Source organism: Ranitomeya variabilis, chromosome 1 (genome assembly GCF_051348905.1).
Source record: "Ranitomeya variabilis isolate aRanVar5 chromosome 1, aRanVar5.hap1, whole genome shotgun sequence".
NCBI lineage: Eukaryota > Metazoa > Chordata > Amphibia > Anura > Dendrobatidae > Ranitomeya > Ranitomeya variabilis.
Window position 1 is genome coordinate 558,479,031 of NC_135232.1, and position 72,089 is coordinate 558,551,119.

The following is a 72,089-nucleotide window of genomic DNA, read 5'->3' on the forward strand; positions in this document are numbered from 1 at the left end:
AATAATATATACCTGACAGGAGCCCGTACAGTCTGTATCTACAATAATATATACATGACAGGAGTCCGTACAGTCTGTATCTACAATAATATATACATGACAGGAGTCCGTACAGACTGCATCTACAATAATATATACCTGACAGGAGCCTGAACAGTCTGCATCTACAATTATATATACTTGACAGGAGCCAGTACAGTCTGTATCTACAATAATATATACCTGACAGAAGCCCGTACAGTCTGCATCTACAATAATATATACCTGACAGGAGCCAGTACAGTCTGTACCTACAATAATATATACCAGACAGGAGCCCGTACAGTCTGCATCTACAATAATATATACCTGACAGGAGCCAGTACAGTCTGTACCTACAATAATATATACCAGACAGGAGCCCGTACAGTCTATATCTACAATAATATATACCTGACAGGAGCCAGTACAGTCTGTACCTACAATAATATATACCAGACAGGAGCCCGTACAGTCTGCATCTACAATAATATATACCTGACAGGAGCCTGTAAAGTCTGTATCTACGATAATATATACATGACAGGAGTCCGTACAGTTTATATCTACAATAATATATACCTGACAGGAGCCCGTACAGTCTATATCTACAATATATACCTGACAGGAGCCCGTACAGTCTATATCTACAATAATATATACCTGACAGGAGCCCGTACAGTCTGTATCTACAATAATATATACCTGACAGGAGCCCATACAGTCTATATCTACAATAATATATACATGACAGGAGCCCGTACAGTCTATATCTACAATAATATATACCTGACAGGAGCCCGTACAGTCTGTATCTACAATAATATATACCTGACAGGAGCCCGTACAGTCTGTATCTACAATAATATATACCTGACAGGAGCCCGTACAGTCTGTATCTACAATAATATATACCTGACAGGAGCCCATACAGTCTATATCTACAATAATATATACCTGACAGGAGCCCGTACATTCTGTATCTACAATAATATATACCTGACAGGAGCCCGTACAGTCTGTATCTACAATAATATATACCTGACAGGAGCCCGTACAGTCTATATCTACAATAATATATACCTGACAGGAGCCCGTACAGTCTGTATCTACAATAATATATACATGACGGGAGTCCGTACAGTTTATATCTACAATAATATATACCTGACAGGAGCCTGTACAGTCTGTATCTACAATAATATATACATGACAGGAGTCCGTACAGTCTGTATCTACAATAATATATACATGACAGGAGTCCGTACAGTCTGCATCTACAATAATATATACATGACAGGAGCCAGTACAGTCTGTATCTACAATAATATATACCTGACAGGAGCCCGTACAGTCTGTATCTACAATAATATATACATGACAGGAGTCCGTACAGTTTATATCTACAATAATATATACCTGACAGGAGCCTGTACAGTCTGCATCTACAATAATATATACCTGACAGGAGCCCGTACAGTCTATATCTACAATAATATATACCTGACAGGAGCCTGAACAGTCTGCATCTACAATTATATATACTTGACAGGAGCTCATACAGACTGTATCTACAATAATATATACCTGACAGAAGCCCGTACAGTCTGCATCTACAATAATATATACCTGACAGGAGCCCATACAGTCTGTATCTACAATAATATATACCTGACAGGAGCCCGTACAGTCTGTATCTACAATAATATATACATGACAGGAGTCCGTACAGTTTATATCTACAATAATATATACCTGACAGGAGCCCATACAGACTGTATCTACAATAATATATACCTGACAGGAGCCCGTACAGTCTATATCTACAATAATATATACCTGACAGGAGCCTGAACAGTCTGCATCTACAATTATATATACTTGACAGGAGCCCATACAGACTGTATCTACAATAATATATACCTGACAGAAGCCCGTACAGTCTGCATCTACAATAATATATACCTGACAGGAGCCTGTACAGTCTGTATCTACAATAATATATACCTGACAGGAGCCCGTACAGTTTATATCTACAATAATATATACCTGACAGGAGCCCGTACAGTCTATATCTACAATAATATATACCTGACAGAAGCCCGTACAGTCTGCATCTACAATAATATATACCTGACAGGAGCCAGTACAGTCTGTACCTACAATAATATATACCAGACAGGAGCCCGTACAGTCTGTATCTACAATAATATATACCTGACAGGAGTCCGTACAGTTTATATCTACAATAATATATACCTGACAGGAGCCCATACAGACTGTATATACAATATATACTTGACAGGAGCCCGTACAGTCTATATCTACAATAATATATACCTGACAGGAGCCCGTACAGTCTGTATCTACAATAATATATACCTGACAGGAGCCCATACAGTCTATATCTACAATAATATATATCTGACAGGAGCCCATACAGTCTATAGCTACAATAATATATACCTGACAGGAGCCCATACAGTCTGTATCTACAATAATATATACCTGACAGGAGCCCATACAGTCTGCATCTACAATTATAAATACCTGACAGGAGCCCATACAGACTGTATATACAATATATACCTGACAGGAGCCCGTAGAGTCTGCATCTACAATAATATATACCTGACAGGAGCCCGTACAGTCTGTACCTACAATAATATATACCTGACAGGAGCTCATACAGTCTGTATCTACAATACTATATACCTGACAGGAGCCCATACAGTCTGTATCTACAATTATATATACATGACAGGAGTCCGTACAGTTTATATTTACAATAATATATACCTGACAGGAGCCCGTACAGTCTGCATCTACAATAATATATACCTGCCAGGAGCCCATACAGTCTGTATCTACAATAATATATACCTGACAGGAGCCCGTACCGTCTGTATGTACAATAACATATACCTGACAGGAGCCTGTACAGTCTGAATCTACAATAATATATACCTGACAGGAGCCCATACAGTCTGTATCTACAATAATATATACCTGACAGGAGCCCGTACCGTCTGTATGTACAATAACATATACCTGACAGGAGCCTGTACAGTCTGAATCTACAATAATATATACCTGACAGGAGCCCGTACAGTCTATATCTACAATAATATATACCTGACAGGAGCCTGTACAGTCTGTATCTACAATAATATATACCTGACAGGAGCCCATACAGTCTGTATCTACAATAATATATACCTGCCAGGAGCCCGTACAGTCTGTATCTACAATAATATATACCTGACAGGAGTCTGTACAGTCTATATCTACAATAATATGTACCTGACAGGAGTCCGTACAGTCTATATCTACAATAATATATACCTGACAGGAGCCCGTACAGTCTATATCTACAATAATATATACCTGACAGGAGCCCATACAGTCTATATCTACAATAATATATACCTGACAGGAGCCCGTACAGTCTGCATGTACAATTATATATACCTGACAGGAGCCCGTACAGTCTGTATCTACAATAATATATACCTGACAGGAGCCTGTACCGTCTGTCTCTACAATAATATATACCTGACAGAAGCCCGTACAGTCTGCATGTACAATTATATATACCTGACAGGAGCCAGTACAGTCTGCATCTACAATAATATATACCTGACAGGAGCCCGTACAGTCTGTATCTACAATAATATATACCTGACAGGAGCCCGTGCAGTCTATATCTACAATAATATATACCTGACAGGAGCCCGTACAGTCTGTATCTATAATAATATATACCTGACAGGGGCCCATACAGTCTGTATCTACAATAATATATACCTGACAGGAGCCCGTGCAGTCTATATCTACAATAATATATACCTGACAGGAGCCCGTACAGTCTATATCTACAATAATATATACCTGACAGGAGCCCGTACAGTCTATATCTACAATAATATATACCTGACAGGAGCCCGTACAGTCTATATCTACAATAATATATACCTGACAGGAGCCAGTACAGTCTGTATCTACAATAATATATACCTGACAGGAGTCTGTACCGTCTGTATCTACAATAATATATACCTGACAGGAGCCCGTACAGTCTATATCTACAATAATATATACCTGACAGGAGCCCGTACAGTCTATATCTACAATAATATATACCTGACAGGAGCCCGTACAGTCTATATCTACAATAATATATACCTGACAGGAGCCCGTACAGTCTATATCTACAATAATATATACCTGACAGGAGTCCGTACAGCCTGTATCTACAATAATATATACCTGACAGGAGCCAGTACAGTCTGTATCTACAATAATATATACCTGACAGGAGCCCGTACAGTCTATACCTACAATAATATATACCTGACAGGAGTCTGTACAGTCTGTATCTACAATAATATATACCTGACAGGAGTCTGTACAGTCTGTATCTACAATAATATATACCTGACAGGAGCCCGTACAGTCTATATCTACAATAATATATACCTGACAGGAGCCCGTACAGTCTATATCTACAATAATATATACCTGACAGGAGCCCGTACAGTCTATACCTACAATAATATATACCTGACAGGAGCCAGTACAGTCTGTATCTACAATAATATATACCTGACAGGAGCCCGTACAGTCTATACCTACAATAATATATACCTGACAGGAGCCCGTACAGTCTATATCTACAATAATATATACCTGACAGGAGCCCGTACAGTCTATATCTACAATAATATATACCTGACAGGAGCCCGTACAGTCTATATCTACAATAATATATACCTGGAAGGAGCCCATACAGTCTGTATCTACAATAATATATACCTGACAGGAGCCTGTACCGTCTGTATCTACAATAATATATACCTGGAAGGAGCCCATACAGTCTGTATCTACAATAATATATACCTGACAGGAGCCCGTACAGTCTATATCTACAATAATATATACCTGGAAGGAGCCCATACAGTCTAGTGTCTTCACCAGTGAGCTGGCTAGACTGTATGGGCTGCAGTCAGGACCTGGCAGGAGCCCATATTATCTGCTGGCTTTAATAAGTTATACCTTGAAGGAGCACATACATTCTAGTGTCATGTATAGGCTGCAGTCAGGGCCAGGCAGCAGCCCATAAAGTCTGCTATGTTCAGGACTATATACCTAGAAAGAGGCCATACAGTCTAGCATCTTTAGTAATGAGCCTGCTACACTGTATGGGCTGCAGTCAGGGAACCAGGAAGGAGCCCATACAGTCTAGGCTCAACCGCTCTGACAGCGGCCCTGTGAGTGACCAGGATCCATGACACTCTGTATTACTGATGACGTCACCGCTCGGTTTCCTCACGCCTCTCGCCGTTATCAGACGCACTGGTGGGCGGGGTGTTGCTCCATCCTGCGCGGCGATTGGCTTCTATATACGGAAGCTTTCTCGTTTATATGTACTGCGCATGTGCTGACGTGTAGCGAGCGCCTGGTGTTGCCGGCACCGCAGGACTCTGCAGTGTCAGCCAATCAGCAGTCAGCTCCAGCTGCTCCCGGCGTGCACCGCTCCTGTTCTCATCGAGACATCAGTCCAGTATCATCTGCTCCTCCGGGTGTCGCTGTCTCCGCCCAGCGCCGCAGTACTGGCCAGGTGAGACTAGTGTACTGCCCTATATATACTCTGCAGGACGTATACAGTGCAGGGTGCCCTATATACCCTGTACTGCCCTATATATACTGCAGGGTGCCCTATATACAGTGTACTGCCCTATATATACATTGCAGGGTGCCCTATATACAGTGTACTGCCCTATATATACACTGCAGGGTGCCCTATATACAGTGTACTGCCCTATATATACACTGCAGGGTGCCCTATATACAGTGTACTGCCCTATATATACACTGCAGGGTGCCCTATATACAGTGTACTGCCCTATATATACAGTGCAGGGTGCCCTATATACAGTGTACTGCCCTATATATACACGGCAGGGTGCCCTATATACAGTGTACTGCCCTATATATACACTGCAGGGTGCCCTATATACCCTGTACTGCCCTATATATACACTGCAGGGTGCCCTATATACAGTGTACTGCCCTATATATACAGTGCAGGGTGCCCTATATACAGTGTACTGCCCTATATATACACGGCAGGGTGCTCTATATACAGTGTACTGCCCTATATATACACTGCAGGGTGCCCTGTATACAGTGTACTGCCCTATATATACAGGGCAGGGTGCCCTATATACAGTGTACTGCCCTATATATACACTGCAGGATGCTCTATATACAGTGCAGGGTGCCCTATATATACACTGCAGGACGTATACAGTGCAGGGTGCCCTATATATACACTGCAGGACGTGTACAGTGCAGGGAGCCCGTATACAGTGCACTGCCTTATATATACACACTGCAGGACGTATACAGTGCAGTGCCCTATATATACACTGCAGGCCGTATATAGGGCAGTGCCCAATACATATATTCCATGCCTCAACACGTCCGATTATCCACCACCCTCGGATCCTTCAGACGGAACCTGAAAACCCATCTCTTCAGGAAAGCCTACAGCCTACAATAACCGAGCCGCCGCCTCACCACCGCCAGAGCCGCCGCCGTCCACCCCTACATTCGGTATCTTCCCCACTATCCCATAGAATGTAAGTCCGCAAGGACAGGGTCCTCTCCCCTCTGTACCAGTGTGTCACTGTAAACCTGTTTACTGTAAATGATATCTATAATTCTGTATGTAACCCCTTTCTCATGTACAGCACCATGGAATTAATGGTGCTATATAAATAAATAATAATAATAATACACTGCAGGCTATGTACATTGCGGGAAGCCCTATATACATTGCAGTGACCTGTATATATATATACAGTGCAGGGCCACACACACGTTTAGGGTCACCCAGACAATTTTGTGCTTTCCATGAAAACTCATACGTTATTAATCACATGAGTTGCCAAATGAATTGAAAATCTAGTCCAGACATTGACAAGGTTTGAAAAAAGATTTTTATTTGAAATAATAATTTTCTCCTTCAAACTTTGCTTTTGTCAAAGAATGCTCCTTTGGCAGCAATTCCAGCATTGCAGACCTTTGGCATTCTAGCAGTTAATTTGCTGAGGTAAAACACCTATATAGAAAAGAAATACCATAAATATATTGTTCATAAAAAACAAAGAATACAAAACATAATATATCACCCAAAAGAAGTATTCAAAGATTAACCAATTTAAAAAATATATTGAAGTTTATTAAAAATACATGATTATACACAAGAATACCAAAAAACAAAATCTTTGGCTACAAGGAAATTGACATCAAAATTATCTTCATTAAAAAGAGACAGCATAAAAAATGATAGCAAACCTATGTGTAACGGGGCAAAGAATGTCAGACACACCATAAAAGCATACAAAAGAATCTTGCTGGTAAAAAAAAAATGTTTCATAAAAAGCTGCTCCATAAAAAAACAAAAAAATGTGAAAAATTATAATACACAAAATTATTATTAAAAAATATTATAATGAATAATAAATACCCAATGGTAAATACAATCACAAAGTGCATCCAAAAACTGATAAGAATCAATATATTATAAATAATATATAAATTATTTAAGAAATTAATCAAAAATCAATATCACCAAAAGGTGAAATAGTGCACAATAATGGAAGATAGCTGTAATGAGCATTATGAACACCCAAGTGGCCAGCAAAGGAAAAGAACTACCTGCAGTGAAGATAGCATTAAGCTACTTACGGGTAGCGGCATTTCTCGGAGGCCCATGACAGCACGACGAGAGAGGGGATCCGCCCATTAGGAACAGGAAACCTACAGATACAAAAGGGCGGCACCTCTCCCCTGCATCAGTTGTATTTCAGAGCCTTGAGAGGACTACCGCGGTTAGTGGCACACAAAAATATACATTATATACAGTTTATATACAAAATTTTAGCCAATATATAGGAACTGGGTATCATACGTGAGATATATACATTATAGGAGGTGCAACCCCCACGTGAAATAGGGAGGGAACTAAGGGTGCTGTCATGGGCCTCCGAGAAATGCCGCTACCCGTAAGTAGCTTAATGCTTGATTCGGACTCCCATGACAGCACGACGAGAGAATTACAGAGATGTAACACTACCTTAGGGAGGGACTATAGCTTGTAGCACCCTTAACCCAAAGGTGAGATCAGAGGAGGCCCCTAAATCCAACCTATAGTGCTTAAAGAAGGTGGACGGGGATGACCATGTGGCCGCCTTACATATCTGGTCGATCAATACTCCAGATTTTTCCGCCCAGGATGTAGCCATGGCTCTGGTGGAATGCGCCCTCAGATTCTGCGGAGTCGGACCCCCACCTGCAGTATAAGCCAAAGAGATAGCCTCCCTAATCCACTTCGCTAGTGTGTACTTTGATACCCTGAGTCCCTTTCTAGGATTTTGGAAAGATAAAAATAACGCATTATCTTTCTTCCATGTATCAGTAACAGAGATGTATTCTAAGGCCATGTGCACACGTTAAGTATTTTTCGCGTTTTTTTCGCGTTTTTTCGCTATAAAAACGTGATAAAAACGCGAAAAAAACGCTTACATATGCCTCCTATTATTTTAAGTGTATTCCGCATTTTTTGTGCAAATGTAGCCTTTTTTTCCGCGAAAAAATCGCATCGCGGAAAAAAAAGCAACATGTTCATTAAAATGCGGAATTGCAGGGGATTCCGCACACCTAGGGGTCCATTGATCTGCTTACTTCCCGCACGGGGCTGTGCCCACGATGCGGGAAGTAAGCAGATCATATGCGGTTGGTACCCAGGGTGGAGGAGAGGAGACTCTCCTCCACGCACTGGGCACCATATAAGTGGTCATAAAAAAAGAATTAAAATAAAAAATAGTCCTATACTCACCCTCGATGTCTTCCCGCCTCCACTGTCGCTTCGGTTCCTGTAGCTGATGTGCGGCGAAGGACCTTGCCGATGACGTCACTGTCCTGTGATTGGTCGTGAGCGGTCATGTGACCGCTCACGTGACCGTGACGTCACGGAAGGTCCTGTGCGCACACGCCAGCTATAGAAAGAGGAACGGACGCCGCTGAGGAGATGTCTGGGTGAGTATAAGCATTTTTTTATTTTTTTTATTATTTTTAAACATTCTATCTTTTACTATAGATGCTGCATAAGCTGCATCTATAGTAAAAAGTTGGTCACACTTGTCAAACGCTATGTTTGACAAGTGTGACCAACCTGTCAGTCAGTTTTCCAAGCGATGCTACAGATCGCTTGGAAAACTTTAGCATTCTGCAAGCTAATTACGCTTGCAGAATGCTAAAAAAACGCGAAAAAAACGGAAAAAAAAACGCAAAAAAAAAAATGCGGATTTCTTGCAGAAAATTTCCGGTTTTCTTCAGGAAATTTCTGCAAGAAATCCGCAACGTGTGCACATACCCTAACAGGCATCTCCTAACGTCTAGTGTATGGAGTAGCTCTTCTTTAGGGTTGGAGGGATTGGGAAGGAAAGATGGTAACACTATCTCCTGTGACCTGTGAAACCGTGATGATACTTTTGGTAAATAGGCTGGGTCCGGTCTGAGGACTACCCTATCTGGCAGAAACTCTGTGTAAGGGGGTAGTCTGGAGAGAGCTTGTATGTCTCCCACCCTACGGGCAGATGTTATCGCTACCAGAAAAGCTGTTTTAAGGGATAAGGCCTTAATTGAAGCTGATTGCAGTGGTTCAAACGGCCCTCTAGTCAATGCTGACAGGACCAGGTTAAGATCCCAAGGCATAGATCTATCCTTATGTATGGGTCTAGCTCTACTAGATGCTTTAATGAACCTTGAAATCCAATAATTATTGGCGACGTTACAGGAAAACAGGGCCCCTAGAGCCGAGACTTGTACCTTTAGAGTACTATAATAATAATAATAATAATAATAATCTTTATTTATATAGCGCCAACATATTCCGCAGCGCTTTACAGTTTAACAGTTTCAAACACAACAGTCATAGGTAACAATGTTAACAATACAGCAATAAAGCAAAATAAGACGACCCTGCTCGTGAGAGCTTACAATCTACAATGAGGTGGGGAGATACAAAGTACAGGTGTGTATTTACAATGATGTATTTACAATGATGGTCCAGCCATCTTCAGGGGGTGGGGGGTAGGTGAGATAGTGAATGGGCTACACACACACACAAACATAAAATGACTGATTAGGGAACGCGATAGGCCGCTCTGAACAAATGAGTTTTGAGTGAGCGCCTAAAGCTATGCAAGTTGTACTAGTGGATAGATTTAGCTCTAAGCCTCTTTGTAGGAATTCTAAGATTTGTTTTATAGGTATTCCCTCTTCTAAATTAAAATCAGAAGAGGCCAGGAATTTCCGCCAGGTTCTAGCGTAGATTGTTGTCGTAATCTGTTTCCTACTTTTCATAAGGGTTTCAATTAAATTTGGGGAGAACCCTTTGTTTTTCAGTAACGCCCTCTCAAACTCCATGCTGTCAAATGGAGACTCTTTACTTGAGGATGGCTGATCGGACCCTGGTAGAGTAAATCTGGAATGTCCGGAAGCACCCAGGGGTCCTCCACTGACATGATCCTGAGCCAGGTGAACCAGGCCCTTCTGGGCCAGAATGGGGCAATCAAAATAACTCTTGCCCGATCTTCTCTTATCTTCCTGATTACCAGAGGTATCAGGGCTAGCGGGGGGAACGCATAAGCCAACCGAAAGTCCCAACTGATCACAAAGGCGTCTACCGCCAGAGGATTCTCCCTGGGATTTAGGGAACAGAATTTTATTGTCTTTCGATTGTCTCTGGTGGCAAATAAATCCACCTCTGGATGTCCCCATTTGTGGACAATCTGGTTGAACACGAGACTGTCTAGAGACCACTCCCCTTGTCTCAGGGTGTTGCAGCTTAGAAAGTCCGCTTTCACATTTTCTTTTCCTCTTATATGCAGTGCGCTTACAGATCGAAAATGGTTTTCCGCAATCTGGAATAGACGATCTGTCACTCTCATCAGTGATTCGGAATGAGTTCCACCCTGGTGATTTATGTACGCGACCGCCACCTGGTTGTCCGAGAGGATCTTGACGTGATGACCCTGCAGATATATGAGTAATTTTTTAACTGAAAGTTCAATTGCCATTAACTCTTTTTGGTTGGAGGAGGCTGATGTTAGGGGGTTCCATAGACCCTGAACTATCATGTCATCCATGTGTGCTCCCCAACCTGAAGGGCTAGCGTCTGTTGTTACAATACGTGTCGCCTGTGTCACCCAGGGAACTCCTGCCGATAAATTGTCATTGATTAGCCACCATCTAAGAGATGTTAATGTTTCTGGACCCAAAGTAATCTGACTCTGCAAGGACCCTTGTAAAACCCTATCATTAACCAGTACCTCGGATTGTAAAGGTCTGGTGTGAAATTGGGCCCAACGGACAGCGGAAATGCATGAGGTTAGAGATCCTAACAGTGACATAGCCTGTCTAAGGGTCATGGATGGTTTATCAATTGCTCTAGACACCTGTTGTTGGATGTGTAACAACTTGTCGGGCGGAAGACAACACTGTTGGGTTTCTGAATTTAACAACAGACCTAAGAATCTCTGTATTTTCTGGGGCTATAATCGGGATTTTTCATAATTCACAATCCACCCCAGATGCTCAAGTTTGGTTGTGGTTATCTCTAGCTGAGAAAGGCAATGGTCTGCCGAACTCCCTACTATAAGGAAATCATCCAAATAGGGGACAATCAAGATGTCGGACTCTCGTAAGTGCGCCATGACTTCGGCCACTAACTTTGTAAACACCCTGGGAGCCGCTGATAAGCCAAAGGGAAGAGCTCTAAACTGGAAATGACTAATTTGTCCCCCCATTGACACAGCTACTCTCAGGAATCTCTGGAAGTCTTCATGTATTGGGACATGATAGTATGCATCCTTTAAATCTACAACTACCATGAAGCAGTGTTTAAACAACATTTTTATTGCTGAACCGATTGATTCCATTTTGAACGATTCATTGGTCAGAAACTTATTAAGGCCTTTGAGATTTATGATCGTTCTAAACGATCCGTCTGGCTTCTTAATCAGAAAAAGAGGAGAGTAAAATCCTCTCCCTCTTTCTGATACTGGGATTTGAATCAAAACATTCTTGGAGCATAAGTTCGTGACCTCTGTCTCCAAGGCTGCTTGCTCAAGGGGGGAGGAACGTAAAGGGGTTACTTTAAATTTATCTCGAGGCCAGTGATCGAAGTCAAGTCTTAGACCTTTTGCTATAATGCCTCGAACCCATTTACTGTTCGTAATGTCAAACCAAGCTGAGGAGAATGCTGACAGTCTACCCCCCACAGGGATCGCTAGTCATTGGTCCGTTTTTTTCTGTTCTTTCGAGGAACGGCGAAACATATAGCCCGTACCTCTTCGGCGTCTATCCTCCCATCTAAAACTCTCTCTAGAGGGTGAGGATCCGCGTTTTTTCCCGCGACCAAATCTCCTTCTATTGAAGGGCCGGCGGTAGGATGCTGAAGACGGATTAGGAAATTTCTCCTTATCATCCCCCGCTTTCTCCAGCAACTCATCCAGAGTTGGTCCAAAGAGATATTCTCCTTTACACGGGATGGCGCAGAGCTTAGTCCTGGATTGAATGTCGCCTGACCAGCACTTCAACCATAAAGCTCTACGAGCCGCGTTGGAGAGTCCTGCCGCTCTAGCCGCCATTTTGACTGAGTCCACCGATGCGTCTGACAGAAAGGCCGCAGCATTCTGCATTGTTGGTAAGGCCTTCAGAATGGAATCTCTGGAAGCGCCGTCCTTGAGCTGGGACTCTAATTGATCCAGCCAGACCATTAAAGACCTGGCTGTACATGTCGCGGCAACTGCTGGTCTTAGAGATCCAGCCGCCGTCTCCCAGGTTCCTTTAAGGAAAGTATCTGCCTTTCTGTCAAGGGGGTCCTTGAGGGTCCCCATATCCTCAAATGGCAATGAGGCTTTCTTTGACGCTTTTGCCACCGCCGCATCCAGCTTAGGGGCTTTATCCCATGTTTCCATAACCGGATCATCAAAAGGGTACCTGCGTTTCAATGCTGGTGGTAAGGAACCCTTTTTCTCGGGTTTCTTCCATTCTCGGAGAATCAAGTCTTGGATTTTTTCGTTCACTGGAATAGATCTATGTTTTTTACGATCCAACCCGCTGAACATCATATCCTGCTTTGAGGGCTGCGGCTTGGGTTCTTCTATACCCATTGTGCCTCTAACAGACTTGACGACTTTGTCAGTTCTATCCAGGGGTAGACAGAATCGTCCAGACTCCTCATCTGATGAAGAGGAGGAAGGACTTGAGTGATAGGCACCCTCTTCTCTTTCTTCCTCCGAGGAATTAGAGTCCAGGGGGGTCTTATGTTTTGAACCTCCCGCTTGGGATAGGGACCCGTAGGGATTCCCTTACTTCCAAACAGATCATTTCCTTCAGGTTAGCCGCACTCACAGACTCTTCCGCTACCTAGGGAAGGACAATATAGGTGATAACTACTATCTGACCTAATGTCACTTCCACCCAACCACTCCTGTAGACCTCACCGTCTGTTGTATACAGGGGGCACATAATTTTTTAGGACAAGAATCAGGTAAGGGGACCCCACAGAGGGCACATTCCTTATGCTTTGACTTGTCCGTGTTTTTCTTCCCCGGAATACGAGGGGGTTCTTTCCTAGCCGAAGCTCTGGATCCCTTCGCGGATGAGCTTCTACGACTGGACTGGTCGCTTCTGTCCTTGTCTTTGGGCTTCTGACGCACCTCATCCAGCAGCTGCTGCTGCTGCTGCTCACCACCACTCTCCATGACGAATTGCGACCAAAAGCAGGGTTCTGCAGTCGTCACCTGCTTTAAATCCCCCTTGGATCCGGTCAGCAGATAGGCCAGCGCTACCCTATTGACTTAGGATACAGCAGGGAGGGCAGGAAACCTTGTGGGAAAAACCGGCATTCAAGATGCGATGGGCGCCGCCATCTTGGATTGACTGCGCATGCGCAGACACCCGGCGACCCGGAAGCGGCTACTAACTCCGCCCCCTCACATCACCGCACCCGGAAATGCTCCAGCACACGCTGAGAGCGGTGCAGGATGCCGGGGACGGACCGCAGCGCTCCGGGTGATCACCCACACAGTCCTGACGCCGGCACCCCATATTCACCGCACCGCTGCACCGCCAATGGGCTATACTCACCGGCGCTGACGCTGATGGAGGCAGGAAAATCCTCCGGACTCCGCTCCCTGCTGCGAACGCCTCCGCGTGCAGTCCAGCGAGGACCACCGTGGCGTCTCCAGGGTTCTCCGCACCGGCCGAGGTAGGAGACCCCCCCGCTACCAGATTCGGTCCGGCCGGCCTGGGCTCCTTTAGATCAATCTGTAGGCACCCGTCCCTTTAGGAACAGGAAACCAACTGATGCAGGGGAGAGGTGCCGCCCTTTTGTATCTGTAGGTTTCCTGTTCCTAATGGGCGGATCCCCTCTCTCGTCGTGCTGTCATGGGAGTCCGAGTAAAATATTAATACATAAAAGGTCACATACCAGACGGCCTGACACTCATCTGCCCCTGCACACACCACTCCCAACGCACGTTTCATCAGGGAGTCTCCCTTTTTACACAGCAAACACAAAATACCATAGAAACACTGGAGTGATGGTTGCTGGAAATAGGCCTCTATGCACCTATGAAGATCTTGCATTACCAACCAGACGTTTGCAGCTAGAATAGTCATTTACCACATTAACAATGTATAGAGTGTATTTCTGAATCATTTAATGTTAGCTTCGTTGGAAAAAACTGTGCTTTTCTTTCAAAAATAAGGAAATTTCTAAGTGACCCTAAATTTTGAACGGTAGTGTCAGGAATATGATGTATTTGATTGTCTATGATCACGCACACTGAGCTCTGCTACATCCATTAAAGCTGAGCACAGACACATGCTGTGGGCTTTCCGACCCCACTTCCTCCCAGCTCTTGCACCCTGCTGACAATACAGCTGTAGCATGAAACTCCAGTGTGGAACTCTGTCCCCTCTCCCTCTCGAATGCAGGAGTGTGCAGAAAACCAGTCCTTTGTCTGAAAGCATGTGCTCTGTTGCTCATGTACAAACTTAATAGTAAGGCATAACTTGACCCCAATTAGTGACAGATATGAAAGTTATATAGTTGATATGTGCATCGGCCGGGCCACCACCCAGTGGGTTTTCCAATCTCCTGTTCCCTTGGTATCCGAGAAAACGAATTACTGCATACTCATGGTGCATAGCCAGGTCATGTTTGGTCTTAATAGAATGCTAGTCGCAAAACAAGATCAATGGTAATTCCGTCGTCGCTATATGAATTTGCATCCTGGAGCTATGGTGGATATGTATGTTCCATAACTCTGAGTCCCTCTTAGAAAGTAGGAGTGCATTCCATAGCTCCACCCACTCAGTGATGTCACGACCAAGGGGTATAAGACTGTGAGAGCTCATTTTTCACTAGCCTTTGACCAGGAAGCTAGCTGAGAGATGCTCTGTAATGCATCTTGATGTATCGCCCCTCCCCTGCACTGCATGTTCTGCTATGAAATGACATACAGAACTGAAAGTGTTTTTTCAACTTTAATCCCTTTTTATTTGTAATTGTTTGTGCATACGATACTTGTCTTCTTTTATAATATCTTTTTACCCTCTTGTAAACACTGCCTACCTTTTTAGAGTAAAATATATAAAATTACTAGCTTCGTTTCTCCTTGCTCTATAACGTACTGTCAAGTCCTCTGAAGTGAATTAAGCTACTGATTTGGATTGGCTCTGGACCCGTTATTAATTTAGGAATCGGAGCTGGTGGCAGCGGGCTTGTCCTTCGCATTTGGAAAACCTGGTAGCGACGGACGGTGTTGATAATTATTGTTACCGCCTGAGTGGGAGTAGTTATATCGCCCTCGCTGCAGTGTGCCTATTAGCCAGGACATAGTAAGGCAGCCTTTCTGCCAACTAAATATCCTAGGTGCAGTACCCGGTCTGACCTGAGGGTAAGGGGGCACCAGAGAGCTGCAAGTTCCAAACCGGCACTGGGAAGTGGGATATAGATAAATCCCCTTCAGAAAAGAACTGGGCAACCAAACAACCCCGGTTCAGGACATATTAGTGTGAGCGGTGGGGATGATAAAGATATCCCCCATGTGAGTTGTGACAGGTAGTGTATTTTCCATGGTTTCGGGGACACCACCTGAGCTGGCCTACTGCTCCACCCACCATTGGTTTCTGTAGGATCAAGTCTTGCATATAGCTCCCTCGCTCGCTCTCTGTGAATTTCCACCCCTTCCCTTCCATTAAATGGTCAGTTTGGAATGCAGAGTTTTTATTGCCTGCCAGCACTAGCAGAGCTGAATGTGTTCTCCCTCCAAAAATCCCTTTGTCTTCTAGGCATAGCGCTCAAAGTCAATGTCATGATCTGCTTAGTTTGTGGGATTAGGTAGTTCAGAAGTTAAATTTGGCGGCCTCACTATGGGATTTTGGGAGGCTTCTTATAGCCTCAGTGTGAGGTCATTCCTCATCGCTTATAATACTCTGACCCTTGGCCGAGTGTGTGTGACCCTGTTGTGCATGGGTCTGTGCTTTGTGCCTGTGCTACTTTATTCTTGTCTGGTTCTGATCTGGTTCTGTCCCCGTTTAGAGTTCTGTCTGTCCCTCCTGTACTGCGCTGCTATCTCCGTGTATGACTCCTTGCTTACGTTCTGGCTAGGGTTGAGCGAAACGGATCGGACAAATTCAAAAATCGCCGACTTTCGGCAAAGTCGGGTTTCGTGAAACCCGACCCGATCCCACTGTGGGATCGGCCATGCGGTCGGCGATCTTCGCGCCAAAGTCACGTTTCGTATGACGCTTTCAGCGCCATTTCTCAGCCAATGAAGGAGGACGCAGAGTGTGGGCAGCGTGATGACATAGGTCTCGGTCCCCACCATCTTAGAGAAGGGCAGGACAGTGATTGGCTTGCTTTCTGCGGCATCACAGGGGCTATAAAGGGGCGTGCACGCCGACCGCCATCTTACTTCTGCCGATCTGAGCATAGGGAGAGGTTGCTGCAGCTTCGTCAGAAGCAGGGATATTGTTAGGGAGGGAAGATTAACCCCCAAACCGCTTGTGCTGTAGCGATTTCCACTGTCCAACACCACCTTTTCTTTGCAGGGACAGTGGAGGCTAGATTTCTGTGCATCAGCTCTGTAGCTTAAAAGGCTCCCTGATAGCTGTATTGCTGTTTGTACGCCGCTGTGCAAACCAACTGCTTTTTTAAAAGCAAAAATCCTGTTGCTCCTTTCTGCACAGTTCTATTGTTTATTTGTCCACACTTTTGTGTGCAGCAGTCCTTTTTATTGCTGGCTGCCATACTTGTCCTGAGATCATTGTAGGGAGATTGTTATTGTAGTACAGTCCCTTTTTTTTTTTATATATATATATATATCTTCCAGCCACGTTCTGCCACTTACATTGTGTAGTGTAATACAGTGGGCCTGGTTTTTGCAGCAGTCTCCCACACAAAAAAGGGAGATTTAAATTGCCACTAAGTGGATCTGCGTCAGTTCTGTTTGTCGTATATCTGCCACTTACATTGTGTAGTGTAATACAGCGGGCCTGGTTTTTGCAGCAGTCTCCCACATAATAAAGGGAGATTTAAATTGCCCCTAAGTGGATCTGCGTCAGTTCTGTTTGTCGTATATCTGCCACTTACATTGTGTAGTGTAATACAGTGGGCCTGATTTTTGCAGCAGTCTCCCACACAAAAAAGGGAGATTTAAATTGCCAACAAGTTTATATACACCTTCTACCTTGTTTTACAGAACCATATAACGGTTGTTAGTTTGGTTACATTTTCCCAAAAATGGGGAAGTCTGGTGGAAGAGGCCATGGGCGGTCATTGCCAGCTGGTAATGATGGTGGTGGAGCATCTGGTGGTAGTGGGAAAAGCAAAATAGCACCTAAGGCTCTAGTTGTTCAGACAGCGTCTGGCTACACAAGGCCTCGAAGGCTCCCTTATCTGGGAGTAGGAAAACGGCTTTTAAAGCCGGAGCAGCAGGGACAAGTTTTGGCTTTCATTGCTGACTCAGTCTCTAGCTCTTTCGCCTCCTCTTCAGAAAGTTCGAAATATAAAAGCAGCGAGTCGTCAGTGGATGCTCCCGGGCAGGAACAAGTCGCTTCCTTGTGTCCTTCACCCAAAGCAAAAGTGAAGGATGCGGCAGGCGACATTACAGTTTACTCCATGGAGCTCTTTACACAAACTGCCAGCGTTAGAAAGGGAAATAGTTAACAGCCCATTACAAGATGAATCAGACATGGAGTGCACAGTTGCACAGCCACAGCTAGATTATTATGCTGTTCAATTGACTCAGATCACTACATTGCCCTCGCAGTGTACTGAGCCAGAATCTGACCCTGATGAGACTATGGTGCCCCGTCCCGAACGCTATAGCACCTTACACGGTGACACAGAGGAAGGTGCACAGAACATTGAAGAGGAGGTGATAGATGACCCAGTTGTTGACCCAGATTGGCAGCCATTGGGGGAACAGGGTGCCGCTGGCAGTAGCTCTGAAGCGGAGGAGGATGATCCGCAGCAGGCATCAACATCGCAACAGCTTTCCTCTGGCAGGCCCGTATCAGGCCAAAAACGTGTGTCTAAAACAAAAACAGTTTTAGGACAGCGTGGCCGTCCGTTGAAAGTAGCACAGCGTGCAATGCCTGAAAAGGTATTCGATAGTAGGAAGAGTGCAGTGTGGCAATTTTTTAACCAAGATCCGAATGATCAGTGCAAAGTTATCTGTAAGAAATGCTCAAAGACCTTTAGCAGAGGGAAGAATCCCCTAAATTTAAATACAACGTGCATGCGTAGACATTTAACCAGCATGCACTTGCAAGCCTGGACTAACTACCAAACATCCCGTAACGTTGGTGCACGCGCTCAGAATGAAGGTAGTCAGCAACGCTACATTGCTTCTCTCACTGTAAGCCCACCGTTTAGGACACCACCTGCAGCAAATGTGGAGGTATCGTCGCAAGGCCAAGGCAGTCAGGGAATCACCAGGTTCTTGGTAGGAAACACTGTATATAGGCCAACATCAAGAATACCATCACCAACCCTCTCTCAATCTGCCATGTCCACCACCACCCCCGCTAGTTCCACCATAAGCAGCTCTCCAGTCCAGCTCACCCTACAAGAGACTCTCGTTAGGAAAAGAAAGTACTCATCCGCGTACACAGGGTTTGAACGCCCACATTGCTAGACTAATCTCGTTAGAGATGATGCCCTACCGGTTGGTTGAAAGCAAAAATTTCAAAGCCCTGATGGCCTACACAGTACCACGCTATGACCTACCCAGTCGACACTTCTTTGCGAGAAAAGCCATCCCAGCCCTCCACCAGCATGTCAAAGACCGCATTGTCCATGCACTCAGGCAATCAGTCAGTAGAAATGTGCACCTCACAACAGATGCATGGACCAGTAGGCATGGCCAGGGACGTTATGTGTCCATCACGGCGCACTGGGTTAATGTGGTGGATGCAGGGTCCACAGGGGACAGCCATAGTGGGACCGTTCTGCCTAGCCCACGGTCTAGGAAACAGATGGCAGTAGGCGTTCGACACCCCTCCTCCTCTTCCAGAAGCGAAAGCTCGTCCACAGAGCGCAGTCGCCCTACCACTCCATCCGCAGCTGCCAGTGTTGCACACGAGGTGTCCCATTATGGAACAGCTAGTGGTAAGTTTCAGCAGGCTGTGTTGGAAATGAAGTGTTTGGGCGACAACAGACACACCGCGGAAGTACTGGCAGAGTACTTGCAGCAAGAAACTCAGTCATGGCTGGGCAGTGTACATCTTGAGGCAGGCAAGGTAGTCAGTGATAACAGAAGGAATTTTATGGCTGCCATAGCCCTTTCAGAACTGAAACACATACCTTGCCTGGCTCACACCTTGAACCTGGTGGTGCAGTGCTTCCTGAAAAGTTATCCGGGGTTACCAGCCCTGCTCCTGAAGGTGCGAAGACTTTGCTCGCACATCCGCCGGTCGCCCGTACACTCCAGCTGTATGCAGAACCATGAGCGATCGCTGAAGCTTCCCCAGCTCCGCCTAATAATCAACGTTGCAACAAGGTGGAACTCCACACTGCACATGCTTCAGAGGCTGTGCGAACAGAGGCGTGCTGTAATGTATTTGTGGGAGGATACACATACACGGGCAGGCAGTTGGATGGCAGACATGGAGTTGTCAGGTGTGCAGTGGTCGAAGCTACAAGACCTCTGTTAAGTCCTTCAGTGTTTTGAGGAATGCACACGGCTGGTAAGTGCAGATGACGCCATCATAAGCATGAGCATCCCACTAATGCGTCTGCTGATGCAAAGTTTGATGCACATTAAGGAGCAGGCATCTGCAGCCGAGGATGAGGGAAGCCTTGATGACAGTCAGCCATTGTCTGCTCAGGGAACTCTCCTGGACGAGGTGGCGGACGAAGAAGAGGAGGAGGATGATGGGGATGAATATTTATGGGAGGAGGATGCTTCTCGGGGCAATAGAAACTGGTGGCGTTGCAAGGTCAGGTACAGGGTTTTTGTGGGACACAAGTGATGTTGATTTGCAAGACAGTGCTCCTCAACCCAGCACAAGCAGTGAATTGACACCTGGAACATTGGCCCACATGGCTGATTATGCCTTGCGTATCCTTAAAAGGGACCCCCGCATTATAAAAATTATGACCGATGATGATTACTGGTTGGCCTGCCTCCTGGATCCACGCTACAAAGGGAAATTACAAAATATCATGCCACATGAGAACCTTGAGCAAATATTGGCTACCAAACAAGCAACTCTTGTAGACCGTTTGGTTCAGGCATTCCCAGCACACAGCGGCGGTGATGGTTTTCACACGAGCTGCAGGGGGCAACATGGCAGAGGTGTTAGAGGTGCACAAATCAGAAGTGCCGTTGGACAGAGGGGTTTTATGACCAGGTTGTGGAGTGATTTCGCAATGACCGCAGACACGACAGGTACTGCTGCATCAATTCAAAGTGACAGGAGAACATTTGTCCAGAATGGTTACAAACTATTTTTCCTCCCTTATCGATGTTCTCCCTCACACGTCATTCCCATTTGATTACTGGGCATCTAAAATAGACACCTGGCCCAAATTGGCAGAATATGCATTACAGGAGCTCGCTTGCGCAGCTGCTAGTGTGCTATCAGAAAGAGTCTTTAGTGCTGCTGGTTCAATACTGACCGAAAAAAGGACACGTCTGGCTACCCAAAATGTTGATGATCTAACCTTCATTAAAATGAACCAGTCATGGATTTCTAATTATTTTGCCCCACCTTCCCCTGCTGACACGTAGCTTGCCTGAAAAATGTCTTGCTTTTGGCCTCCTCTTACAGACTGCTCTAATTCCTCCATTTGCAGCTGCTGAATGTCCACCATAGGCCATTTTTTTACCTCCCTAAATGGGCTGACTCCCCCCCACAGGGCCGTGGTCACGACCTAGCACAAGCACCCGTGCGAGTGCCGTTTGCCTGGACAGGTGGGTGTGCCCACTCTTAGGCGACGGCACTGGCACAGGGTCCCTCATAGTACAATGAAGTGTCTCTGACGGTGGTGGTGCACAACCAACATCAGACACACCGTCGTAATATGAGGGGCCCTGTGCCAGTACCGCTGCCCACGAGAGAGTGTTCCCCCCCCTGGTCGAACAGTGCTCTACCACTTGCAATACTTACCTCTCCCTGCTCCACCACAGTGTAGTCTGTTCTGATAAATCCTTCAATGGCACTGCCAATACAAATTTGTTTTAATGATAGATGATAGTTAAAATATACAGGGGTCCTGGCCTCCATTTAGACCATTTAATACTTTGCGCCAACTACCACTGTCTGCTACTCAGCAGAGGAGCCCACCCCTGTACGTAGCTATGCCACCTGTTTATTTTGGAAAAAATTTTTGGCAGACATTTACCTCACTTTATTATTTTGGTCTACTAACTGTCAGCCACTCCTTACAGTTGTCCTCCACTGAACAAAGCTATGCCGCCAGTTTACTGCTGTTACCAATTTTGAACTGCATTTAGCCTACTTACTTTTTTGGGCCTACTAACTGTCGGCCACTCCTTACAATTGTCCTCCGCTGAACAACGCTATGCCGCCAGTTCACTCCTGGAACCCGTTTTGAACTGCATTGAGCCTACTTTTTTATTTTAGGCCTACTACCTGTGTCTGTCTGCGCCACTCCTTACAATTGTCCTCCGCTGAACAACGCTATGCCGCCTGTGTATCCCTGTAACCAATTTTAAACTGCATTGAGCCTACTTTTTTATTTTAGGCCTACTACGTGTGTCTATCTGCGCCACTCCTTACAATTGTCCTCCGCTGAACAACGCTATGCCGCCTGTGTACCCCTGTAACCAATTTTAAACTGCATTGAGCCTACTTTTTTATTTTAGGCCTACTACCTGTGTCTGTCTGCGCCACTCCTTACAGTTGTCCTCCGCTGAACAACGCTATGCCGCCTGTGTACCCCTGTAACCAATTTTAAACTGCATTGAGCCAACTTTTTTATTTTAGACCTACTAAGTCTGTCTGCGCCACTCATTACAATCGTCCTCCGCCGAACAACGCTATGCCGCCTGTGTACCCCTGTAACCAATTTTAACCTGCATTTGGCCTACTTGTTTGGTTGGGCCTACTAACGGTGTCTGCCGCTGCTTGTTGTTCTCCTCCACTGAACAAAGCTGAGCTTCAATTTTCAGCCTATATCAAATATTAAACTGCATTTGGCCCACTTTATTACTTGGCCCTACTAACTGTGTTTGCCACTCCTTACAGTTGTCCTCTGCTGAACAAAGCTATGCCCCCAGTTTACTCCTGTTACCAATTTTGAACTGCATTTAGCTCACTTTATTATTTGGGCCTATATCTGTGTTTCCTCCTCATCCTGCCCATTGCCCAGCCACTGCAAGATGAGTCTGCTCGTACATTGACCCAGACCACTACATTCCCCTTGCACTCTACACAGCCAGAATCTGACCCTGTTGAGAGTCAGGTTCCCCTTCCCGCATACTATACCACCTTACACGGGGACAAACAGGAAGGTGCAGATGAAAGTGCAGGTTCCTTCATCAGGTGGGGGGGGCATACTCGTTGGCAACGTCACTGGCACAGGGCCCCTCATAGTACGCAAAAGTGTCTCCACCGGTGGGAGGCGCCCCCGCCGTCAAACACACCGCCGTACTTTGAGGGGCCCTGTGCCAGTGCCAATGCGAACGAGTGGGCCCCCCCTGCTTGCTCAGGATCACAGCACTTGCAAAGTTGAAATACTTACCTCTCCCTGCTCCACCGCCGTGACGTAGTCCGCATTTCCTGGGCCCACGAAAAACTTGAACCAGCCCTTCCGCCCCCCACAACTTTAGCCAAATGACCCCCAATTTTCAATGCCTAACTATTATTATAAAGTAAATTTAGATTGACAAGCTTCAGTAATAAGAATTGATGTTTTTGGCATTAAAATAGGCACTGTAGGTGTTTTCCTGTCCTCCACTCTCTGCCGACTTTGATTCCCCATTGACTTGCATTGGGTTTCGTGTTTCAGTCGGCCCCCGACTTTTGACAAGGTCCCGTTTCGCGAAACCCGACTCGATCCTAAAAAAGTAAAAGACGCTCAACTCTAGTTCTATTCTCTGATCGCCCCTCCTGTACCGCGCTGCCCTCTCCGTGTATGACCCCCCCTGTCTGACCTGAGTTTCCCTCTCCTCTACTTCAGGATCCCTGTAGAATCCTCACTCATCTCCAGCAGCAGGATGCTAAGCCCCGCCTCTTGTCACATGATCGCAGGTCCTTCTGTTTTCTGCCATCCTCAGCATGCTGCTCAGGTCCCGTCTGCCTGAGCTTTCCCTGTGGTATCTGACCCCGGGCACTACCGCAGTGTTGGTGAGTCACCCTGTTCAGCTGTGGCAGTGCGCCGGTGCTGACAGGAGCCTGATAGTCAAATTCAATAACACACATTACTCCCAGAAACATAAAAATTATATTTCCAGGATCGGGGCACTTGGGGTTAGGCACGGCAGCGTTTTGCGGCATTTAGGGCCATTAGAAACCTGGGAAATGAATTTCTGCCCACCAGCAAATCTCAGACATACTGTTTTTGGACGCTAAAGAACGGTAAAATCGCAGGAAAAAATAATGCCAATTTCGTAGGCCTGTGAGCTTCCAGACCAAAGATATAAAGAAAAAGGAGTTATCCATAACTTTCCAAGTTATGTGTACTTCCCAGAAAACAGCCCATATGTGAGGTCAGCAAAGTGGTAGTTCCTAATTTTATGGCCGAAGCATAAAACAGTAACGTCCATCTTTGGCAATTATTCAAAGCCAGGAGAGACAGCTGAACACCATGTTGTGGTACTGGATCATTTCTTTGGGATCTCTCCTCCCCTTTATCGACACGTCATACCTGTGACTGAGATTTAGTAAGTTTCATATTTTCATCCCTTTTATTTCATAATTGTTTGTACATACTTGTATTTTGTTTCTTTTTTTAATATCATTTGTATCATTTTGTAAACACTGCCGATTTTTTTTCTGAAGTAAACTTATAAATTTGGTAGCTTTGTTCTTCTTGCTCTATGAGCAATCCGCCAAATACTCATTCACGCTACCAAACGGGTGTCGGATCCACCCATAAGAGGTCGGTGGTAGCAGCATAGTTTTTCTATTTATGAGGTGTTGGGGACCCGGTGATGAGTGGATAGAGGTGTGTATGTGTATGTATATATATGTGTATATATATATATATATATATATATATCAGGAACCAGTGGTATATATACATCCCGTCACTTCACGTGCCACAATATTCGACAAATTAGAGCTGCCGCGTCCTTTTTCTTATCCTCTGTCAATACACTTATTGGCCAGCAGGGTAGGGGGGGGCGCAAGGGAGCTGCAAGTTCATGACTAAAAGTGAAGTTTTTCTGACACACATGTACGGTGTAGAGCTACACTATACATATACAGTATATATTACACACAGTTCTACATTACACACTTACAGGGTAGAGCTACAGTATGCATATACAGTAAATATTACGTACAGCCCAACATTACCCTCATGTACAGTGTAGAGCTGCACTATACATATACAGTATGTACAGGGTGGGCCATTTATTTGGATACACCTAAATAAAATGGGAATGGTTGGTGATATCAACTTCCTGTTTGTGGCACATTCGTATATGGGAAGGGGAAAACTTTTCAAGATGGGTGACGACCATGGCGGCCATTTTGAAGGTGGCCATTTTGGATCCAACTTTATTTTTTCCAATGGGAAGAAGGTCATGTGACACATTAAACTCATTGAGAATTTCACAAGAAAAACAATGGCGTGCTTGGTTTTAACGAAACTTTATTCTTTCATTAGTTATTAACAAGTTTATGACCACTTGTAAAATGTGCTCAAAGTGCTGCCCATTGTGTTGGATTGTCAATGCAACCCTCTTCTCCCACTCTTGACACATTGATACCCACAGCCCTACACTACACACATGTACGGTGTAGAGCTACACTATACATATACAGTATATTACACACATGTACGGTGTAGAGCTACACTATACATATACAGTATATATTACACACAGCCCTACATTACACACATGTACAGTGTAGAGCTACACTATACATATACAGTATATTACACACATGTACGGTGTAGAGCTACACTATGCATATACTGTATATTACACACAGCCCTACATTACACACATGTACAGTGTAGAGCTACACTATACATATACAGTATATTACACACAGCCCTACATTACACACATGTACAGTGTAGAGCTACACTATACATATACAGTATATTACACACATGTACGGTGTAGAGCTACACTATGCATATACAGTATATTACACACAGCCCTACATTACACACATGTACGGTATAGAGCTACACTATACATATACAGTATATTACACACAGCCCTACATTACACACATGTACGGTGTAGAGCTACACTATACATATACAGTATATTACACACAGCCCTACATTACACACATGTACGGTGTAGAGCTACACTATACATATACCATATATATATTACACACATGTACGGTGTAGAGCTACACTATACATATACAGTATATTACACACAGCCCTACATTACACACATGTACGGTGTAGAGCTACACTATACATATACCATATATATATTACACACATGTACGGTGTAGAGCTACACTATACATATACAGTATATTACACACATATACGGTGTAGAGCTACACTAAATACTGTATATATACACAGTATATATATTACACACAGCCCTACATTACACACATGTACGGTGTAGAGCTACACTATATATATATACACAGTATATATATTACACACAGCGCTACATTACACACATGTACGGTGTAGAGCTACACTATACATGTACAGTATATATATTACACACAGCCCTACATTACACACATGTACAGTGTAGAGCTACACTATACATATACAGTATATATTACACACATGTACAGTGTAGAGCTACACTATTCATATACAGTATATATTACACGCAGCTCTACATTACACACATGTACGGTGTAGAGCTACACTATACATATACAGTATTACACACAGCCCTACATTACACACATGTACGGTGTAGAGCTATACTGTACATATACAGTATATTACACAGCCCTTCATTACACACATGTACGGTGTAGAGCTACACTATACATATACAGTCCTAGCTGTTTCCAGCCAGCTAACGCTCGGCACGCTCATTGCTATCTAATTAACGCTGCTGGTGAATAAACTAAAGTAAATAATGACAACATTCAATAGTGCTTACGCAGGTGGTAAATTAGCTTAAAATGGAGTTAATAACAATAGTGTGGTGATGTGTTGAGGGTGGAATTATGTGTGGTGATGTGATGGGGACGGGATTATGTGCGGTAATGCGGTGGGGGGCGGGATTATGTGTGGTTATGTGGTGGGGGGGCGGGATTATATTTGGTAATATGGTGGTGGGGGCGGGATTATATTTGGTAATATGGTGGTGGGGGCGGGATTATGTGTAGTAATGTGGTGGGGGGCGGGATTATGTGTGGTGATGTGGGGAGCGGGATTATGTGTGGTGATGGGGTGGGGGGGTGGGATTACGTGTGGTGATGGGGTGGGGGGGCGGGATTATGTGTGGTGATGGGGTGGGGGGCAGGATTACGTGTGGTAATGTGGTTGGGGGCGGGATTATGTGTGGTAATGTGGGGGCGCGGGATTATGTGTGTTAATGTGCGGGGGCGGGATTATGTGTGGTAATGTGGGGGGGCGGGATTATGTGTGGTAATGTGGTGGGGGCGGGATTGTGTGGTAATATGTTGGGGGCGGGATTATCTGTAGTAATGTGGGGGGGCAGGATTATGTGTGGTAATGTGAAGGGTGGGATTATGTGTATTAATGTGTTGGTGTGGCAGGTTATGTGTGGTGATGTGTTGGGGGGGCGGGATTATGTGTGGTGATGTGTTGGGGAGGCGGGATTGTGTGGTGATGTGTTGGGCGGGATTATGTGTGGTGATGTGTTGAAGGGGCGGGATTATGTGTGGTGATTTGGTGGGGGGCGGGATAATGTGTGGTGATGTGGGGGGGCGGGATTTGTGGGAGGCGGGATTGTGTGTGTTGATGTGAGGGCGGGATTGTGTGGTAATGGGGTGGGGGGCAGGATTATGTGTGGTGGGGGGCGGGATTGTGTGTGGTAATGGAGTGGGGGGCGGGATTATGTGTGGTGATGTGTGGGGGCGGAGCTACTGTGCAGGGGGCGGGATTAGCGAGTAATCACGATAACTCATATATATATATATATATATATAGATATTACACACAGCCCTACATTACACACATGTACGGTGTGGAGCTACACTATACATATACAGTATATATTATACACAGCCCTACATTACACACCTGTACGGTGTAGAGCTACACTATACATATACAGTATATTACACACAGCCCTACATTACACACATGTACGGTGTAGAGCTACACTATACATATACATCATATATTACACACAGCCCTACATTACACACATGTACAGTGTAGAGCTACACTATACATATATAGTTTATTACACACAGCCCTACATTACACACATGTACGGTGTAGAGCTACACTATACATATACATCATATATTACACACAGCCCTACATTACACACATGTACAGTGTAGAGCTACACTATACATATATAGTTTATTACACACAGCCCTACATTACACACATGTACGGTGTAGAGCTACACTATACATATACAGTATATATTACACGCAGCCCTACATTACACACATGTACGGTGTAGAGCTACACTATACATATACAGTATATATTACACACAGCCCTACATTACACACGTACGGTGTAGAGCTACACTATACATATACACTATATATATTACACACAGCTCTACATTACACACATGTACGGTGTAGAGCTACACTATACATATACAGTATATATTACACACAGCCCTACATTACACACGTACGGTGTAGAGCTACACTATACATATACACTATATATATTACACACAGCTCTACATTACACACATGTACGGTGTAGAGCTACACTATACATATACAGTATATATTACACACAGCCCTACATTACACACATGTACGGTGTAGAGCTACACTATACATATACAGTATATATTACACACAGCCCTACATTACACACATGTACAGTGTAGAGCTACGCTATACATATACAGTATATATTACACACAGCCCTACATTACACACATGTACAGTGTAGAGCTACGCTATACATATACAGTATATATTACACACAGCCCTACATTACACACATGTACAGTGTAGAGCTACACTATACATATATAGTTTATTACACACAGCCGTACATTACTGTCACGAATCCTCACCGCTGCCACCAATATGTCACGATTCACACCGTGACCGTCACCCCTACGTCACGGGTCGGGGTGACTTTAGGCCAACAGACGGCTATCACGTGTGCAGGGGGGCTTATCTTAGTTATCCCTCCACTGCTACAATGTGATGAACAAACACACACAAGGCTATTGACCTCTTAGTTTACAGCAGGGGCTTATTTTAGGTATCCCACTGCTCTTCAATATACCACGAACTGTAGGGATTTATGTATATCCCGCTTACAGTTCCACTTGAAACTTGCAGCTCTCTGGCGCCCCCCTTACCCTCAGGTCAGATTAGGTACTGCACCTAGAGTAACTAGTCGCCAGAAAGGCTGCCTGCTATGTACTGGCTATTAGGCACGCTGCAGCGAGGCGATATAAATACTCCCACTCAGGCAGGAACAATAATTATCAACGCTGCAGTCGCTACAACGACACCCAAAGGCCCAGCACAAAGGTAAGCTGCCACCAGCTTTGATTAAACGGGTCCGAAGCTAACCCAAAACAGTAGCGTAATTCCCTTCAGTAGGCTTAAGGTACGTTTTAGAACAGGAAGAACGAAAACTAGTAATTTATATATTTTACTCCGAAAAAGGCAGTGTTTATATAAAAATATTACAAGGATGTTACAAAATGAGACAATTGAAAATGTGCAAGGTAATTATAAAATAAAAGGATTAAATGAGAAAAGGTAAAACTCACATGTTCTCAGTTCATTTCAGGCAACCAGGCTAGTGGGTGGAGTTCCCATATGTCCCAATGCATCAGGACGGGCAGTCAGGCTTCTCCGGTCAAAACTCACTCCCTGGGGCCTGGCAGTGGCAGAAACTTAAAAATCGCAGCCCGTGACATCACCAACAGGGCTGGCTTACCCAGACCCTCCTCTCTCTTCAGTCTTAGTAAATTTCACACAAGTTTGTCTAATGCCTGTATCTCCGCTCCAGAACATGTCAGAATCATAACACACCCAGCATTCATCTTGTATTAAGATTTGCTCTCTATACATACTAAATTCTGGCTTTTAGGGACACTCAGTTCCAGAGAAATCCGTATTCTGTCCCTGTTGGACTTGGAAGCTCCTGCTTACAGTGATGGATAGATGCGCTGATGGGCTTTAGCAATATGTACTCATTATTTCCCTAGCCTAAATCGTTTGCCCAATATCTTGCAATATTAGGACAAAGGGCCTCATGTTTTACAAGGGAGATCCAACCAGTTTAAGCTGGTACAACTGTCTATGCATCTATCCCGATCATAAAAATTCCTTTAGGAGGGGCATGAGGGATTTGGGAGCTGAAAGTCAGAAATGCAGCAAGAAGCCATAAAAGCTCTTCTGCACACACATTCAGAAACACACGGAAGGGGGGGGGGGGTTTAGTCCGCAGCTTTTGGGACCATGGTCAGAAGTGCAAAAATCCCTCAGCTATGGGTTTTCCATTATCGGACATACATTTTCCTCACAATTACACACATGTACAGTGTAGAGCTACACTATACATATACAGTATATTACACACAGCCCTACATTACACACATGTACGGTGTAGAGCTACACTGTACATATAGAGTATATATATATATTACACACAGCCCTACATTACACACATGTACGGTGTAGAGCTACACTATACATATACAGTATATTACACACATGTACGGTGTAGAGCTACATTATACATATACAGTATATTACACACATGTACGGTGTAGAGCTACACTATACATATACAGTATATACAGTGGGGCAAAAAAGTATTTAGTCAGTCAGCAATAGTGCAAGTTCCACCACTTAAAAAGATGAGGCGTCTGTAATTTACATAATAGGTAGACCTCAACTATGGGAGACAAATTGAGAAAAAAAAATACAGAAAATCACATTGTCTGTTTTTTTATCATTTTATTTGCATATTCTGGTGGAAAATAAGTATTTGGTCAGAAACAAACAATCAAGATTTCTGGCTCTCACAGACCTGTAACTTCTTCTTTAAGAGTCTCCTCTTTCCTCCACTCATTACCTGTAGTAATGGCACCTGTTTAAACTTGTTATCAGTATAAAAAGACACCTGTGCACACCCTCAAACAGTCTGACTCCAAACTCCACTATGGTGAAGACCAAAGAGCTGTCAAAGGACACCAGAAACAAAATTGTAGCCCTGCACCAGGCTGGGAAGACTGAATCTGCAATAGCCAACCAGCTTGGAGTGAAGAAATCAACAGTGGGAGCAATAATTAGAAAATGGAAGACATTCAAGACCACTGATAATCTCCCTCGATCTGGGCTCCACGCAAAATCCCACCCCGTGGGGTCAGAATGATCACAAGAACGGGGAGCAAAAATCCCAGAACCACGCGGGGGGACCTAGTGAATGAACTGCAGAGAGCTGGGACCAATGTAACAAGGCCTACCATAAGTAACACACTACGCCACCATGGACTCAGATCCTGCAGTGCCAGACGTGTCCCACTGCTTAAGCCAGTACATGTCCGGGCCCATCTGAAGTTTGCTAGAGAGCATTTGGATGATCCAGAGGAGTTTTGGGAGAATGTCCTATGGTCTGATGAAACCAAACTGGAACTGTTTGGTAGAAACACAACTTGTCGTGTTTGGAGGAAAAAGAATACTGAGTTGCATCCATCAAACATCATACCTACTGTAAAGCATGGTGGTGGAAACATCATGCTTTGGGGCTGTTTCTCTGCAAAGGGGCCAGGACGACTGATCCGGGTACATGAAAGAATGAATGGGGCCATGTATCGTGAGATTTTGAGAGCAAACCTTCCATCAGCAAGGGCATTGAAGATGAAACGTGGCTGGGTCTTTCAACATGACAATGATCCAAAGCACACCGCCAGGGCAACGAAGGAGTGGCTTCGTAAGAAGCATTTCAAGGTCCTGGAGTGGCCTAGCCAGTCTCCAGATCTCAACCCTATAGAAAACCTTTGGAGGGAGTTGAAAGTCCGTGTTGCCAAGCGAAAAGCCAAAAACATCACTGCTCTAGAGGAGATCTGCATGGAGGAATGGGCCACCATACCAACAACAGTGTGTGGCAACCTTGTGAAGACTTACAGAAAACGTTTGACCTCTGTCATTGCCAACAAAGGATGTATTACAAAGTATTGAGATGAAATTTTGTTTCTGACCAAATACTTATTTTCCACCAGAATATGCAAATAAAATGATAAAAAAACAGACAATGTGATTTTCTGTATTTTTTTTTCTCAGTTTGTCTCCCATAGTTGAGGTCTACCTATGATGTAAATTACAGACGCCTCTCATCTTTTTAAGTGGTGGAACTTGCACTATTGCTGACTGACTAAATACTTTTTTGCCCCACTGTATTACACACAGCCCTACATTACACACATGTACGGTGTACAGCTACACTATACAGTATATGTACAGGGTGGGCCATTTATTTGGATACACCTAAATAAAATGGGAATGGTTGGTGATATCAACTTCCTGTTTGTGGCACATTAGTATATGTTAGTATATGGGAGGGGGTAAACTTTTGAAGATGGGTGACGACCATGGTGGCCATTTTGAAGGTGGCCATTTTGGATCCAACTTTATTTTTTCCAATGGGAAGAGGGTCATGTGACACATTAAACTCATTGAGAATTTCACAAGAAAAACAATGGCGTGCTTGGTTTTAACGTAACTTTATTATTTCATTAGTTATTAACAAGTTAATGACCACTTGTAAAATGTGCTCAAAGTGCTGCCCATTGTGTTGGATTGTCAATGCAACCCTCTTCTCCCACTCTTGACTGATTGATACCCACAGCCCTACACTACACACATGTACGGTGTAGAGCTACACTATACATATACAGTATATTACACACATGTACGGTGTAGAGCTACACTATACATATACAGTATATTACACACATGTACGGTGTAGAGCTACACTATACATATACAGTATATTACACACAGCCCTACATTACACACATGTACGGTGTACAGCTACGCTATAGATATACAGTATATTACACACATGTACGGTGTAGAGCTACACTATACATATACAGTATATTACACACATGTACGGTGTAGAGCTACACTATACATATACAGTATATTACACACAGCCCTACATTACACACATGTACGGTGTAGAGCTACGCTATAGATATACAGTATATATATTACACACAGCCCTACATTACACACATGTATGGTGTGGAGCTACACTGTACATATACAGTATATTACACACAGCTCTACATTACACACATGTACAGTGTAGAGCTACATTATACATATACAGAATATATATTACACACAGCTCTACAATACACATATGTACGGTGTAGAGCTACACTATACATATACAGTATATATATTACACACAGCCCTACATTACACACATGTATGGTATAGAAATAGACGTCAGTAAATTATATACGCACGGCGACTCAATAATACATGACTAAAATCGGAGAAGCAAGAGTCTAAAACTGGCCAAGAAGGTAACATTGAAACATATTTATTGAAAATTCAATTTTCACCTAAAAACATCATATGTAGTAGAAAACCATATTATAAACAGTAATTCGTGACTAAATCCATAAGTGCAACCAGTGCTACAGGTTCACAGAACGGGACAATAATACATTAATTGTTGCGGCAGCAAGTACTCATAACCTCTGCATGTGTGCAATTAGGTCTGATGCATAGCAGCTAGAGTAAATGTTACGATGGCACAATAGCACCGACCATGTCACGCATCATACACAAACACCCCGCAACATATAAAGTGTTAGTAAGAAGGTAAAAGGGTTAATTACCCATATGTGTCTGTAATGGCCCGTCTGGATCCTGGATTAGTACCCCAATGCGCGTTTCTCGTTCGTGTATCACTGCTTCCTCAGGGGTTGGGGTACTAATCCAGGATCCAGACGGGCCATTACGGACACTTATGGGTAATTAACCCTTTTACCTTCTTACTAACACTTTATATGTTGCGGGGTGTTTGTGTATGATGCGTGACATGGTCGGTGCTATTGTGCCATCGTAACATTTACTCTAGCTGCTATGCATCAGACCTAATTGCACACATGCAGAGGTTATGAGTACTTGCTGCCGCAACAATTAATGTATTATTGTCCCGTTCTGTGAACCTGTAGCACTGGTTGCACTTATGGATTTAGTCACGACTTACTGTTTATAATATGGTTTTCTACTACATATGATGTTTTTAGGTGAAAATTGAATTTTCAATAAATATGTTTCAATGTTACCTTCTTGGCCAGTTTTGGACTCTTGCTTCTCCGATTTTAGACACATGTACGGTGTAGAGCTACACTATACATATACAGTATATTACACACAGCCCTACATTACACACATGTACGGTGTACAGCTACACTATACATATACAGTATATTACACACAGCTCTACATTACACACATGTACAGTGTAGAGCTACACTATACATATACAGTATATATTACAGATAGCCCTACATTACTCACATGTACAGTGTACAGCTACACTATACATATACAGTATATTACACACAGTTCTACATTACACACATGTACAGTGTACAGCTACACTATACATATACAGTATATATATTACACACAGCCCTACATTACACACATGTAGGGTGTAGAGCTACACTATACATATACAGTATATATATTACACACAGCCCTACATTACACACATGTACGGTGTAGAGCTACACTATACATATACAGTATATATTATACACAGCCCTACATTACACACATGTACAGTGTAGAGCTACACTATACATATACAGTATATATATTACATACAGCTCTACATTACACACATGTACGGTGTAGAGCTACACTATACATATACACTATATATATTACACACAGCTCTACATTACACACATGTACAGTGTAGAGCTACAATATACATGTACAGTATGTTACACACAGCTCTACATTACACACATGTACAGTGTACAGCTACACTATACATACAGTATATATATTACACACAGCCCTACATTACACACATGTACGGTGTAGAGCTACACTATACATATACACTATATATATTACACACAGCTCTACATTACACACATGTACAGTGTAGAGCTACAATATACATGTACAGTATGTTACAGCTCTACATTACACACATGTACAGTGTACAGCTACACTATACATACAGTATATATATTACACACAGCCCTACATTACACACATGTACGGTGTAGAGCTACACTATACATATACACTATATATATATATATATATATATATATATTACACACAGCTCTACATTACACACATGTACAGTGTAGAGCTACACTATACATATACAGTATGTATATTACACACAGCTCTACATTACACACATGTACAGTGTAGAGCTACACTATGCATATACAGTATATTACACACGGCCCTACATTACACACATGTACAGTGCATATACTCATTCCATCCATTACTTTACATTTAGCAGGAGAAATAAGTATTGAACACGTCAATTTTATAAGTAAATATATTGGTAAAGATGCTATTGACATGGAATTCTCCACAGATGTCTGTAACAACTTATCCAATCCACACAGGGAAAGAAACATCTCATGATGGGTAAAACCAGTGAACTGTCTCAAGACCTTCGCAAACTTATTGTTGCAAAACATACTGATGGCATTGGTTACAAAAAGATTTCAAAACTACTGAAGGTTTCAGTGAGCACTGTTGGGGCCATAATCCGGAAGTGGAAAGAACATCATTTTACCATAAACCGGCCACGACCAGGGGCTCCTCGCAAGATTTCAGACAAAGGAGTGAAAACCATGATCAGAAAAGTAGTCCAAGAGCCAAGGACCACCTGTGGAGAGCTACAGAAAGACCTGGAATCAGCAGGAACAATAGTTTCAAAGAAAACGATTAGTAATACACTCAATCACCATGGTCTGTATGCACACTCATCACTCAAGAGAATTGTGTCCAGAAAAGGAAGAATAGGATCCAAAAAGCCAAGCATTCAACATGGGAACAAGTCCAAGCAAGTCGACTATTCAGAAAAACAAGAGGTATAATCTGTAGATATAGAGACGTTGGGTTGTGGATGTAGAGGAATTATATGTTGAGGTGTTGATATAGCGTTATTGCATGTAGGAGGTGTATAGAGGTATTATATGTCGGGGTGTAGTTATAGTGGAATTATATGTAGGAGGTATACAGAGGCATTATATGTCGGGGTGTATATATAGCGGTATTACATGTAGGGGGTGTATAGAGGCATTATATGTCAAGGTGTAGGCCTCTATACACCTACATGTAATACTGCTAAATCTACACCACAACATATAATGCCTTTATACACCTACATGTAATACCGCTATATCTACACTCTGACATATAATGCCTCTGTACACCTCCTACATGTAATACTGCTATATCTACACCACAACATATAATGCCTCTATACCCCTACATGTAATACTGCTATATGTCGGGGTGTAGATATAGAGGTATTACATGTAGGAGGTGTATAGAGGCACTATATGTCATGGTGTAGATATAGCAGTATTACATGTAGCTGTATAGGGGCAGTATATGTCATGGTGTAGATATAGCAGTATTACATGTAGGAGGTGTATAGAGTTGGGGTGTAGATATAGCAGTATTACATGTAGGTGTATACAGGCACTATATGTCATGGTGTAGATATAGCAGTATTCCATGTAGGTGTATAGGGGCATTATTTGTCATGGTGTAGACATAGCAGTATTACATGTATGTGTATAGAGGCATTATATGTCTGGGTGTAGATATGGCGGTATTACATGTAGGTGAACAGAGGCATTACGTTTCGGTGAGTCAATATAGCGGTCTTACATGTAGGCGTATAGAGGCAAATTATGGGGTTATTGATATAGCGGTATTACATGTACAGTCATGGCCAAAAGTATTCACACCCCTGCAATTCTGTCAGCTAATACTCAGTTTCTTCGTGAAAATGATTGCAAACACAAATTCTTTGGTATTATTATCTTCATTTAATGTGTCTTAAATGAAAAAACACAAATAGAATTGTCCTAAAGCCAAATTGGATATAATTCCACACCAAACATTAAAAAGGGGGTGGATAAAAGTATTGGCACTGTTCGAAAAATCATGTGATGCTTCTCTAATTTGTGTAATTAACAGCACCTGTAACTTACCTGTGGCACCTAACAGGTGTTGGCAATAACCAAATCACACTTGCAGCCAGTTGACATGGATTAAAGTTGACTCAACCTCTGTCCTGTGTCCTCGTGTGTACCACATTGAGCATGTAGAAAAGAAAGAAGACCAAAAGAACTGTCTGAGGACTTGAGAAACCAAATTGTGAGGAAGCATCAGCAATCTCAAGGCTACAAGTCCATCTCCAAAGACCTGAATGTTCCTGTGTCTACCATGCACAGTGTCATCAAGAAGTTTAAAGCCCATGGCACTGTGGCTAACCTCCCTAGATGTGGACGGAAAAGAAAAATTAACAAGAGATTTCAACGCAAGATTGTGCGGATGTTGGATAAAGAACCTCAACTAACATCCAAACAAGTTCAAGCTGCCCTGCAGTCCGATGGTACAACAATGTCAACCCGTACTATCCGTCGGCGTCTGAATGAAAAGGGACTGTATGGTAGGAGACCCAGGAAGACCCCACTTCTTACCCAGAGACATAAAAAAGCCAGGCTGGAGTTTGCCAAAACCTACCTGAAAAAGCCTAAAACGTTTTGGAAGAATGTTTTCTGGTCAGATGAGAAAAGTAGAGCTTTTTGGGCAAAGGCATTCAAAGAAAAGAACACGGTCCCTACAATCAAACATGGCGGAGGTTCCCTGATGTTTTGGGGTTGCTTTGCTGCCTCTGGCCCTGGACTGCTTGACTGTGTGCATGGCATTATGAAGTCTGAAGACTACCAACAAATTTTGCAGCATAATGTAGGGCCCAGTGTGAGAAAGCTGGGTCTCCCTCAGAGGTCATGGGTCTTCCAGCAGGACAATGACCCAAAACACACTTCAAAAAGCACTAAAAAATGGTTTGAGAGAAAGCACTGGAGACTTCTAAGGTGGCCAGCAATGAGTCCAGACCTGAATCCCATAGAACCCCTCTGGAGAGATCTAAAAATGGCAGTTTGGAGAAGGCACCCTTCAAATATCAGGGACCTGGAGCAATTTGGCAAAGAAGAATGGTCTAAAATTCCAGCAGAGCATTGTAAGAAACTCATTGATGGTTACCGGAAGCGGTTGGTTTCAGTTATTTTGGCTAAAGGTTGTGCAACCAAGTATTAGGCTGAGGGTGCCAATACTTTTGTCTGGCCCATTTTTGGAGTTTTGTGTGAAATGATCAATGTTTTGCTTTTTGCTTCATTCTCTTTTGTGTTTTTTCATTTAAGACAAATTAAATTAAGATAATAATACCAAAGAATTTGTGTTTGCAATCATTTTCTGGAAGAAACTGAGTATTATCTGACAGAATTGCAGGGGTGTGAATACTTTTGGCCATGACTGTAGGTGTATAGAGGCATTATGTGCCAGGGTGTCGATATAGCTGTATTACATGTAGGTGTGTAGAGGCATATGTCGGGGTGTTAATATAGCGGTATTACATGTAGGTGTATAGAGGCATATGTCAGGGTGTCGATATAGCGGTATTACATGTAGGTGAGTATAGGCATTATATCTTGGGGATGTAGACAGCGGTATTACATGTAGGAGAGTAGAGGCATTATCTCTTGGGGGGAGATATAGCAGTATTACATGTAGGAGGTGTATAGAAGTATTAGATGTCTAGAATGTAGATGAAGACATTTTAGATGTAGATGTATTAGGAGGGTGGTCTCTTCTGGTTGAGTAGATGGTCTGGCCTCAGGCCTGCTCTAGCTTTCTCTTTCCCCACAGGACTGGACTTTGAGCTCAATGGCTGGGACTTTCGCATCTGATGAGCACCAGGAGTTCTGTGGTTTCTTTGCTCAGATTGTCCAGGATCTGACTGCAGAAGATTGGGGTCACCCTGAGATTGGCGATGCGGTGTTGCGCTTGCGGCAGGTGAGATTGATAATTCATTGTTGCGCAGAGATTATTTGCCACGGTCCTTCTGTGTCTAACATGGCGGTTTATTGTGCAGGTACTGGAATATAACGCTCCTGGGGGTAAATGTAATCGCGGGATGACCGTTCTGGCCTCATATCTGGAGTTGGTGGGTCCTGAGCTGCAGAAGGACGAGAATATCCAGAGGGCACTGGCGGTGGGCTGGTGTGTGGAGCTGGTAGGTGTGCCTGCCCTGTGGCTCCTGCCCCGCTATTTGCAGACTTCTCCATCCTCATCATCTCTTCTTTTAGCTCCAGGCTTTCTTCCTGGTTGCTGATGACATTATGGATAATTCTGTGACCCGTCGCGGGCAGCCATGCTGGTACAGGAGGGTAGGTGGTTATAGAGATGAGGGGGATATGCTGTTATGCGATGGATATGCTGATCTTACTTCTCTTCCTGTAGGCCGGCATCGGACTGGACGCCATCAATGATTCCTTCCTATTGGAGGCCTCCATATACCGTGTCCTGAAGAAGCACTGCCGACGGCAGCCATATTACCTCAGCCTGCTGGAGCTTTTTCTGGAGGTGATAAGGGACCTCCACTCATAGCCCCCAGATCTTGGGAGGCGTCACGTTTCACTCTGTGGGAGGGGTGTTGTGCCTGGCGGAATGTACCACTTCTCTTCTGCTCATAGACCTATCAGACAGAGCTGGGGCAGGCGGTACATACCACTGTGCATATAGGAGGTGCTGTGCCTGGTAGTCACGCTCTCTCTTCTGCTCTCAGACCTCCTATCAGACAGAGCTGGGGCAGGCACTGGACCTGATCATGGCTCAGCCTGGGAAGGTTGATTTGGATCGGTACACAGAGAGTAGGTGAGTGATGCCCCGTTTTCTTGCCCCGTTTTTGCAGTTCAGCTTCTCACACCCATCTCTATTTTAGGTATAAGTCCATTGTGAAGTACAAGACGGCCTTCTACTCCTTCTACCTGCCGGTGGCTGCCGCCATGTATATGGTGAGTATATGGGGCTCCGGTGGAGGATGGGGCAGTCAGATGTTATCCGTCTTCTCTCCTCGCAGGCCGGGATAGACAGCGAGGATGATCACCAGAACGCCAAAACTATCTTGCTGGAAATGGGCAAGTTCTTCCAGATCCAGGTGAGGAGGGTGATGGTGGGGTGCGGTGACCCCAATATCTACTGGTATTAATGTCCTTGTGTGTGGCCAGGATGATTATCTGGACTGTTATGGGGACCCCAGCATCACAGGGAAGATCGGGACCGACATCCAGGACAACAAGTGCTGCTGGCTGGTGGTGGAGGCCCTGAAGAGAGTGACCCCCGAACAGCGGGACGTCATCCGGGTAAAGAGGGGTGCAGTCAACCCAACCCTGCCATACATTACGCACTCCACCAGAGAGCAGCCGTCACCTCTGCCGTACACTACGTCACACGCTACCAGAGAACAGCTATCTCCTCCGCCGTATGCTACATCATACCCCACCAGAGAGGAGCCGTCTCCTCCGCCGTACCCTACATCACACCCCACCCTAGAGCGGCCGTTACCTCCGCCGTACACATCACACTCCACCACAGAGCTGCCGTCTCCTCCGCCATACACTACATTAAACCCCACCAGAGAGCAGCCGTCACCTCAGCCATACACTGCATCACACCCCACCATAGATCGGCCGTCACCTCCACCCTACACTACATCACACCCCACCAGGGAGGAGCTGTGACCTCCGCCGTCCACGACATCACACTCCACCAGAGAGCAGCTGTCACCTCTGCCGTACACTTCATCACACCCCACCTGCTATCAGGCCTTGTGGGCTTCACGCCATCTCCCACCCCGTGCATTAACCCTTGCTTTTGTTACCAGGAGAACTATGGGCAGGATGACACAGAGAAGGTGCAGCGGGTGAAGCAGTTGTATCATGAGCTGGACCTCTCGGCGGTTTACACGAAGTACGAGGAGGACAGTTACCAGAGACTACAGACCCTCATCTCTCAGCATGCCAATGGTCTGTCCAAAGAGATTTTCCTGGGACTGGCACGTAAAATCTACAAAAGGCTTAAGTGAAGCCATAAACTGTATATAACCCCCCCACCCAGAGGGGCTTCTCCAGCAGGTCCTGTATGATGCCCTTTACCATGGCTGATGGCTGACATCGGGAGAAGGGGGCTGTGCCCGCGGCATCTCTCTGTATCAGTGTTACACCTTGATATTCTGGGAGATTTGGAACGGCTCTCTGTTCTGAGGACCCACAATACTGAAGACCACGTCTGTAAATGGTTGTAGCTGCGACTCCTGGGTTACATGTGAATGAGGAAATAAAGGACGGAGGTCTACAAGAAGTATGAGGTCACGTCTTCTGCAACAACGTTCATCAGTCCACACTGGGGCTAAGATCCAATGCCACCTATCCCTTATACTGAGCCCAGAAGTCGTCACTAGTGTCACCGATCACATATACTGAGCCCAGAAGTCATCAGCAGTGCCACCTATCACATATACTGAGCCTAGAAGTCCTCACTAGTGTCTCTGATCACATATACTGAGCCCAGAAGTCATCACTAGTGCCATCGATCACATATACCGAGCCTAGAAGTAGTCACTAGTGCCACCAATCACATATACTGAGCCTAGAAGTCATCACTGTTCTGTTCCCACATGAGGCGAATGGAGATGTGGCTGATTAATTGGTGCTGGGAGAGTCCCTACCTCCATTTTCCTCAATGCAGAGCAGACAGGACCGATGCTGTTCAGCATCCGGTGAGATGATGCATACCAGGAATTATGCAGTCCATACTTGTTTATTTTGGAAATCTGGACATAGAGCATATGATTGGCAATACAGTAATTTTCCAGGAATGCAGGTGTAAACTAGGTGCAGCAAGGTGCTGCACCAAGTGTGGCTGCAAGTGTAAGCAGCAAGAGATAATAATATTAATAATAATTTTTATTTATATAGCGCCAACATATTCCGCAGCGCTTTACAACTTATAGAGGGGACTTGTACAGACAATAGACATTACAGCATAACAGAAATCACAGTTCAAAATAGATACCAGGAGGAATGAGGGCCCTGCTCGCAAGCTTACAAACTATGAGGAAAAGGGGAGACACGAGAGGTGGATGGTAACAATTGCCTTAATTATTTGGACCAGCCATAGTGTAAGGCTCGGGTGTTCATGTAAAGCTGCATGAACCAGTTAACAGCCTAAGTATGTAGCAGTACAGACACAGAGTGCTATTAACTGCATAAAGTGTATGATAACACGATGCAAGGAACCTGATTATGTGTTTTGGTTTTTTTTTCTATTTTTAATAGGCCACACAGGGATAGTTAGGTTAATGCGTTGAGGCGGTAGGCCAGTCTGAACAAATGCGTTTTTAGGGCACGCTTAAAACTGTGGGGATTGGGGATTAATCGTATTAACCTAGGTAGTGCATTCCAAAGAATCGGCGCAGCACGTGTAAAGTCTTGGAGACGGGAGTGGGAGGTTCTGATTATTGAAGATGCTAACCTGAGGTCATTAGCGGAGCGGAGGGCACGGGTAGGGTGGTAGACTGAGACCAGAGAGGAGATGTAGGGTGGTGCTGAGCCATGGAGTGCTTTGTGGATGAGAGTAGTAGTTTTGTACTGGATTCTGGAGTGGATAGGTAGCCAGTGTAATGACTGGCACAAGGTAGAGGCATCGGTGTAACGGTTGGTGAGGAATATGATCCTGGCAGCAGCATTCAGGACAGATTGGAGCGGGGAGAGTTTGGTAAGAGGGAGGCCGATTAGTAGAGAGTTACAATAGTCCAGACGGGAATGAATAAGAGAAACAGTAAGAGTTTTTGCAGAGTCGAAAGTAAAAAAAGGGCGAATTCTAGAAATGTTTTTGAGATGCAGATAAGAAGAGCGAGCCAGTGATCGGATGTGGGAGGTGAATGAAAGCTCGGAATCAAGGATGACCCCAAGGCAGCGGGCATGTTGCTTTGGAGTAATGATTGAACCGCACACGGAGATGGCAATGTCAGGCAAAGGTAGGTTAGTAGAGGGAGAGAACACGAGGAGTTCAGTTTTTGACAGGTTCAGTTTCAGATAGAGGGAGGACATGATGTTAGAGACAGCGGTAAGACAATCACTGGTGTTTTCTAAGAAGGTCGGAGTGAAAGCAGGAGAAGAGGTGTATAATTGGGTGTCGTCAGCATAGAGATGGTACTGGAACCCAAATCTACTGATTGTTTGTCCAATAGGGGCAGTATACAAAGAGAAGAGGAGGGGGCCTAGGACTGATCCTTGAGGAACCCCAACAGTAAGGGGAAGGTGAGCGGAGGAGGAACCAGCAAAACATACAGTGAAGGATCGGTCAGAGAGATAGGAGGAGAACCAAGAGAGAACGGTGTCCTTGATGCCGATGGAGCAGAGCATAGTGAGGAGGAGCTGATGATCCACAGTGTCGAATGCTGCGGAAAGATCCAATAGAATTAGCATGCAGTAGTGACCATTAGATTTAGCTGTTAGTAGGTCATTAGAGACTTTAGTGAGGGCAGTTTCAGTAGAGTGTAAAGAGCGGAAGCCAGATTGAAGAGGGTCGAGAAGAGAGTTATCTGAGAGATAGCGGGTAAGACGGGGGTGGACCAGGCGTTCCAGGAGTTTAGAGATGAAGGGAAGATTAGAGACAGGTCTATAATTGGCACAGTTTTGGTCGAGGGAGGGTTTTTTAAGTAATGGATGTATGATGGCATGCTTAAATGAGGAGGGAAAAATACCGGAAGTGAGGGAAAGGTTGAATATTTTTGTTATGTGAGAGGTGACAGCCGGGAAAAGGGACTGGAGGAGATGTGACGGAATGGGGTCACTGGTGCAAGTGGTCGGGCGAGAAGATGCAAGGAGCCTGCTTACTTCTTCAGTAACTGAAGTAAGAAGATCAGTAACTGAAGTAAGAGATCGAAAATTGATGCCTTCCTCAGCTCATTTCATGGGTGTCTCTCCCACAAATAGTGAAACTAAACTGACATGGATGCTGGGATGAAAAGTTGACCCTTGAACCGTAAGTGGAAGGCACACCCACAAGAATTAATTACAGAGTGCTATACACAAAGGGGCCATTAGGTGGCAGCATGTAACATACCATACATAACATGAAAATACAACACATAGAAACTGAAAAGCATAACTTACACGGAACAGCACACTCCCCGTCTGGAATTCCGTAAGGGATTTCACTAGTGGATATATAAAAACATACTGGCGCTACACACAATCTAAAAAAAGGGGAGGGGGGTGGAAAGGAGAAAAACCTGCTGGTATTCGACGGACACTGTGCCAATTTCCGTCAGTTATAAACAATGAAAAGGGTATACAGAAATACCGTGCTATGAAGGTTCAATTGAGGCTAGTAACTCAGATAAACAATTGCATATGTACATGCTCCCAAGTACAACTCAAATTCAACAGTTTTGTCTATTACCCTATAGTCAAACTAGAACTTTTCAATACACGGATGTGTGTGCCACCTTAGAAGACTATATCCATCAATGCTTTGGCCACTAAATTACATTTGAGATTGCACATTTATATATTTAACATACCTGAGAATTGCATGGATGTCAGTTCGGTTAAATATCCCAATCTGGCAGGTGAAAGATTAAGCGATGTACAGGTGTTCACCGCCGCCCCCCCTAGTAGATGTAAACTTACTATGGGTGCACGCAGAGCCTTGTTGGTGGATATCGTGCGTGCACCGTCTCAGGGATAGTACGGTAGGTGGAAGGTAATTCCAAGTGCGTGCAGAGCCAGAGACGTCCTGGCCGGTGGCGTCCCTGGTTGCATGGAAAAAGAAAAAAATGGCCGATACCGCTCAGCCACTCTGTCACATGTGACGTCACAAGTCTACGGAGTCTAACGAGGGCCAGAAACAACCAATGTGTTTCGAAGTGTGCCGCACTTCTTCGTCAGGGTTACGGCCCCCTGTCGGTAGCTCTGTTTATGCAAGAGGATCAGTCGCGTGACCTGTCTGCTCCCATTAACCCTCCACATGCCAGAAACACAGCTATACATTCCGGTGAAGAAGTTGTTTGATATGTTATTCCATAAAATTAAATCTTTAATTGGCTTATTTAAAATGTATGCGTACATATAATCCCTTAAAACTATGACTTTTATTAATCTTAAATATAAAACCCCAACCCACTAAAACATAACATAGATACCACAAATAAAAGATTTAGGTCACCAAAACTAACCTAATGAGATCCTAGATATACCTACTACTAGCGCCTACCTTGCTGCGGGGGTTGGCACCCTAAGAAACGATTATTTGGCGCCACCGCTCCACGTAGGCTATCCCTTACTCCCCTACACTTTCCCTTAAATAATACGTGGGAAAACAATATAGGTGAAGAGTAGTGGTGAAACAACAGATAAACAAAAATCTAGACCTTTACAGATACCTCCATATAAATAAACAATATTCCCAGCACACCGCATCAGATGCAAATAGAATACCGTATGATCTCAAGAGAAATTATCCTCAACAGATAATGCTGTCATGATCCCATGTCAGCAACACATCTATCGTGTCCAATACAATCCATGCTCCGACAGCCAAAAAGGCACGAGCGACATCGAAGGCGCCATAGGAGGAGATATGGCCCAAAAGAAGCGAACAACGAACTACAAGGCCTGGTCGCCCCGTTTCCAACGGGAGACACGGCAGAACAAGAAGCGCCAATATTAGATATGGCCCCACGTTGTCCACCAGCTGTTGGTAAGTTACAAATTATCAATTTATCCAGCTATGTTCTGACAGAGGCTGAGATTGCCCCTGGAAAGGGGTCTGTCTTTCTGCCCGACAAGTGGCTTGGATAAATTCACTTTTATCAAAGATGTATATTTGTTTTGTAGATCGCTTACTTTTAAAGTTCTTTTCCATCGCCCCCTCAGACATGGATGATCTCTCTTCATGTGATAGACAAATATTGCGGGATCTATTGGACCTACTGGATGAAGGGGATGAATGCCAGTCTAGACGTAAGTTCACTGGACGGCTACCCTCCCAAGCCACTCCTTCGTTTACACTGTGTCCAGCTGTACAATGTTTTTTTTATGTGGTTTGTAGAGAGGTTCATCAATTGAAATTGGATCCTATTAGGGGCAGGAATATCAGCAGGGATGAACAATGTATCATAACAAGACTTGGGTCTAACATGGATTTTGTTATTCTCGAGGCGGATAAGGGGGGTAATCTGGTCATTTGGCCAGTGGACCTCTACGTCCAGGAAGCCATGAGACAACTACGCAACACAGACTGTTATCAAATCCTCCCGTCTGACCCCACAGGTGTGTTCCAGGCAAAATTGATTCGGCTATTGGATAATGCCTTTCTGCACAATATCATCAACAAACGGGAGAAAGAATTTTTGACTAATCAGCATCCTAGGACCCCGACCTTTTACATGCTCCCTAAGGTCCACAAATCGTTGGAGGTCCCACCAGGTAGGCCTATTGTGTCGGGGATAGGGGGGCTACTTGAACGACCATGTATATGCAGCGCCCCAGAGTCCTGGTCGTTGCAGTACTGTTGCTCCACCACTAAGGGGAGTGATGGTACGTCTGATGGCACTTAAGGAGTTCACCTGACCAGGTATCACAGTGACACATTACACTTCACACTCTGGCCTCAAGGGGGAGCAAAGGGTTCTATGTACTAGGCCACTCCTCACAACCAGCGGTACAAGCGCACAGGACTAAAGAAAAATATGAATAATAAGGACAAAGGACAAACCAGAGGCATATATCTAGTATATCGGTATAAAGGTACATATACAAAGGGACACTAATCTAATATAGGGCACAAATGCATAGTACAACCATAAAGAATAATGATATATAATTATGCAACTAATGTTGTAAAGGTAGAACCATAACATACAAATTTAACATAATTACATATATAAATAAATATATACAGCACAGCACCCCAATCAAATCACGCTGAAATAGTCCATCAATAGCACGCCTCATAGTCTTCCTGGGATCCAGATGAAAAACAGGTGAAAAACACTGAGCTGATTGTACCAATATGAAGAACCTAAATAGTAATAAAACTAAAAATTAAAAACAAGAATAAAACCTACACATGATGCGGATGAGCAAACCCTACACAACAGAGCGGCGACTAGAGAAATGATGCATAACTGATGTTCTCGTTTAGGCCCAATGGATGTACGGTTTCAAGAGACCATATCCATCGCGTCTCCAATTGGCCCAATCGTTTAAAAAGATTACCACCACGGATGTTGACATTGAGCATGTCAATACCGCGTACTCGGAATAATGAACTGTCACTCTGATGGAACGTCCTGAATGTCTCAGGATTGTTTTAAGGAGAGATGCATCAACCTGAGTGGCAGCTGCCTCAATCCCCAGGACATGCTCCCTAACCCTCACTTTTAACTGTCTGATTGTCATCCCGATGTATATAAGCCCACACGGGCATGTGGCAAAATAAATGACACATCTGGAGGTGCACGTAATGCGCCTCCTGATGATGTAATTCCTTGTGCCTCTGGAGTTGGTAAATGTGTCGCATCTGTTCACATTTGGACAAGCGACACAACGGCCACATGGGGTACAACCTCCCAAAAGTGGGATATTGTCCAAGAAAGTCCTTGGTCCTTGACCCACATAATGACTGTTAGTAAGATGGTCTCTAAGATTTCTAGCCCGTCTAAACGTTAATAATGGTCTTTTGGGGAGAAATTTAGAGATAATGGGGTCAGTCTGTAAGTTAGGCCAAGCACCTAGAGAGAGCAAGTCTAACTTGATCTGCCTGCGGATGATAGGTGGTAATAAACCTAAGTTGGTCATTTCCAGTTTTACCTTCCTGGGGTTTGTACAAAAGGCGATTACGAGTCGAATATTTAGCCCTATGATATGCTTTTTTAATAGTGCGCTTGCTGTACCCCCGTTCAACAAAACGTGCCGATAATGCAATGGCACGTTTCTCAAAGTCAACATCCGTTGAGCATATCCTCCGTAAATGGAGGAACTGGCCAACGGGTATAGAAGAAATCATGTGGCGCGGATGACAGGACGAAGCGTGCAACACCATATTCGTGGACGTCGCTTTACGGTAAATGTCCGTATGGACATTTCCCGCATCATCCTTAGCAACCGAAACATCCAAGAAATTAATCCTGAACCTATCCCACTCACAGGTAAGGTGAATGTTGAGATCATTACTGTTGAGATGACCGATGAGCTGCTCCAGGTCAACGGCCTCGCCCTGCCAGACAAAAAGGATGTAATCGATGTACCGTATCCAAAAGGGGATACAGAATTTGCACTTAGTAGATAGAATACCCGGCTGGGTAAAGATGGTTATTTATAGTTAGTCACTTAATAAGTGTTATTTAAAAATGTAAATATGTTTCTGTTTGTAACGTTCAAGTGTCCTCACCTCCCATAAAGGGAAGCACTGTTAAATTTACTTGTTCATTGCATTTCAAAATTTTGTCTTTTACTAACATGTATTGTTGTTCTTCTTCCCAGTCCGGGAGTACTGGATTTAACCGGAGGGGGAGTGCAGCGCCCCAGAGTCCTGGTCGTTGCAGTACTGTCGCTCCGCCACTAAGGGGAGTGATGGTACGTCTGATGGCACTTAAGGAGTTCACCTGACCAGGTATCACAGTCACACATTACACTTCGCACTCTGGCCTCAAGGGGGAGCAAAGGGTTCTATGTATTAGGCCACTCCTCACAATCTGGTAAAACTGGGGGTTGGATAGGAAGTTAGGGAGAAGCTGACTGGGTTTGATCCAGGCAACATCCTGTGGCAGAGGGTGTTGCAGGGGAAGATTCAGGGGGGTCCCTGTCAGGGGTGGGGTCCTGACAGAGGCCTAGCGAAAAGGACAGAACGTTACGGAACCGTGCCTGCACCTGATTGCGGCGGTATCTTAAGAAAGGATAAGAAGCGAGGTTTATTGTGGAGAAGTGAGAAACGAGATCACAGCACAAAGGAGAATAGAACCAGTAGGAGTCGTGCCTTAAGATCGTGGCAACATCCTACTGAGGCGCGTAGCCGGTGGCCGGAACGCCGAGGAAGTATTGGGCTCCAAGCATTACTTCAAACAGCAGCAGGGCAGTTGACTTTAGGTTGGCTGTCTCACCTAAATCACCTAAGCAGACATAGGAGGCAATTGTGGGAGAGGGGCGACTCTAGGGTCCCGGAAGAACTCCAGGCCTACCCGTCATACGGGTGCGTCCTAGCCATATCATCTGGGGGACGGAGAAGAACATCAGAACAGAAATGAGAGTTGTGAGAAAGAACATCAGAAACAGACACAACAGTTGTGAGGACTATCCCGTGGTGCTCAGCAGGGAGGTACTACAACACACAGGCGCTAGAAGGTAGGCACTGATTTCCACCTGCAAAGGGAACTCTGGATGTGCCTTCGGATCGGCCGGTCTCAGCCAGCCCTGTTAGCAGTGCTCTGGATTGCGGACCCTGAAGCCTTCAGTAAAGAGACTGCAACCCTGTGTCCTTGTTATTCATCGTGACTTGCACCACCATCACACCTTTCATTGGACGCCCCTTAGCAGGGTCACGGACCGGGTCTGGCCACCGTGACAACCCCAGGACCGAGACAGAGAGGCCCGGTATAGAGTACCCCGCGGCCCTGCGTCTGGGGGCGCTCCATATATATATTGATTTTTTTCTTCGGCCCCTTGTTCTAAATTTGCAGTCCTATGTGAGGGACTCAACGTTTCTTATCTCACAATTGCAGGACTTGGAGGTCCCTCCCAACACTTGGCTTGTGACTCTTGATGTTGAGTCACTCTACATGTGCATTAGCCATCAATTGGGGATACAGGCTGTATCGTATTTTTTGGATTTGAATACAACAGGAGATAGGGGACACGATTCATTTCTATTGGACCTTCTACTCTGTGTTGGACCGAAATTTCTTTATCTTTGACCGTGTCTTTTATAGGCAAGTGAGGGGTACAGCCATGGGGGCACAGTGTTCCCCGGCATACGCCAACCTCTTTTTGGGGTGGTGGGAGGCCACCAGGGTGCGCTGTCTGGAGGGATATGCCAAATATGTTATCAAGTGGCTACGGTACATTGATGATGTTCTATTTCTCTGGACAGGCACCCTGGAGGAGTGTCAGGACTTTGTTAGAATATTGAATGACAATCCTTGGAATATCCGATTGACATCTCAGTATTCACAAGTGGACATCAAATTCCTGGACCTCAAACTCAGTGTGCGGGAGACTAGGATCATGACTACTCTGTACCCAAAACCGACGGCTACCAATAGTCTCCTTCACTTCACAAGTTTTCACCCCCCCACATCTGAAGAGAGGTATTCCGAAAGGCCAATTCTACAGAGTGAAGAGGAATTGCAGCCGACCGGATGACTTTGAGGAACACTCCCGTGAACTAACAACACAGTTTCGGGAACGTGGGTACCCACACAAGGTAATCTCACGAGCCTTCGTCGCAGCTAAGGATAGCGACAGGGGAGGCCTTTTACAACCCCGGGCTAAGACATTGGGGAAACCCTTGGGAGTGATCTCGGCCTATAACAATCAGTGGAGGGATATAAGGAATATCCTCTCTAAATATTGGGGTATTTTACGTAGTGAATCCAGACTCCATCCCCATATTGCCACCCAACCGAGCTTAACAGCCAGGAGGGCTAGAAATTTGAGGGAATGCTTGAGCCATAGCCATTTCCAGCGACCTACAAAGAGGCTGAATAGGGGGGCTAGACTCACTGGTACATTCCCTTGTGGGAATTGTAACATTTGCCCCTTCATGGTTGGTGATAAACTAAACACGTTGCCCTCTTCATTTTTGCAGATCTCCATTAAGACCTACTTTAACTGCAAATCCCGCAACCTGGTGTACGCATTGATATGTCCGTGCCAAAAGGTATATGTTGGTCAGACTACACAAGAACTGAGGAAACGTATTCAGCAGCACTTTTCGAATATTTCAACTGCTAGGATGGATCAAGCGAAAGGAAAGACTCTTACGTCTGTGGCCTCACACTATCTGGCCTCACACAAGTCCCAGTTGGTGGACACAAGAATACTCGGATTGGAGGGGGTCCAAACGAACATTAGAGGAGGCAATATCACTTTAGAACTTTTGAGATGAGAATCCAGATGGATCTTTGAATTGAACTGTTTAACTCCCTTGGGTCTGAAAGAGGACCTATTGTTTACTGGGTTCTATAAACAGACTTGAAGTTGCTCCCTTTTTCTCTGTTCCCCTCCCTCGCCGTTTTCTGGGTTTTGTCCCAAGTTTGCTGTTTCCTTAATCAATAATTGAATATGGTCTCCCCTGGGTAATCTATCTTCTTAATATCGTGAGTTCAAATGTAAAGTTTCCAATCGAACTGTATGGGGTGCTTTTATATGGTATACGTCTTTACACAAAGCTCCGATACGTCTTTATAACACTGTGTTTGGGCATTCGTCTCTGTGGATAGTTTACTTCTCAAGCGACATCCCGATTTGAATGCACTATATATTTGCATTGCTTTACATTTGTTTTTTTTGCTTAGGGACAGAACATATTTGGGTATGCATTTCTTGGGTCTTCTTGTTTGGAACCACATTTGGGGTAGTGCATCTTCGTATACCCAGGGTTGTCCTGGGTTCTGTGCAGTCAATGCATTCTCTATTAGGTAATATCATTATATGTGGTAATCTGCTCCTCAGAATTGTCTACGTGGGTCCATCAGTGGGTAGGTTCCCTATCCGGATTGGGCGGTGTTGCCATATTTGTTAGGCAACCTATATTCATCTGCTCTTAGCCGCACTGTACACTGGGACTTACGCGTCTTCTTTGTATGGTGGAAACACGTAATAAATATTTGATGCTAAATTTATATGAGTTATGACCTGCTCTCTATATGGTATGGTGTGTATTTACATTGGTCTTTGATATTTTTCTTGAGGTGCCGGTTTGGTCCAGGTATCAGTCTGTGGCATGTGTTTTTTTGGGCCATGCTTTTGTCCCAGCAACCATGCATATTAACCTATATGCACTCTGTTCCATTCTCTGCAAGCGGTCCTTGTTGTACTATGTTGCTTTTATTGAACTTGGCACTAGGTACAAGGCTTTCTGTTCACAACAACAGGTTTATCTCCTTGATTATATCTTCAATTGGCTGCTGCTTTCATTGGCACGTACAGCCTTTAATTGAGAGGCTGTTGAATGTTTCTTACTATGCATAACCATGGTTATGATGTACTAGTTAATGGATAAACAGTCTGGTATGTGTGTGGTTGGCTGAACAGGGCCTTATACTATTTGGTCTAATTTAATATAACATCGGCACCATCAGTAGAAATATTATTGGATGTGTAGGCTCGGTCTTTATGTGCTGGGTTTTGTGCTTCCATATAACCGCCATATCCGTGTTGTAGGAGTAGTGCACTGACGCTCCCCAGATAGCGTTTGGGTGTCCTAGGCAACCCTGCCGGGTATATCCATCATCTGGAGGCGCCTGAGCATGCGCATATGAAATAAGGGGAGCTGAATGACGCTTTATGCGTCCCACTATCATATAAGGTAAACAGGCGGCGAAAAGACTATCGTTATGCATTATTGCGCACACATTTGATTGAGGACGGAAGTATTACAGCACTGTTCCAGTCTGGCTTTATGTACGTTCTGTAGGCGCTCTATAGGAAACGCTGTGGTCTCCTAGGCAACCAGGTTGGAACACCAATGATCTCTAGACGCCGGAGCATGCGCAGAGGCTGTAGGGGATTGTATGACACTTCCTGGAATACTCCATGCGGCCGGCAAGCAGCAGCACAGCTGAAGGTAGTAACACTTTCTAGTGTATTTGTATATATTTAAGTGGCATACACTTGGATTTCAGATTACCCCTGACGAAGCCACCCAGTGTGGTGGCGATACGCATTGGGTCTCTGTGTAGCCCACACTAGGACCTTAATGGGAGGCTCAATAGGCTGTGGTAATATTGGTATTGGGGTATAAGACATCAATGGCCTCCAGCCCATGTGTGGCCTTGTTACTCTCCTTGTGTTATTAACCATTTGGTGGCAGACTTAAAGTCACATATTTTCAGTGACTGTACTGCTTGCTAAACAGTCCCTGTTCATTTTTAGTTTTATGTATTTATAGTTATCTCTGCTTAGTTATTGTTATACAGGTTTACTGTGGGTGGTCCTTTATCTTGGACATTTATCTTGGACATTGGTCGCAGAGAGTACTATGTGAGTGTGATTCTCACACTCTGTCATTTCTATACATTCCTTGTTATCTCTTTGTTCTAATTATCTATATATTCCTTGAAATTTTTTTGTTCTAATTACCTAGGGGAGTGCCAGGGTACTATGGTCTATATGTTATAAATTATGACTACACTGTCTTTACAATAACATAATGGATACCATATTTTTTTGAGTCCTATGTGGGTTACTGCCGTATCAAGGGCTGTTGTTCATAGCATGACTATGCTTTTTAAATGTTTTTAAATGTGAGTGTTTTTGTCACTTTTGTACATGTTTCTTATAAAGCTGTGTTCACACTATTGTCATATCCGTGTGTGGTGATCCCCATTTATAGGATCTAGTCTGTTCTTCTTTTTTGGATATCCATATACAGTATAGGTCCTGGTGGTATCCCATGGTCCATGGTGCCCCCTTATATCTATTCTGTTTAATAGCAAATTCCTTAGTTCCATCCGAATCTAGAAATGTTAGCTGCCTTGTCTTTTTAAAAGCAGTATGTACACATGCGAAGCAACCCCCACAAGGTAGAAATCCAGATTTTGGTTTGTTCAAGGTTACTGCATTATCCACCGTTCTCATACGGGTCATCTTGGTTGTGGGAGCTATAAGGTGGCCTAGCAATTGGGTCTTTCTATACACAAACCTGGGATTGGTGGGGAGAAGTTCTCCTTCTATTTTATCCTTTTTTAGAATTGGCCAATGCTTCCGTATAATGTTAACAAATTTTTTTATACCCCGCATGGAACTGTGTTATAAATGGAAGCTTTAAAATTTGTTCTTGCAGGTTCCCATTACTAACGTGGTTCTTCTTCCCATTACTATCATTGTCATTACTGTTTCTCTTCACTAGAGACTCCCTTGGAACAATTTCGCCTTACTCTCGTGTACTGACTTTTTGGTATGTTGGTTAGCCATATCGGTAGGTGGCAGCTGGTGATGTGAATGAAACAATTAGAATCCACCTCCTTCCGATGGCACTTGGTGTATAACTGATTATGTTCCACGTAGATGTTTAGATCCAGAAAATGTACGCTCGTAGTACTGATGTCTGGTGTAAATTCTAGACCATACTGATTTTTATTAAGATCCGAAATAAAGGTATTTAGGTCAATTTGAGAGCCCTCCCACACAAATAAAATATAGTCTATGAACCGACGCCATATAACTAGGCCGGGTGTAACCATCCTGCAATTTGGATGTGGGACTCCTCCCATTTGGCAACATACAGATTCGCATAACTTGAGAATGAAATGTACTTTTTCATACTGATATATAGGTTGAATGGTTGCGCTTCCCTAGTTGGAGCGAATTTCAATCCCTTCTGTAGAAGGGAAATCTCATTATCTGTGATGTGAACTAAAGGTACCGTTACACTAAACGACTTACCAACGATCACGACCAGCGACACGACCTGGCCGTGATCGTTGGTAAGTCGTTGTGTGGTCGCTGGGGAGCTGTCACACAGACCGCTCTCTCCAGCGACCAACGATCAGGGGAACGACTTCGGCATCGTTGAAACTGTCTTCAACGATGCCGAAGTCCCCCTGCAGCACCTTGGTAACCAGGGTAAACATCGGGTTACTAAGTGCAGGACCGCGCTTAGTAACCCGATATTTACCCTGGTTACCATTGTAAAAGTTAAAAAAAAAAAACACTACATACTCCCATTCTGATGTCTGTCACGTCCCCCACCGGCGTCCACAGGGTTAAAACTGCTTTCGGCAGGAGCGCTGCTAATGCACGCGCTGCTGCCGAGAGCTTCCCTGCACTGAATGTGTCAGCGCCGGCCGTAAAGCAGAGCACAGCGGTGACGTCACCGCTGTGCTCTGCTTTACGGCCGGCGCTGTCACAGTCAACCCTGTGGAGGCCGGGGGACGTGACAGACATTAGAATGTGAGTATGTACTGGTTTTTTTTTTTTACTTTTACAATGGAAACCAGGGTAAATATCGCGTTACTAAGCGCGGCCCTGCACTTAGTAACCCAATATTTACCCTGGTTACAAGTGAACACATCGCTGGATCGGCGTCACACACGCCGATCCAGCTATGACAGTGGGTGATCAGCGACCAAAAAAATGGTCCTGATCATTCCCATCGACCAACGATCTCCCAGCAGGGGCCTGATCGTTGGTCGCTGTCACACATAACGAGATCGTTAGCGGGATCGTTGCTTACGTCACCAAAAGCGTGATGTTGCAAAGATATCGTTAACGATATCGTTATGTGTGACTCAGCCTTAAGGTTATAAATTTGTTGCGAAAGATTAGTTGTTTTAACTACTTTCTTTTTGGAGAATTTCCCCCCTCTTTTCCCTCTTTGTTTTTGTTTGGAGGGTCTGACCCGGAAAAAATCCCGATTAATTAGCTGTTGGGTGAGTGGTCCTCTCTTACTTTTATTTGTTAAACCGATTCATCTGCCACTCTACCATCTAGCAACATATTTTAATGTGCCTGCTTAATGTTAATGTTTGGTATAATTCATTGGTTGCATTGTACGATTTACTCACTGTTTGATGTATATCCATGACTGTGGCCACTCTAGATACTATCAGGGGGAAGGTGTTATAGCATGTTGCCAGCCACAATGTGTTTGATCATTTAACCACCCCCTGGTGTGCTGGCCCCAGCTGCCAAATTATCCCCACCATGGTTCCACAATCCATCTCTTCTGACCCAGCAGTCTGGACTATAAATTTAGAACTATCCTTAGGGGTGCACGCATGTGGGGGTGCACGCATCACGGAAGCAAAGAGTCACGGAGCTAAGCATCGTGATACAGCAGTTATTCCATGGCAGTTAGTCAAGGCAGGAGTCAGGTAACCCACACTCTGCTCTCCCTTCTCTCCATGTGCTTTATTCCTATCCTCCTATGCGCCTTTACAATCCACATTCAACGCCCAATATCCCCTCCATCACGACTCATATACATCAACTCCTCACTCCTTCCCTCTCCCAGGTACAGCACCCATGCACTTCTCACATTTCCTGAAAAACATCAATCCATCTTGCCCAAACACACTGCATAAAAAAACTTTATACAATTCCAGAAACTACTTGCTTTTTATCTTCCTACTCCTACTTATTTCAGGGGACATATCCCCCAAACCTGGTCCACCAACCTCAACCCCTACCCTACCTCACATAGAAACCTTAATAATCTTACTAATATTACTTGCACTCCTTCATCTCCTTCTTTTAATTGTGCCCTTTGGAATCCACGGTCTGTATGCAACAAGCTTCCTTTCCTACACAATTACTTTCTGAAAAACTCTCTGAATCTGTTGGCCCTCACGGAAGCCTGGATTCAGGATTCTGACACGGTCTCTCCTGCTGCCATTTCCCATGGTGGCTTACAATTCTCACATTCCCCGAGACCTACAAACAGACATGGTGGTGGAGTCGGCATAATTCTCTCCCCACAATGCACCTTCCAGGTCATCCCCCCAGCTCCATCACTCTCATTCCCTTCTTTTGAGATCCACACCATCAGGCTCTTTCGTCCCCTCTCCCTCAGAGTAGCGGTCATATACCGGCCCCCAGGCTCACCCACCCACTTCCTGGACCATTTCTCTGCCTGGCTGCCGCACTTCATGTCCTCAGAACTACCAACCCTTATCCTCGGAGACTTCAACATCCCCATAAACAGCCCCACGTCCACATCTGCATCCCAGCTTCTATCACTAACCACTTCTCTAGGCCTCTCACAGCTGTCAACCTCTGAGACACACAAGGACGGTAACACCCATTACCTGGTCTTTGTCCGGCTGTGCTCAATCTCCTACCTAGATAACTCACCGCTTCCCCTCTCTGACCACAACTTTCTCTCCTTCACACTCACAAATCCTCGCCCACCCCAGCACACTCCTACCTACCGCACATTCAGAAATCTACACTCCATTAACCCTCATACACTTTCAGACTCCCTACACTCATCATTGTCCCCAATCTCTTCTTTTTCCTGTCCTGATCTGGTTGTACATCACTTCAATGACACTCTTAGAAGCACCCTTGACCAAGTAGCTCCCCTCACCCTCAGAACCTCCAAACACAGAGTGAAACAGCCCTGGCTCACATCGCAAACCCGATTTCTCCAGCAATGCTCTAGATGTGCTAAACGCTTATGGAGGAAAACACGCACATCAGAAGACTTCATACACTTCAAATTTATGTTAAGGGCCTATAACTCTGCCCTTCCCCTCGCCAAACAGACCTACTTCACCACCCTGATCTCCTCACTAGCCAACAAGCCCAAGAAACTTTTTGACACCTTTCACTCCCTCCTCAGGCCAAAAGCACAAGCCCCTATCACAGACATTTGTGCTGATGACCTGGCCTCCCACTTTATAGAGAAAATAGACAATATCTGTCAGGAAATCCGCTCCCAATCACAAAGTTCAGTGACTCCCATCCCTCTCTGCATTTCCCCTGGCTCACTCTCCACATTCAATCCCATCACAGAAGAAGAAGTCTCCAGGCTCCTCTCCTCTTCTCGTCCGACTACATGCACCACCGACCCCATTCCCGCACACCTCCTCCAGTCTCTCTCTCCAGTCGTCACAACTCATCTAACTACAATCTTTAATCTCTCCCTCTCCTCTGGCATTTTCCCCTCCTCCTTCAAACACTCTATCATTACTCCATTACTAAAGAAACCCGCTCTCGACCCATCCTGCCCAAATAACTACAGACCGGTCTCCAGTCTCCCCTTCATCTCTAAACTCTTGGAGCACCTGGTCTACTCCCGCCTTACCCGTTACCTATCCACTAACTCCCTCCTAGACCCTTCACAGTCCGGTTTCTGCCCCCTACATTCGACTGAAACTGCACTCAAAGTGACCAATGACCTTCTGACAGCAAAACGTAACGGTGACCACTCTCTGCTCATTCTTCTCGACCTTTCTGCAGCTTTCGACACTGTTGACCACCCTCTCCTACTCTCTAGGCTCCAGTCACTAGGCATTAAGGATACTGCGCTCTCCTGGTTCTCTTCCTACCTTTCTGACCGCTCCTTCAGTGTTCTGTTCTCTGGCTCCACTTCCTCTCCTCTTCCTCTCACTGTCGGGGTACCTCAGGGCTCAGTCCTTGGCCCCCTTCTCTTCTCCCTCTACACAGCCCCAATTGGACAGATCATCAGCAGATTTGGCTTTCAGTATCATCTTTATGCTGATGACACACAACTATACACATCATCCCCTGACCTTACCCCCGCTGTACTACAGAACGCCACTTACTGTCTGCAGTCTCCATCATCATGTCCACTCTCTATCTGAAACTCAACCTCTTCAAAACTGAACTTCTTCTGCTCCCACCATCTACTAACCTCCGTAAACCTGATGTTTCCCTCCGTGGGTGGCACCATAATAACACCCCGGCAGCAAGCGCGCTGTCTGGGTGTTATGTTTGACTCCGATCTCTCCTTCACATCCCATATACAATCTCTTGCCCGCTCATGCCGCTTACACCTAAAGAACATCTCTACAATCCACCCTTTTCTCACCATGGAAACAAAAACCCTCACTGACGCCCTGATCCACTCCCGCCTGGACTACTGTAATGCTCTATTAATTGGCCTCCCCCTCACGCGGCTTTCCCCTCTCCAGTCCATCCTTAATGCAGCTGCCAGGGTCGTCCATCTGGCTAATCATTACTCGGACGCGTCCGCTCTTCACCAGTCGTTACACTGGCTGCCCATTCATTACAGGATACAATTCAAAGTACTTGTTCTCACCCACAAAGCTCTCCACAGTGCGGCACCCCCTTACATCTCCTCCCTCATTTCTGTCAAACCGATCTCTGCGCTCTGCATATGACTTTAGACTAACCCCTGCACTAATCTGTACCTCCCACTCCCGACTCCAAGACTTCTCCCATGCTGCGCCAATCCTCTGGAATGCTCTGCCCCAAGATATTAGGACCATGCACAATTTGCATAGTTTTAGGCGCTCCCTCAAAACACATTTGTTCAGAGTGGCCTACCACGTTCACTAATCAAACTCATTTTATATTTGTGTGTGTGTGTGTAGCCCTTTCACTATCCCCATCTATCCCCCAAACCCTGAAGATGGCTGGACCATCATTGTAAATACACACCTGTGCTTTGTATCTCCTCCACCTCATTGTAGATTGTAAGCTCTCACGAGCAGGGTCCTCTTATTTCGCTTTAATTATTGTATTGTTAATGTTGTTACTTATGACTGTTGTGTTTGAAACTGTTAAACTGTAAAGCGCTGCGGAATATGTTGGCGCTATATAAAGATTATTATTATTATTCTACTGGTGTTCTTATTTGTCAGACTGTGGTCGGTATTTCTGTTTGTACCACTAGGTTGCGGTTTACGAATGGTGGAGTGTCATGATCTCCATGGCTAGAGAACATAGCATAAGCCTATATAGGAACAAGCTCTTGGAAGATGGGAACTGTACTGACCATGAACTAAACCTACCGCACAACTAGAAGTAGCCAGGTAGCATGTCCTACTTTTTATCCCTATATGCCCAGCGCCGGCCGGAGAACTAAATAATGCTAGCAGAGGGAAATATAAGACCTGGCTCACCTCTAGAGAAATGCCCAAAAAGGAGACAGAGGCCCCCCACATATATTGGCGGTGATTTTAGATGAAATAACAAACACAGCAGGAAAATAGTTTTAGCAAATTTGAGGTCCGCTTTCTAGATAGCAGAAGACAGAAAGAACACTTTCATGGTCAGCAGAAAACCCTAACAAAACACCATCCAGAAATTACTTTAGGACTCTGGCATTAACTCATAATACCAGAGTGGCAATTCCTGATCAACAAGAGCTTTCCAGACACAGTAACGAAACTGCAGCTGTGAACTGGAACCAAAAAGCAAAAACAAACATGGACGAAAGTCCAACTTATCTAGTAGATGTCTGGGAGCAGGAACAAGCACAGAGAGGCTTCTGATAACATTGTTGACCGGCAAGCAACTAACAGAGAAGCCAGATTATATAGCGACACCCAGATCTGATGAGAACAGGTGAACAGGAAAGATGATGACACAAGTTCAATTCCACCAGTGGCCACCGGGGGAGCCCAAAATCCAAATTCACAACAGTACCCCCCCCTCAAGGAGGGGGCACCGAACCCTCACCAGAACCACCAGGGCGATCAGGATGGGCCCTATGAAAGGCACGAACCAGATCGGAGGCATGAACATCAGATGCAGTGACCCAAGAATTATCCTCCTGGCCGTATCCCTTCCACTTGACCAGATACTGGAGTCTCCGTCTGGAAACACGGGAGTCTAGGATTTTCTCCACAACGTACTCCAACTCACCCTCAACCAACACCGGAGCAGGAGGCTCAACGGAAGGCACAACAGGTACCTCATACCTGCGCAATAACGACCGATGAAAAACGTTATGAATGGAAAAGGATGCAGGGAGGTCTAAACGGAAGGAAACAGGGTTAAGAATCTGCAATATTTTATACGGACCGATGAACCGAGGCTTAAACTTAGGAGAAGAGACCCTCATAGGGACAAAACGAGAAGACAACCACACCAAATCTCCAACACAAAGCCGAGGACCAACACGACGGTAACGGTTGGCAAAAAGCTGAGTCTTCTCCTGGGACAACTTCAAATTGTCCATCACCTGCCCCCAAATATGATGCAATCTCTCCACCACCGCATCCACTCCAGGACAATCCGAGGACTCCACCTGACCGGAGGAAAATCGAGGATGGAACCCCGAATTACAGAAAAACGGGGACACCAAGGTGGCAGAGCTGGCCCGATTATTGAGGGCGAACTCCGCCAATGGCAAAAAAGCAACCCAATCATCCTGGTCAGCAGACACAAAACACCTCAGATATGTCTCCAGGGTCTGATTAGTCCGCTCGGTCTGGCCATTAGTCTGAGGGTGAAAAGCAGACGAAAAAGACAAATCTATGCCCATCCTAGCACAGAATGCCCGCCAAAATCTAGACACAAATTGGGTTCCTCTGTCAGAAACGATATTCTCAGGAATACCATGCAAACGAACAACATTTTGAAAAAACAGGGGAACCAACTCGGAAGAAGAAGGCAATTTGGGCAGGGGAACCAAATGGACCATCTTAGAAAAACGGTCACACACCACCCAGATGACAGACATTTTCTGGGAAACAGGCAGATCTGAAATAAAATCCATCGAGATGTGCGTCCAAGGCCTCTTAGGAATAGGCAAGGGCAACAATAATCCACTAGCCCGAGAACAACAAGGCTTGGCCCGAGCACAAACGTCACAAGACTGCACAAAGCCTCGCACATCTCGTGACAGGGAAGGCCACCAGAAGGATCTTGCCACCAAATCCCTGGTACCAAAAATTCCAGGATGACCTGTCAATGCAGAAGAATGCACCTCAGAGATGACTCTACTGGTCCAATCATCAGGAACAAACAGCCTATCAGGCGGACAACGATCCGGTCTATCCGCCTGAAACTCCTGCAAGGCCCGCCGCAGGTCTGGAGAAACGGCTGACAAAATAACTCCATCCTTAAGGATACCTGTGGGCTCAGAGTTGCCGGGTGAATCAGGCTCAAAACTCCTAGAAAGGGCATCCGCCTTAACATTCTTAGAACCCGGAAGGTATGACACCACAAAATTAAACCGAGAAAAAAATAATGACCAGCGCGCCTGTCTAGGATTCAGGCGCCTGGCGGTCTCAAGATAAATCAAATTTTTGTGGTCAGTCAATACCACCACCTGATGTCTGGACCCCTCAAGCCAATGGCGCCACTCCTCAAACGCCCACTTCATGGCCAAAAGCTCCCGATTCCCAACATCATAATTCCGCTCAGCGGGCGAAAATTTACGGGAAAAGAAGGCACAAGGCCTCATCACGGAGCAGTCAGAACTTTTCTGCGACAACACTGCCCCAGCTCCGATCTCAGAAGCGTCGACCTCAACCTGAAAAGGAAGAGCCACATCAGGCTGACGCAACACAGGGGCAGAAGAAAAACGGCGCTTAAGCTCCTGAAAAGCCTCCACAGCATCAGGGGACCAATTAGCAACATCAGCACCCTGTCTAGTCAAATCGGTCAATGGCTTAACGACATCCGAAAAACCAGCAATAAATCGACGATAAAAGTTGGCAAAGCCCAAAAATTTCTGAAGACTTTTAAGAGAAGAGGGCTGCGTCCAATCACAAATAGCTTGAACCTTGACAGGATCCATCTCAATGGAAGAGGGAGAAAAAATATATCCCAAAAAGGAAATTCTCTGAACCCCAAAAACGCACTTAGAACCCTTGACACACAGAGAATTAGACCGCAAAACCTGAAAAACCCTCTTAACTTGCTGGACATGAGAGTCCCAGTCATCCGAAAAAATCAGAATATCATCCAGATACACTATCATAAATTTATCCAAAAAATCGCGGAAAATATCATGCATAAAGGACTGGAAGACTGAAGGGGCATTAGAAAGACCAAAAGGCATCACCAAATACTCAAAGTGGCCCTCGGGCGTATTAAATGCGGTTTTCCACTCATCCCCCTGCCTGATCCGCACCAAATTATACGCCCCACGGAGATCAATCTTAGAGAACCACTTGGCCCCCTTTATGCGAGCAAACAAATCAGTCAGCAACGGCAATGGGTATTGATATTTAACCGTGATTTTATTCAAAAGCCGATAATCAATACATGGTCTCAAAGAGCCGTCCTTTTTTGACACAAAGAAAAAGCCGGCTCCTAAGGGAGATGACGATGGACGAATATGTCCCTTTTCCAAGGACTCCTTTATATATTCTCGCATAGCAGCATGTTCAGGCACAGACAGATTAAATAAACGACCCTTTGGGTATTTACTACCCGGAATTAAATCTATAGCACAATCGCACTCACGGTGCGGAGGTAGTGAACCCAGCTTGGGTTCTTCAAAGACGTCACGATAATCAGACAGGAACTCAGGGATTTCAGAGGGGATAGATGATGAAATGGAAACCAAAGGTACGTCCCCATGAGTCCCCTTACATCCCCAGCTCAACACAGACATAGCTCTCCAGTCAAGGACTGGGTTGTGAGACTGCAGCCATGGCAATCCTAGCACCAAATCATCATGTAGATTATACAGCACCAGAAAACGAATAATCTCCTGGTGATCCGGATTAATACGCATAGTTACTTGTGTCCAGTATTGTGGTTTATTATTAGCCAATGGGGTGGAGTCAATCCCCTTCAGAGGAATAAGAGTCTCCAAAGGCTCTAAATCATACCCACAACGATTGGCAAAGGACCAATCCATAAGACTCAAAGCGGCGCCAGAGTCGATATAGGCGTCCGTGGTAATAGATGACAAAGAGCAAATCAGGGTCACAGACAAAATAAACTTAGACTGTAAAGTGCCAATGGAAACAGACTTATCAAGCTTTTTAGTACGCTTAGAGCATGCTGATATAACATGAGTAGAATCCCCACAATAGAAACACAACCCATTTTTCCGTCTAAAATTCTGCCGCTCGCTTCTGGACAGAATTCTATCACACTGCATACTTTCTGGCGTCTTCTCAGTGGACACCGCCAGATGGTGCACTGGTTTGCGCTCCCGCAGACGCCTATCGATCTGAATAGCTATTGTCATGGACTCATTCAGACCCGCAGGCACAGGGAACCCCACCATAACATCCTTAATGGCATCAGAGAGACCCTCTCTGAAAGTAGCCGCCAAGGCACACTCATTCCACTGAGTAAGCACAGACCATTTACGGAATCTCTGGCAGTAAATTTCAGCTTCATCTTGTCCCTGAGATAGGGACATCAAAGTTTTTTCTGCCTGAAGTTCTAAATGAGGTTCGTCATAAAGCAACCCCAAGGCCAGAAAAAACGCATCTACACTGCGCAACGCAGGATCCCCTGGTGCCAATGAAAAAGCCCAGTCTTGAGGGTCGCCACGGAGCAGAGAAATCACAATCCGAACCTGCTGTGCAGGGTCCCCGGCAGAACGAGATTTCAGGGACAAAAATAACTTGCAATTATTTCTAAAATTCTGAAAACCAGATCTATTCCCCGAGAAAAATTCCGGCAAAGGAATTCTCGGTTCAGATACCGGAGCATGAACAACAAAATCTTGCAAATTTTGTACTTTCGTGGTGAGATTATTCAAACCTGCAGTTACACTCTGAAGATCCATAATAAACAGGTGAACACAGAGCCATTCAAAGATTAGAAGGAGAGAGAAAAAAAAGAAAGACTGCAGCATAGACAGACTGGCAAATGATCCAATTAAGAGCACAAAAACAAAAAAAAACTCTCAGCAGACTTCTTATTTCACTCCTTTCTCAGCCAAGGAATTAACCCTTTAGTGGGCCGGTCAAACTGTCATGATCTCCATGGCTAGAGAACATAGCATAAGCCTATATAGGAACAAGCTCTTGGAAGATGGGAACTGTACTGACCATGAACTAAACCTACCGCACAACTAGAAGTAGCCAGGTAGCATGTCCTACTTTTTATCCCTATATGCCCAGCGCCGGCCGGAGAACTAAATAATGCTAGCAGAGGGAAATATAAGACCTGGCTCACCTCTAGAGAAATGCCCAAAAAGGAGACAGAGGCCCCCCACATATATTGGCGGTGATTTTAGATGAAATAACAAACACAGCAGGAAAATAGTTTTAGCAAATTTGAGGTCCGCTTTCTAGATAGCAGAAGACAGAAAGAACACTTTCATGGTCAGCAGAAAACCCTAACAAAACACCATCCAGAAATTACTTTAGGACTCTGGCATTAACTCATAATACCAGAGTGGCAATTCCTGATCAACAAGAGCTTTCCAGACACAGTAACGAAACTGCAGCTGTGAACTGGAACCAAAAAGCAAAAACAAACATGGACGAAAGTCCAACTTATCTAGTAGATGTCTGGGAGCAGGAACAAGCACAGAGAGGCTTCTGATAACATTGTTGACCGGCAAGCAACTAACAGAGAAGCCAGATTATATAGCGACACCCAGATCTGATGAGAACAGGTGAACAGGAAAGATGATGACACAAGTTCAATTCCACCAGTGGCCACCGGGGGAGCCCAAAATCCAAATTCACAACAGTGGAGGGTCTAATTGTCATCCTTTGTTTGTTATGGAAGTGCCCTTTTCATTAATTTTAATTAGGGAAGCGCAACTATTCAACCTATATATCAGTATGAAAAAGTATTTGCACAATCTGGCACTCAAAAAATACTTTATAAAGAAGGAATGAGTTTCAACTAACCACATACAGCAGGATACATCAAGGTTTGTACACACTTCTTTGACCAATCCATCAACATTCAATCCAATCTATGAATATTCATGTGCATTTCATTCTTTTGATATGCTGGTGTCTAAAGATTTAAGGAAGTATAATACAAAGAACTTAAAGTATGCACCACACAATTTGAATCCCCAAGAAAGAAAGGCGATCAAAGACCTACAAACAAATCATGATATAGTTGTTAGACCTGCGGATAAAGGTGGGGGTATAGTGATCCTCGACCACACCATGTACCACCAGGAATCCATGAAACTTTTGGGGGACCAAATCACGTATAAAAAATTAAATCATGATCCCACCACCCATTATATCAGTAAATTGAATATCCTAGCTCATAAGGGCAAATCTTTAGGCACTTTGAATAAGAAAGAGTTCCATTACATTTTGAACAAAAACCCTAGCAAAGTGATATTTTATCACATCCCAAAATTACATAAGGATATGACTTGTCCCCCTGAAAGGCCTATCATATCTGGGATTAATAATTTAACAGCCAATTTATCCCGATATGTGGATGTGCACTTGCAGAAATGCATGAAATTGATACCGGCGTACTTGAAAGACACAGGCCATACACTAGAGATTCTAGAGGGGATCAAATGGAAGGATAGCAACATACTAGGAACTCTAGATATTAAGTCCCTGTATATGGTTATCAATCAGGAAAAAGGCTGTCAAGCAGCTGGGTATTTTCTCAACACTCTTGGAACATACACCTCAGTACAAATTCAGTATATTTTGGACTGCATTAAATTCATATTGAAGCATAACTATTTTATATACGAGAGCCAACACTACCTTCAGACGTGGGGGACTGCAATGGGGACGTGGTTCGCACCAAGTTATGCAAATCTGTATGTTGCCAAATGGGAGGAGTCCCATATCCAAATTGCAGGATGGTTACACCCGGGCCTAAATATATGGCGTCGGTTCATAGACGATATTTTATTTGTGTGGGAGGGCTCTCAAACTGACCTAAATACCTTTATTTTGGATCTTAATAAAAACCAGTATGGTCTAGAATTTACACCAGACATCAGTACTACGAGCGTAAATTTTCTGGATCTAAACATCTACGTGGAACATAATCAGTTACCGTATTTTTTGGCATATAAGACGCACCGTCCTATAAGACGCACCCCAAATTTGGGGTGAAAAATGCAGAAAAAAAGATTTTTTATAAGATGGGGGTCTGTCTTATTGTCCGAATTTAAGATCTCTTACCTGAGGGCAGGCAGTGGCAGAGCAGGGTCACAGGAGGCATGGTGGTGGCAGAGGTGAGGTGATGCTGAGGTGCGGTGGGCGGAACGGCGTGCACCTGAGCAGGGTCCCATCCTGCTTAGGTGGGCGACGCCATGGCCTGGTGTCCATGGGGAGGTTGCTGTGGCGGTGGCAGACGTGCGGTCACTTCCTCAGGTGGCAGCGGCCAGGGTCCCTTCCACATTTGAGGTGACGCCACAGCAGTAGTGAAGGAGAGCAGCAGAGCTGGGTGGTTTTCCTGGTGGCGGCAGGCTTACCGGCATTGTGGCGGCGACAGGTGCGGGCATGATGTGGCACGGTGAGCTGTATGGCGTGAGCAGGTCCCATCCATATTTGAGGTGAATCCGCGGCCCGGTATTGATGGAGAGCAGCAGCGCTGGTGAGTTACGGTATTTTCCGGTGGCGGCGGCCATCTTGCTGAGGCCGCGCGTGCGCAGATTCACTACTCTGCGTCCCAGGGCTTCAGGAAAATGGCCGCCGCGATCTCCATCTGCGCATGCGCGGCCTCCCGCGGCCATTTTCCTGAAGCCCTGGGACGCAGAGTAGTGAATCTGCGCACGCGCGGCCTCAGCAAGATGGCCGCCGCCACCGGAAAATACCGTAACTCACCAGCGCTGCTGCTCTCCATCAATACCGGGCCGCGGATTCACCTCAAATATGGATGGGACCTGCTCACGCCATACAGCTCACCGTGCCACATCATGCCCGCACCTCTGTCGCCGCCACAATGCCGGTAAGCCTGCGTTCCGAATATAAGACGCACCCCCCATTTTCCTCACAATTTTTTAGGGGAAAAAGTGCGTCTTATATGCCAAAAAATACGGTATACACCAAGTGCCATCGGAAGGAGGTGGATTCTAATTGTTTCATTCACATCACCAGCTGCCACCTACCGATATGGCTAAGGCTACGTTCACATTTGCGTTGTGCGCCGCAGCGTCGGCGCCGCAGCGCACAACGCAAACAAAAACGCGGCAAAACGCACGCTAAAACGCTGCGTTTTGCGCCGCATGCGTCGTTTTTGGCCGAAAGTTGGACGCAAAAAAAATGCAACTTGATGCGTTTCTTGCGTCCAACGCTTGCGGCCATGCGGCGCAAAACGCAGCACAACGCATGTCCATGCGCCCCCATGTTAAATATAGGGGCGCATGACGCATGCGGCGCCGCTGCGGCGCCCGACGCTGCGGCGCTGACCGCAAATGTGAACGTAGCCTAACCAACATACCAAAAAGTCAGTACACGAGAGTAAGGCGAAATTGTTCCAATTTGGTCGGCTATAATAAAGAAGCCAACCACTTGACACAACAATTTATAGATAAAGGCTACTCTAGACCCCTATTGGAAAAAGTACAGAAAGACATAGCCCTTCTACCAAGGGAGTCTCTAGTGAAGAGAAACTGTAATGACAATGATAGTAATGGGAAGAAGAACCACGTTAGTAATGGGAACCTGCAAGAACAAATTTTAAAGCTTCCATTTATAACACAGTTCCATGCGGGGTATAAAAAAATTTGTTAACATTATACGGAAGCATTGGCCAATTCTAAAAAAGGATAAAATAGTAGGAGAACTTCTCCCCAGCAATCCCAGGTTTGTGTATAGAAAGCCCCAATCGCTAGGCCACCTTATAGCTCCCACAACCAAGATGACCCGTATGAGAACGGTGGATAATGCAGTAACCTTGAACAAACCAAAATCTGGATTTCTACCTTGTGGGGGTTGCTTCGCATGTGTACATACTGCTTTTAAAAATACAAGGCAGCTGACATTTCTAGATTCGGATGGAACTAAGGAATTTGCTATTAAAGATAACATTTCATGGAACTCCAGGGGTGTAATTTATATAATTTAATGCCCATGCAAAAAACTCTATGTGGGCCGCACAAACAGACAACTCAGTGAACGTATGAAAGAACATTTTAAGAATATTTTGAAAGGCTTTACGGGACACCACCTCTCACGTCACTTTAGAGAGAAACATGGAAAATCACTTAAAGGTGTCCCAATTTTGTGGGATTCAGGGGGTACATCAAAACTGGAGAGGGGGGGATTTCATTAAACAAATGTCCAGAAGAGAATCGCAATGGATCTTTACTTTAGATACCTTAGTCCCTAAAGGTCTCAATTGTGAACTAGAGTTATATGCCTTCTAAAATACTACCTGGAGCAATGTAGATTATTGCCCTAGGAGACATATCAGGACGTACTCCGATATAACCAATGGACCTTTGTATAGATAACAAGGTGTGATCAATATTGGTTACATTGCTATGTTTGCCAGCATTGTTAGGACTATTAAAAGCAATGCTATTAGTAACGCAAGTACCATGACTTTTATAGGTATTTTTGGATGTATTATATATTTGGATGTATTATGGCCATTATTAGGCTGATGTATTCCTCTTTTAATTTGAGATTGCATAGTATAGAAAAATAGGAGACAAAAAAAGCGCAAATGGGGTCTTATCCCCAGGATTGCTTCTAATCAATTATGAGAGATCTGCTCACCTGGTGGTACAAAGTAAAGGCGTATAGTTTGTCAGCTGCTGCAGATCCACAGGTCGGCGCTGCGACCTCTTAGAGACGTTATAATAGATGAATGTGGATAAAATCCACGCTGCTGTGACAAATAATGGATCCAGATATGGTTGTAAGGTGTTCGGGTGGTTTATTCAACGCGTTTCGAAGCTCATGGCTTCTTCTTCAGGAAGTTTCCACACAAAGATATGACACATGGTACTGTTGCCTCGCTTATATACATACAAAATTCAAATAACGGCGCCAAGCAGTCTTCTGACATGTGACAGACAGTGTCAAAGTTCAAAAAAGCCGTATTACATTAAAATAAGCTGTTTTCAACATGTACGTAAATCGTTAATATCATGATTACAATTGATGAACAATTTGATACAATTTCAATCATTTTTCAGAATCCAGGACGGAAGAAAAATAAAAAAGAAAATGTGTGCGAAATGACGGGACAAGAACTTGTTTGGGGGTATAAACAATCCCCATTCTGCTCCCTCCACTATCCATGTCGCTACAAGAGAAGTTATTCCTGATGAATGAAATCGGCCAACACCCTTCTATATATAATTCATGTATATTTGCAATTGTTTATTAAATAATGTTTTAAAATGTAAAATTAATAAAGATAAAAATTAATAAAATATAGCAATAAAATTCTCCTTTTGGTTTTATTTTTTCTTTAATGTCTTCTTCTAATAAAAATAAGGTACTAATTTTGATAATTGTGGTGACATTTTTAAAATCAATGATAAAATAATCATTATATCCTCACTTGGAGCGAACCAAGGAGAATTCCTTCTGTCATTCTCGTGGGCCAAAGTATAAATGAAGTACCCATGAACGATCAAGAGAAAGACTAGGAAGCTACAAAAAAATGCTATCAACCTGTACAATCGCTATTTAACTGCACGATGCAACGCAGTTAAATAGCGATTGTACAGGTTGATAGCATTTTTTAATAAACCAGGAATCAATAGGGAATTTTAAATGTGGCTTTTAAAAAAACGTAATCGTAACTTCTATACAAGGCTTTTTATCCTCTTTTTTATCTTCTATTTATAATAAAGGTATATTTTAAATAAGCCAATTAAAGATTTAATTTTATGGAATAACATATCAAACAACTTCTTCACCGCAATGTATAGCTGTGTTTCTGGCATGTGGAGGGTTAATGGGAACAGACAGGTCACGCGACTGATCCTCTTGCATAAACGGAGCTACTGACAGGGGGCCGTAACCCTAACAAAGAAGTGCGGCACACTTCGAAACGCGTTGGTTGTTTCTGCCCTCATTAGTCTCCGTAGACTTGTCATGTCACATGTGACAGAGCGGCTGAGCGGTATCGGCCATTTTTTCTTTTTTTTCTTTTTCCGTGCAACCAGGGATGCCACCGGCCAGGACGTCTCTGGCTCTGCACGCACTTGGAATTACCCTCCACCTACCGTACTATCCCTGAGACGGTGCACGCACGATATCCACCAACAAAGCTCTGCGCGCACCCATAGTAAGTTTCCATCTACTAGGGGGGCGGCGGTGAACACCTGCATATCGCTTTCACCTGCCAGATTGGGATATTTAACCGAACTGACCTCCATGCAATTCTCAGGTATTTTAAATATATAGATGTGCAATCTCAAACGTAATTTAGTGGCCAAAGCATTGATGGATATAGTCCGTATATACATCCGTGTATGGCAAAGTTCTAGTTTGACTATAGGGTAACAAACAAAAGTGTTGGATTTCACTAGTGATTTTGAAATAAAAGTCCAACAACCTGGAAAATGAACATGCATGCAATAATAATAATAATAACTTCAAACAAAATAGATGAATGTCTTTAATTCAGTTACTGAAACAATCCAAAAGATACACATCTTCAGATTGGAGAAGCTGCACTAGGCCAAACTATCTCTGACCCAACTGCAATCCAATGGACAAAGTACTACTGCTATGTTCTGTTCATCATTTACCCTACCGGAATGTCCTCTATCGGCAGTATCAAAACGAGCTCGTGTATTGGCCTCTGAAATGTCTTAGGCTCACCTTTCCTTTAGCTCCACCTTCCGGACCTTACCGTCTTGACTAGGGAAAGCCTTGGTAACGATTCCCATAGGCCAGTCGATCCTTTGAGCTGGTTCCTTCATTAACACAATGTCTCCTTCTTTCAAGTTTGGTTTACTTTGTCACCACTTCTTACTTCCTTGCAGAACCACGAGATACTTCTTTCTCCATCCATTCCGGAAGTAATCGGCAAGGTATTGCACGCATTTCCACTGCTTCTGGTAGGTGTTTGTGTTCATGAACTCTCCACTGACTGTTAGCGAGTTCCGGTCTTTTGGGTAAGAAGAGTTGCTGGCGTAAGAATGGTCAGCATCTCTGGACCCATTGACACTGGGACAAGGGGTCTTGAGTTGATTATGGCAGAAACTTCTGCCAGAAGAGTATCTAAGGTCTCATGCGTAAGGCTTGAAGAGTTTATGTCCATAAGCATAGAGTTCAATCCTGATCATCCTTTCCCAGGAACCTCCCATGTGAGAACTATGCGGAGGATTGAAGATCCGGTGCAACCTCTTTCTGCCAGTTGATCATGAATTGGCTTGATGTCAATATCCAGCTCTCGACATGCACCGATCAAGTTGCTTCCGTGGTCGGACCTCAGCAGCTTCGCCGGTCCTCTGATGGCTAAAAACCGCCAAAGAGCATTGATCAGGCT

The 72,089-nt window shown here is 44.5% G+C and overlaps 1 protein-coding gene across 1 annotated transcript; it reads left to right on the forward strand.

Moving 5' to 3' along the window:
- Positions 1-5,290: 5,290 nt before the first annotated feature.
- On the forward strand, positions 5,291-41,403 carry LOC143767791 (farnesyl pyrophosphate synthase-like). Its single transcript, XM_077256314.1, has 11 exons — positions 5,291-5,638; positions 35,586-36,056; positions 38,911-39,057; positions 39,137-39,277; positions 39,351-39,431; positions 39,505-39,627; positions 39,830-39,918; positions 39,986-40,058; positions 40,124-40,201; positions 40,272-40,406; positions 40,928-41,403. The coding sequence occupies exons 1-11, from the start codon at positions 5,306-5,308 to the stop codon at positions 41,126-41,128; spliced, it is 1,872 nt and encodes a 623-aa protein (XP_077112429.1). The 5' UTR covers positions 5,291-5,305; the 3' UTR covers positions 41,129-41,403.
- The last annotated feature ends 30,686 nt before the right edge of the window (positions 41,404-72,089 follow it).

What these genes read in the sequence shown, in the direction of transcription:
- LOC143767791 (XM_077256314.1), top strand. Translation starts at nt 5,306, where the DNA reads ATGACACTCTGTATTACTGATGACGTCACCGCTCGGTTTCCTCACGCC. An exon ending in TGGGCTGGTGTGTGGAGCTG is followed by an intron (nt 39,278 to 39,350) that starts GTAGGTGTGCCT and finishes CTCTTCTTTTAG; the next exon opens with CTCCAGGCTTTCTTCCTGGT. An exon ending in AACAGCGGGACGTCATCCGG is followed by an intron (nt 40,407 to 40,927) that starts GTAAAGAGGGGT and finishes TTTTGTTACCAG; the next exon opens with GAGAACTATGGGCAGGATGA.